Below are 71259 nucleotides of genomic sequence, written 5' to 3'. Positions count from 1 at the left end.
GAGCTCAGACAAGCCTACCAGAAAACCAAAGCAGCAAACGGAAGGTCCGGTGCAGGGCCAAAAACATGCCGCTTCTACGCTGAGCTGCATGCAATTCTAGGGGGCTGCGCCACAACTACCCCACCCCTGTCCGTGGATTCCGAGATGGGGGTTGTAATCTCAGCCATGGCTGAGGATTATGCGGATGGGGAAGAATATGATGATGAAGCTGATGAAGATGACCTTGCAGAGAGCACACAGCACTCCGTTAGCCCCAACAGCCAGGAGCTTTTTCTGACCCACACGGAATTAGCCTCCCAGCACTCCCAAGCCACTATCGCAGACAATGAAGCCATGGAAGGGAGTTCTGGTGAGTGTACCTTTGTAAATATCAAACATTGTTTTTTAAGCAAGCGTTTTTTAATGATTGATTTGCCCTGAGGACTTGGGATGCATTCACAGCTAGTAAAGTTACTTAGAAAAGTTTGTTAACATGTCTGGGGATTGAGCGGAAATCCTCCAGGGACATCTCCATGAAGCGCTCCTAGAGGTACTCCAAAAGCCTTTGCAGAAGGTTTCTGGGCAAGGCAGCCTTGTTCCGTCCACCATGGTAGGACACTTTACCATGCCATGCATGTAGCAAGTAATTGGGTATCATTGCATGGCAAAGCATAGCTGCGTATGGTCCCGGTGATTGCTGGCATTCAAGAAACATCCGTTCTTTATCTCACTGTGTTATCCTCAGCAAAGTGATATCGTTCAGGGTAAACTGGTTGAAAATCAGGAATTTAATTAAGGGGACAGAGATGGCCATTTTCCTACTGGGTTCGTGGACTGCAGCTTAAAAAAAAAATCCTTTCCTGCACGTAGCCAAGCGGGGGGAGGGGAAGAGTGAAATACCGATGAGCTTTTTCGCATTTGGTCAGCAGGGATCTTCCCAGCTAACAGCCACGCAGTGGTGGGGGGTAAAGGGGGGTGATTAGCAGTGAGCTTTCATGGTACCAGCCATGCGGTGAGGGGAGGGGTAAAGCACTGCAGAACCCAAAAGACAGTGGCTTACCATGGCCGCATGCAAGCTGAATTCTGATGCCCGGACCTGTGTCTGTGAGATCTGTAACCCCAGAGCTGCAGGCACTCAGTATTAAGATGAAAAATGCGACCTTGTAGTGAAATCACATGTGCTATGTAAGGTGAATCGTGCTGTTCACTATGAAAGAGTATAACCATTGTTCTGTAAAATGTATCTTTTTAAATACTTCTCTCCCTTTTTTCCCTCCCTTATGCAGCTGCAAATTTTTCAAGCCTCCCTACTCCATCCCAAAGGCTAGCACAGATAAGGCGGAGGAAAAAGAAGACGCAAGCTGAGATGTTCTCGGATATAATGGAAGTAACCCGCAAGGAAAGAGCTCATCTGAATGAGTGGAAGGAGGTGGTATCAAATTACAGGAAAGATGCCAGTGAATGTGAGGACAGGAGGGACACCCGAGATGAGAGGTGGCGGCTCCCCCTTACTCTCACAGAGATTGTGGAGAACACAGCAAGCAGCAATAACATAGGGGACATTGGTTTGGCTGAGGTCTGAGCGAGTCAGTAATGTGCGCCAGCGCGCCTTTAAACGGCCAAATGCACATTCCACCACCATTCTGCACTTGCTCATCCTGTAATTGAACAGATCCTGACCACTGTCCAGGCTGCCTGTGTATGGCTTCATGAGCCATGGCATCAAGGGGTAGGCTGGGTCCCCCAGGATAACGACAGGCATTTCAACATCCCCAACTGTTATTTTCTGGTCTGGGAAGTAATTCCCTTGCTGCAGCCGTTTAAACAGAGTAGTGCTTCTGAATACGTGAGCGTCATGAACCCTCCCTGGCCATCCCACGTGGATGTTTGTGAAACGTCCCTTGTGATCCACCAGTGCTTGCAGCACCATTGAAAAGTACCCCTTCCGGTTTACGTACTGGGTGCCCTGGTGCTGCGGTGCCAAGATAGGGATATGGGTTCCATCTATCGCCCCCCCACAGTTAGGGAATCCCAGTGCAGCAAAGCCATCCACTATGGCCTGCACGTTTCCCAGAGTCACAACCTTTCGTAGCAGCAGCTTAGTGATTGCTTTGGCTACTTGCATCACAGCAGCCCCCACAGTAGATTTTCCAACTCCAAATTGATTCCCGACTGACCGGTAGCTGTCTGGCGTTGCAAGCTTCCACAGGGCTATCGCCACTCGCTTCTCTACTGTGAGGGCTGCTCTCATCTTGGTATTATGGCGTTTCAGGGCAGGGGCAAGCAAGTCACAAAGTTCCATGAAAGTGCCCTTACGCATGCGAAAGTTTCGCAGCCACTGGGAATCGTCCCACACCTGCAACACAATGCGGTCCCACCAGTCAGTGCTTGTTTCCCAAAATCGGCGTTCAATGGATAGAATCTGCCCCATTACCATCAGGATCTCCAAAGCGCCGGGGCCCGCGGTTTGAGAGAATTCTGTGTCTATGTCCTCATCACTGTCATCATCGCGCTGCCGTATCCGCCTCCTCCTAGCCTCGGTTCGAAGGTCCTGGTTCAGCATATACTGCACGAGAGTGCGCGAGGTGTTTAAAACATCCACGATTGCGGTATTGAGCTGAGCAGGGTCCATGCTTGCTGTGCTATGGCGTCTGCACAGTTCACCAAGCAAAAAAGGCGCGAAACGGTTGTCTGCCGCTTTCAGGGAGGGAGGGAGGGGTGAGGCTGTACCCAGAACCACCTGCGAAAATGATTTTTGCCCCATCAGGCACTGGGATCTCAACCCGGAAATGCCAAGGGGCGGGGGAGGTTGCGGGAACTATGGGATAGCTATGGGATAGCTACCCACAGTGCAACGCTTCTGAAATCGACGCTAGCCTCGGACCGTGGACGCACACCACCGATTTAATGTGTTTAGTGTGGCCGCGCACAATCGATTTTATACAATCTGTTTTACTAAACCGGTTTATGTAAATTCGGAATAATCCCGTAGTGTAGACGTACCCTAAGGGAATACAAATGCAGCAGAACTTTGGCTACTTGCATCACAGCAGCCCCCACAGTAGATTTTCCAACTCCAAATTGATTCCCGACTGACCGGTAGCTGTCTGGCGTTGCAAGCTTCCACAGGGCTATCGCCACTCGCTTCTCTACTGTGAGGGCTGCTCTCATCTTGGTATTATGGCGTTTCAGGGCAGGGGCAAGCAAGTCACAAAGTTCCATGAAAGTGCCCTTACGCATGCGAAAGTTTCGCAGCCACTGCGAATCATCCCACACCTGCAACACAATGCGGTCCCACCAGTCTGTGCTTGTTTCACGGGCCCAAAATCGGCGTTCAATGGCTAGAACCTGCCCCATTACCATCAGGATCTCCAAAGTGCAGGGGCCTGTGGTTTGAGAGAATTCTGTGTCCATGTCCTCATCACTCTTGTCGCCGCTCTGCCGTAGCCGCCTCCTCCTCGCCTGGCTTTGCAGGTCCTGGTTCAGCATAGACTGCACAAGAATGCACGAGGTGTTTAAAACATCCACGATTGCGGTATTGAGCTGAGCAGGGTCTATGCTTGCTGTGCTATGGCGTCTGCACAGTTCACCCAGGAAAAAAGGCGCAAAACGGTTGTCTGCTGCTTTCATGGAGGGAGGGGTGAGGCTGTACCCAGAACCACCTGCGTCAATGATTTTTGCCCCATCAGGCACTGGGATCTCAATCCAGAATTCCAAGGGGCGGGGGAGACTGCAGGAACTATGGGATAGCTTCGGGATACCTACCCACAGTGCAACATTCCGGAAATCGACGCTAGCCTCGGACCATGGACGCACACCGCCGAATTACTGTGCGTTGTGTGGCCGTGTGCAATCGACTTTATACAATCTGTTTTACAAAACCGGTTTATGTAAATTCGGAATAATCCCGTAGTGTAGACGTACCCTCAGAGTCTCTCACTTGTTTGTTCATTAGAGTCATAGCAGCCACCCACGCCAGTCACAGAGGGCGCTAGACTCAGGGCCCAGGTCTCCTTGTCCCAGGTGCAGCTACCCTCTCAAAGGTGCAACGGGGTCATCCACAGACCCAGGGGCGGCTCTAGGATTTCCGCTGCCCCAAGCACGGCGGCACGCTGCGGGGGGCGCTCTGGCGGTCGCCGGTCCCGCGGCTGCGGTGAACCTCCCGCAGGCACGTCTGCGGGAGGTCCACCGGAGCCGCCTGCCGCCCTCCCGCGGGATGCCACCCCAAGCGCGCGCTTGGCGCGCTGGGGTCTGGAGACGGCCCTGCACAGACCCGTTCACTGCACCCGATGACCATTCCCGAGCGTGGGACTCACCTTCCTTTGAAGTAGCTGCTGCTGCCTGTGCAACGACACCCTTATAAAAGCCTGCCGGGTGAGCGAACCGTCCAGGTGCTGGGCCTGCTGAAAGGCCTGTGGGGGGAGCTTTGTGTTTCTTTTTGCTGCTCGACCAGCCATTGCAGCGTCTCCTCCATGGTCCAGGCCATGTAACCTTTGCTGGCTTCTTCCTGACAAGCCCCATGTGTGACAGGGCAGGATCTGGCACCTGCCTTCTGCTCAGTCCACACAGACTGTTCGGAGCCCTCAGTTGTTAAACACCACCATGTAGTTCATTTACATGGCTCCCCACCACCACCTTCCTGATCCAAGCACTAGAGCGTTCACAGTCCCAGTTCCTCCTCAGCCCTCTGCCAAGGAGATAGGGACAAGATCTCTCCACCCAGAGATCCTTCTGGCTCTGTTAGCCTGTCTCTTCACCCAGCACATCCTTCCTCTGCTGCCTTCTACCCTCTGCATTAGTGGGCTAATTAGTGCTTTACTTCTCCCCAGCCCATTCTAATTCACTAACTAGGCATAGTCAGGTCCAACTGGGGTGGGGGGTAGGGGGGGAATTCATTGGTGTTTTAAATTATTAGAGGCTGGCTCAGCTGTTGGTTCCACGTGCTCTGTCACAGGACCCCAAAGGTATTAAAACTAATTCAATGAAGTTTAACTTAATTCAATAAAACTTCATTCAGGATGTTGTCAGTCTGTCCCAGCAGCCATGTTCATTGTATATTTGGTATAATCCATTAGCCAGAGGTGATTTCAGGGCTATTATTCCTCTGATGGTCTCTAATGACACATTAAGCAATGAGTGGAGAGGATCCCCTAAATTGGAAATAACACCTTTCCTGACAATTCAAAACTGATCAAAGGGATTAATTCTTCATACTATGCACAATTTCACTGTGGAACTCATGGCCACATGATGTTCATTGAGGCCAAGAATTTAGCAAAATTAAAAGAGGGATTTGATGTTTATATGGATGATAGGACTATCCAGAGTTATCATAAATAATGCTACAGAGTCTGAGAAGTTAAAACCTCAGACTTCAGGGCTCAAGCCAATCTCTTAGAATAATTCATTTTGTAATTTATATATTTCCTTGGGGGGGGGGGGGAAGACAAATTATCCCACATCTGCTACTGCAAGGTTTCTGTTTGTTTTGAACCTTCCTATGAAGCATCTGGCTCCTGCCACTGTCAGAGACAGCTTATTGGGCTGATCCCATCTGGCAACCCCAGTGATCCTGTGTTCCAGCTTGCGTGAGGCCCTTCCCTTTCCCCAGCTACACACTGTGATTATTAAGGGAATGTAGTAATGTTGGGAGTATGACTAAACGGAAGTAAAATGTGCCTCAAGGGGAGAAACTGCTCACCCCTAGCTTGAGTAGCGCATAATGAGAGCGTGCGGACGCTCCGGTAGATAGATCAAACAGCTGGGTAAATGGGAAGATGCTGAATGACACCTGTATGTTGCTTAATTTTACTGTGTAGCCACCCAAACTTTTACAAGTTAGCAACTGGGGAGAGAAAATTCCACAGGCCGGGATGGTGGGCAATGGATGAACTGGTCAGTATAGTGGGTCTATTGGCAGCATGGCACTTCTGTGGCTAGACAGCTGCTGATAGCCCAGGGCGGCTTGGTCCAAAACCAGGTGATGGGGAGGGCTCAACAGGTCCCAAACAAAGAGGGCAACACAAGAGGGGGCGCCACTGCTCAGAGAAAGGGCAGCAGGAGCCCTTCCCTGGCGCAGGTGGGTCAGATGCCTGGATATAGTGCGACTGTGGATCCCAGGATCCCAGCAAATGTTGGGGGTGACAGCTATGATGGTAAATCTCACTTCTTCCAGCCCACCTGCCCTCCAGCCTGGAATGGTGATCCCCCAAGATCTCTGCTTAAGGACCCCATGAAGGGATGATGGGCACAATAGCCCATTGCCTCATTACACTGTCTGCCACAGGGGTCGGCAACCGTTCAGAAGTGGTGTGCCGAGTCTTCATTTATTTACTTTAATTTAAGGTTTCGCGTGCCGGCAATACATTTTAACGTTTTTAGAAGATCTCTTTCTATATGTCTATAATATATAACTAAACTATTGTTGTATGTAAAGTAAATAAGGTTTTTAAAATTCTTAAGAAACTTCATTTAAAATTAAATTAAAATGCAGAGCCTACCGGACCGATGGCCAGGACCCGGGCAGTGTGAGTGCCACTGAAAATCAGCTCCCGTGCTGCCTTCGGCACGCGTGCCATAGGTTGTCTACCCCTGGTCTACCAGTTAGCCCTAATTTCTGATATACAAATTTTGCTCCATTAATTTCCAGTTCCCCTCTCCTCTTGCTCACCAGTCACAACCTTAACGCAGTCCATGGGTGGTATCAGGAGACCTTTTTGTGTGGACTAATTCAGGCTGTCTCTTGTTCGTACCCCTTTGGACACCATTCGTTGTTCACTGGTTATTGTGACATTTTATGAACCATCACAATTGCAAACAGCCCATCAAATGACAATTCCCCATTTACAATTATTGTTTTACAATCCATCTGCTAACTCATTTTTAATCCATGTAAATGCCTTACAGAAGTCCAAGTATGTTATATCAACCACAGGCACCAACTTTCCAAACTGCCAGGGGTGCTCAACTCCTGGCTGTGCCCCAGACCCCACCCCCACTCCACCCCTTCCCCAAGGCCTCACCCTGCCCCGCCTCTTCCCACCTTCGCTCCACCCCCACCCCTTCCTGTCCAGTTCCACCCCTCCCCTGAGCATGCCGTGTCCTCCCGCCTCCCCACACCCTCCCAGCCTCCTGCGTGCACGCCATAAAACAGCTGATTGCAGAGGGTGGGAGGTGCTGGAGGAGTGGGGGGGAGCTAATGGGGAGCTACCGGTGGGTGCTCAGCACCCACCATTTTTTCCCCATGGGTGCTCCAGCCCCGGAGCACCCACGGAGTTGGCACCTATGATATCAGCACAGTTACCGTTATCAATCAAATGTGTAATCTTCTTTAAAAAAAATATCAAGTTTGCTTGAAAAGACCCATTTTCCGTAAACCATGTTGATTGGCGTTAATTATGCTACCATCTTTTCCTATGTTGATTGCATCTCATATCAACCTTCCCATAATTTTATCAAGGACCAATGTCAGGCTGACTGATCTATAGTTACAGTCCTCTGGAACGTTACTCGTATACCAAGATTCGTTAAAAATCAACATTAATGGTTTAGAGAGCGCCTCAGCCAATTCTTTTAATAGTCTTGGCTCTAAGTTATCCAGCCCCCTCATTTACAATTTTTTACTTTAATGGTTGCTTTTTTACAGCCACCCCCCAAGTTAGCAAAGGAATAGGAAGTTTCTCCTTATCACTGTTAGATATGAATACATCATCCTGCTGCTTTCCAAATACAGAAATATGTATTAAATACTGCTGTCTTTTCTATATCATGACTGAACTTTACTATCCTTTCCCAGTAGTGAACCTATACCATAGCTAGGATTTCATTTGTCCCTGGTATATTTGAAGTTCTTTTTATTGTCCTTAACCCTACTGGCTACAGATTTTTCACTGATACCTTTAGCTTCCCTTTGAATTGTCTGCTTTTCCTAACTGCTCGTTTGTACTCAGCTATCAGCTAGCAGTGTCTCCATTTCTCCAATAGTGGTTTTTTTATTTTTTATAGCTGCCTTCACCTCCCTCCCCTTAACCAGGATGGTTATTCCTAGAGCTGTCGATTAATCGCCGTTAACTCACGCAATTAACTAAAAAAAAAGAATCGTGATTAAAAAATTAATTGCGATTAATCACAAGTTTAATCATATTGTTAAACAATAGAATACCAATTGAAATTTATTAAATATTTTTGATGTTTTTCTACATTTTCATATATATTGTATTCTGTGTTGTAATTGAAATCAAAGTGTATATTATTTTGAATACAAATATTTGCACTGTAAAAATGATAAACAAAGAAACAGTATTTTTCAATTCACCTCATACAAGTACTGTAGTGCAATCACTTTATCATGAAACTTCAACTTACAAATGTAGATTTTTTTGTTGGTTACATAACTGCACTCAAAAATAAAACTTCAGAGCCTACAAGTCCACTCAGTCCTACTTCTTGTTCAGCCAATTGCTAAGACAAACAAGTTTGTTTACATTAGCAGGAGATAATGCTGCTCTCTTCTTATTTACAGTGTCACCAGAAAGTGAGAACAGATATTCACATGGCATTTTTGTAGCCAGCATTTCAAGGTATTTGTGTGCCAGATATGTTAAACATTCATATGTCCCTTCGTGCTTCGGCCATCATTCCAAAGGACATGTATCCATGCTGATGACGCATGGGGATTGGTCCTGCTTTGAGCAGGGGTTTAGACTAGATGACCTCCTGAGGTCCCTTCCAACCCTGATATTCTATGATTCTATGACGCTCGTTAAAAAAAATGTATTCATTACATTTTTGATTGAACTCCTCGGGGGAGAATTGTATGTCCCCTGCTCTGTTTTACCCACATTCTGCCATATATTTTATGCTATAGCAGTCTCAAATGTTGACCCAGCACATGTTGTTCATTTTAAGAACACTTTCACTGCAGATTTGACAAAACACAAAGAAGGTACCAATGTGAGATTACTAAAGATAGCTACAGCACTCGACCCAAAGTTTAAGAATCTGAAGTGCCTTCAAAATCTGAGAGGGACAAGGTGTGGAGCTTGCTTTCAGATGTCTTAAAAGAGCAACACTCTGATGTGGAAACTACAGAACCCGAACCACCAAAAAAGAAACTCAACCTTCTGCTGGTGGCATTTGACTCAGATGATGAAAATGAACATGCGTTGGTTCACACTGCTTTGGATTGTTATCAAGCAGAACCCATCATCAGCATGGACACATGTTCCCTGGAATGATGGTTGAAGCATGAAGAGAATCCACAACAAAAGAATCGGGCGGCTCAAGCTGGGATCATTTTGAATCAGCAACCACCAAATGTCCATGGGAGAAAAGTATTCTCGAAAGAAACTAGCAATGGAAACAAAGGGTGGGGAAGGGAAGCGCATCTCCCCTGTAACCATCTCTACATGCATCCTGAGCAGAACAGAACTCCTGGTGGAATACGAGGCACAGAACCAGGGGATTTTAATAACTGAGTCTGATGTAAAAGTCACTGATAACCTGCTTCCCTTTGTTTCGTCACATCCACTCGGCCGAGACATATGAATCTTTAGCACATCTGCCACATAAATATCTTGCTACACCGGCTATAATAGAATCATAGAATCATAGAACTTAAGATCAGAAGGGACCATTATGATCAATAATAATGCCATGCAAACGCCTGTTCTCACTTTCAGGTGACATTGTAAACAAGAAGTGGGCAGAATTATCTCCTGCAAATGTAAACAAACTTGTCTGAGCGATTGACTGAACAAGAAGTAGGACTGAGTGGACTTGTAAGCTTTAAAATTTTACATTGTTTTATTTTTGAATGCAGGTTTTTTGTGTACATAATTCTACATTTGTAAGTTCAACTTTCATGATAAAGAGATTGAACTACTGTACTTGTATGAGGTGTAGTAATTGAAATATACTATTTCTTTTGTTTTTTTATAGTGAAAATACATATAATCAAAAATAAATATAAAGTAAGCACTGTACACTTTGTATTCTGTGTTGTAATTGAAATCAATATGTTTGAAAATGTAGAAAACATCCAACAATAGTTAAATAAATGATAATCTGTTATTGTTTAACGGTGTGATTAATCACGCAATAAATCACAATTAATTTTTTTAATTGCGTGATTAATCATGGTTAATTTTTGTAATCGCTTGACAGCCCTAGTTTTTACCCACAGAAGGCTTCTTTGGGGACTGCAACATAGTGGGGGCTTGGGGACATCTACTAAAACATTCTTTAAAAAGTTCCAATTATCAACCACATTCCTGTGCTAAAGTTTTCCTCCCACTCATAATTGTTTTCAGCTTCAGGAGATTGGCCTTTTTAAAGCACCAAGTATATATATATATATACACACACACACACACACACACACACACACAGATGTATGTCTAACTGGTCAGGACCATATTCTGGTTCCCCATAACCAGTAAAATAAGGTCTTGATCACTTGCACATTGGCAAGCGTTATTTTTGTGTTCTGCAATTGGCTTGCCTTTATCCTTCAGTATTAGGTCTGAAAAATAATTGCTCTGAGCTAGTTGCAAGACTTGGTGTGTTAGAAAGTGGCTGTTATTTTTCAACCCCCCCAAGGATGTTTTACTAGTGATTGCATGTGTCCCCCCAGACTGACATCCCTGCCCAGCAGCAGCCTCCTGTTTGCTAATGAGGCTCTTGCGTCTTGATCTGGGCTCACGGAGGCCCCAACGTGAGACCACCTGACTTGCCCAGGGTCACAGAAAGGGGCCTTGTTAACCCTGGGACCCCTTTATTCACAGCTGGGTGGAAGCTACTTGGGCATTCACTTGACCTTGCTCTGAGCGGGGTAAGCCCCCGGGCTACTCTACAGCTCCCAGCAGTGGAGATCTATGGGCTCTTCCTGGCTTCCAGTTACTTGCCTCTGCTGGTCCCTGGCTAGCCACGCAGCATTCCCTTGGCAACGTGCTGCTGGAGAGAGGCACAGAGGGGTGCACTGTGTACAAACAAGCAGGGAGAAAGAGGCCCCATTGTTGCTAGAGCACAATGGGACCCACCCTGCCCAGCACAGCTGTGCCTGGGGAGTCGGGAATAACAGCTGGCTTCAGAGCCATTCAGAGACCTTTCTTGAATGGGGTGCTAAAGGCCCAACAGCTCCCTGAGCTGGGGGCGAGGGGCCACAGATGGGACCCTCCTGCCTGTCCATTCCCACTTCCTCGGCAGCTGAGTTCCCAGGACAGAGACTGGAAGCCGGGAGCTGCTCCTTCCAGGGAAGGGAGGGACCGAAGCCCTTTCACCAGCCAGTGACCAGTCCCAGAACAAGCAGCCCCACAGCAGGTGCGGCTCTCCACCTGATGGGAGCAGATGAGCCACCCGCCCACAGCCACAGTGATTTTCAGCTCTCCCCTCGTAACACTGAAGAGCTACTCTGGAGAGTCACTTCAGCCGGGGCCTGGAGCTGTCCCTAGGGAGCTGGCTCACAGAGCAGAATGGATCACTGTGCTCTGCTGTGCCTGGGGCATTGCCAGTGGCAGAAGATGACATGCCACCTGACGGCCCAGTGCCCCTGGGCGGCGGGTATCATAGGCCAGGGGAGGCTAAGTCCCTCTTAAGCCAGGCTGTAGCCCTGCCCATGGCCTGGCCCAAAGCCCCACCCTGGCTTCCCCTCTCCCTCAAAGCCAGAGGGGGGCTCAGCTCGAGCTGGCAGCCTGGAGCTGGGGCTCGGCCAGCCGGCCCGGGTTGACTTGGGCCACGGGGCAGCTCAAGGCTGGCTGGGCAGCCCGGGGATCAGGGAGGTTTGGCTGGGGCTTCTCCGGCTGCAGTGGGTGGGGAAAGGGCTCAGGGCTCTGCCCAGTGATGAGCTGCAAAAATCATAACAACCGGTTCCCTCCTCACCACAGGAGAGATCATGGCCCCCCGGGACTCCTGCCCCATCCAACCCCCCGCGTTCCTTGACGCCCCCCCACCCCAGGGACCCCTGCCCCATCCACCCCCCTTCCCTGTACCCTGACTGCCCCCCGCCACCCCATCCAACCCCTCGTCTCATTCCTGATGGCCCCCCAGGACCCCTGCTCCATCCAACCACCCCTTCTCTCTGTCCCCTGACAGCCCCTGAAACCCTTGCCCCTGACTGCCTCCCACCGCCCCATCCAACCCCTGATCCTTTCTGACTGCCCCACCCAGGACCCATGCCCCTATTCAATCCCCCTGTTCCCTGCCCTCTGACCCCCCCCAACCCCTATCCACCACCGAACTCCCCTGCCCTCTCTCCAACACCCCCTCCCTGCCCCCTTACCGCGCTGCCTGGACGTGGCTGGCGGCGCTACAGTTCGGCCGTGGCTGGAGCTGGGAGCCCGGGGATGCGGGGCCGGGGCAGGAGTCGCGCGGCCAGAGCCCGGAGCCGGAGGATGTGGCGGGAGCCGGGCGGCCGGAGCCAGGCAGCTGGCCGGATGGAGCCAGGGAGGGCTGCGGCCAGAGCCAGAGGGCCGCGGCCAGAGCCACGCAGCCGGAGCTGGAGCCGGGCAGCCGGGGCCGCCGCCACGCCTGGACCCGCGCTGCCGGAGTCCAGCCGCGTGGCAAAACAGCAGGAGCCGGGCGGCTGGAGCCACGGGGCCGTGTCCGGAGCTAGGCATCTGGGTAGGTGGGGTCGCGGCTGCCGCCATGCCCGGACCCGCACTACCGGAGCCGGGCTGCGGCTGGAGCCGGGCGGCCGGGATCGCGGGGCCGGGGAGGGACGCAGCCGGAGCCAGAGCCGGGCGGCCAGGGACGCGGGGCCGGGGAGGGACGCGGCCGGAGCCGGGCAGCCAGGGAGGGCCACGGGGCCGGGCAGGACCGCGGCAGGAGCCGGGTGGACGGGGAGGAACTCGGGGCCGGGGAGGGCCGCGGGGCCGGGCAGGGCCATGGCAGGAGCCAGGCAGGGCCACGGCAGGAGACCGGCCGGGGCGCACGGCCCTCCTCGTTCCCTCTACCCCTACCTCAGCGTCGTCTTCCTGGGCCGGGGAAGCCTGCTTGCTTCTCAGCCCTCCCAGGCTTCCCGCGCGAACAGCTGATTCGCGGGAAGCGGGGGGGGGGGGGGAGAAGCAAGCAGGCTTCCCCGGCATCTATAAGGTGCCACAGGATTCTTTGCTGGTTTTATGATTCTATGATTTCTCCCAAATCAAATATACTGATCCCCTGTAATTTGCTCTAGAAAACGTAGGATAAAATTGAGCAAGAAATGCTTCCCAGTGATTTTTAGAACTGGAATTGCTATTTTCAACAGCCATTGCCTTTTTTCAGTTTTATTTGTTTAAAAGGAAGACACTGATATTACATTGGCAAATTCCCCATAGAAACAAAGAGTGGAACAAAAGAATAATAAAGGCACCTCAACTTTTCCTCATTTATGGAGGACAGTCTTATAATATGCATCCAGATATCCTCCAATCACACACGCTGAAAATTGTTCCACTTTACTGCAGTTCTGTAACCATATGGGAACCAATCCTGTCTGTGTTCTGTGCACATCCAAAATTCCTGCTGAATGACCTGCCCTGGGAGCAAGTTACCAGTGACCCAGGGCTGGGGTGGCAGGGGGGTGCGGGTGGGGGGAGGCCCAGAGCTTGGGTGGCAGGGGGTGCAGGTGTGCGGGGGGAGAGCCCAGGGCTGGGGCAGCAGGGAGGTGCGGGGGGGAGCCCAGGGCTGGGGTGGGGGCAGCCAAATTTTTTTTTGCTTGGGGTGGCAAAAATCCTAGAGCCGGCTCTGCTAGGGAGTGAAAAGAAATGGACGTCAGATTGCCATGTTGGCAGCCCTTCTGCTGCTGCATCTTAGCCAAGGCTCCTCTGTGCTCTGGGGGACTCACAGCCCCTCCCAGCTACTCCTGATCTAGCTCTCTGTTCCTCCCCACCCCCATGACAGCTTCAGCCTCAGCCACCATTTCCCCAGGCAATAGGCTGTCCTGGAGTGGGTTAGTGTAATGGGGCCAAGGACCCCCACTTCACTCCTGGCTGGCCATGCAAGGTAGCTCAGAGCCAGCACAGGACAGTGACACTGGCATAGGTGGCATGTGAACGTCCCCGTCGGAGAGGCTAGCCCCTGGTCCCGCCCCTTCCACCTGAGGTCCCACCCCTCCCCTGCCCCTTCTACCCCTCCCCGCCCTCCAGAGCCAGTGGTGAGCTGCAGCCGGTTCGCACCAGTTCACGGGAACCGGTTGTTAAATTTAGAAGCCCTTTTAGAACCGGTTGTCCCGCGTGGGACAACTTGTTCTAAAAGGGCATTTAAATTTAACAAGCTCTCCCTGCTGCGGCCCCAGCTCACCTCAGCTCTGCCTCCACCTCCTCCCTGGAAGGCAGGTGCTAGATTCCCTTTCTGAATATTAGCTAAATCTGGAAAGGAAAAGTCAATTTCTGCTTCCATGGCTCAGAAGTGAAAATCCTCCTATGTGCCTGGTACTGTATCTAAAGCTGCCCAGGTCCAGAGCCTCCCTTCCCTTACTTTTCATTTTAAATTCTAGTGGGATCCACATACCTCCCTTGCTAGGCTTCAGATAGAGAGGGGCACTGTCCATTTAGTCCACCCAATTCCTTCTGTGGGGGCTGCAAGGTGAGGTCACACCAGTATCCCTAAGCCAGTCTGGGGATGTCTTCTGAAGGTGATATCTGGGCCAAAGCCGTCTACTCCTTGGGCACACTTGTTCCCCATTCACAGTGCCACCCCGCTCTACCAGTGAGCTCTCCATTCACAGCAAGCTGCAGCATGAGGTTTCAGCTACCATACTTCCTCCCCCTCCCTTTCCTGTTGATAATGGCCAAGGGAATGCTGGGAAATGTAGTTCTTTCCCTGCTCCAGGGCTGGCTCTATAGGCAGGGAGCTAACCAAGGAACTACAGCTCCCAGGGCCCCCTGTTGGTTCTCAGCTCCCAGGCTGGATCCCTGCCAGCTGCCGCCCCTGCAGATAGGCTGCCCCAAGCAGCTGCTTGCTTTTCTGGTGCCTAGAGCCGCCCCTGCTCCCCAGGCCGGGTTAGGTCAAGTGCTGCCACAACATGAGCTTCCTTCAGCTGCGTCAAGGGAGCCTGCCCACCGAGCAGAGAGTGGACAGTGTCTATGAAAACAGGCAGCAGCATAACCGGCACAGTCGCTGATGGGTGCAGTCAGCCCAGAAGTGGCAGATGATGGGGACAGGTATCAGAGTAACTGGTACAGTCACTGATGGATATAGTCAGTCAGTCCAGTGGTGGCAGAAAGTGGGGCTAGCTAGCAGTGTAACCGGTACAGTCAGTGATGGGTGTAGTCAGCCAAGTGGCAGCAGATAGCAGGGACAGATAGCAGCATAACCAATACAATCGCCTATGAGTGTTGTGATGTTGCACTCTATCATTTTATGAAAATATGCTAATGAGTGGGAATATAATGTAACTGGAATGAGCTTCATGCAAAAGGTCTCTTGTAAGGTATCATTACAAAGCTTATAATCTACTGAGTGTCGTCATCTTATTTGTATAAAAGTATCACTCTTGTATCTGAAACTAGAAATATGAAATATAACTCTGAAGGCCTATTGTAATTATGCAAAGTGAACGTAAGAACATAAGAACGGCCGTACCGGGTCAGACCAAAGGTCCATCTAGCCCAGTATCTGTCTACCAACAGTGGCCAATGACAGGTGCCCCAGAGGGAGTGAACCTAACAGGCGATGATCAAGTGATCTCTCTCCTGCCATCCATTTCCATCCTCTGATGAACAGAGGCTAGGGACACCATTCCTTACCCATCCTGGCTAATAGCCATTAATGGACTTAGCCACCATGAATTTATCCAGTTCTCTTTTAAACACTGTTATAGTCCTAGCCTTCACAACCTCCTCAGGTAAGGAGTTCCACAAGTTGACTGTGCGCTGCGTGAAGAAGAACTTCCTTTTATTTGTTTTAAACCTGCTGCCTATTAATTTCATTTGGTGACCCCTAGTTCTTGTATTATGGGAATAAGTAAATAACTTTTCCTTATCCACTTTCTCCACATCACTCATGATTTTATATACCTCGATCATATCCCCCCTTAGTCTTCTCTTTTCCAAGCTGAAGAGTCCTAGCCTCTTTAATCTTTCCTCGTATGGGACCCTCTCCAAACCCCTAATCATTTTAGTTGCCCTTTTCTGAACCTTTTCTAGTGCTAGAATATCTTTTTTGAGGTGAGGAGACCACATCTGTATGCAGTATTGGAGATGTGGGCATACCATGGATTTATATAAGGGCAATACTATATTCTCAGTCTTAGTCTCTATCCCCTTTTTAATGATTCCTAACATTCTGTTTGCTTTTTTGACCACCTCTGCACACTGCGTGGACATCTTCAGAGAACTATCCACGATGACTCCAAGATCTTTTTCCTGACTCGTTGTAGCTAAATTAGCCCCCATCATATTGTATGTATAGTTGGGGTTATTTTTTCCAATATGCATTACTTTACATTTATCCACATTAAATTTCATTTGCCATTTTGTTGCCCAATCACTTAGTTTTGTGAGATCTTTTTGAAGTTCTTCACAATCTGCTTTGGTCTTAACTATCTTGAGCAGTTTAGTATCATCTGCAAACTTTGCCACCTCACTGTTTACCCCTTTCTCTAGATCATTTATGAATAAATTGAATAGGATTGGTCCTAGGACTGACCCTTGGGGAACACCACTAGTTACCCCTCTCCATTCTGAGAATTTACCATTCATTCCTACCCTTTGTTCCCTGTCTTTTAACCAGTTCTCAGTCCGTGACAGGACCTTCCCTTTTATCCCATGACAGCTTAATTTATGTAAGAGCCTTTGGTGAGGGACCTTGTCAAAGGCTTTCTGGAAATCTAAGTACACTATGTCTACCGGATCCCCCTTGTCCACATGTTTGCTGACCCCTTCAAAGAACTCTAATAGATTAGTAAGACATGATTTCCCTTTACAGAAACCATGTTGACTACTGCTCAACAGTTTATGTTTTTCTATGTGTCTGACAATTTTATTCTTCACTATTGTTTCAACTAATTTGCCCGGTACCGACGTTAGACTTACCGGTCTGTAATTGCCAGGATCACCCCTAGAGCCCTTTTTAAATATTGGCGTTACATTAGCTAACTTCCAGTCATTGGGTACCGAAGCCGATTTAAAGGACAGGTTACAAACCTTGGTTAATAGTTCCGCAACTTCACATTTGAGTTCTTTCAGAACTCTTGGGTGAATGCCATCTGGTCCCGGTGACTTGTTAATGTTGAGTTTATCAATTAATTCCAAAACCTCCTCTAGTGACACTTCAATCTGTGACAGTTCCTCAGATTTGTCACCTACAAAAGCCAGCTCAGGTTTGGGAATCTCCCTAACATCCTCAGCCGTGAAGACTGAAGCAAAGAATCCATTTAGTTTCTCCACAATGACTTTATCATCTTTAAGCGCTCCTTTTGTATTTTGATCGTCAAGGGGCCCCACTGGTTGTTTAGCAGGCTTCCTCTTCTGATGTACTTAAAAAACATTTTGTTATTACCTTTGGATTTTTTGGCTAGCCGTTCTTCAAACTCCTCTTTGGCTTTTCTTATTACACTCTTGCACTTAAGTTGGCAGTGTTTGTGCTCCTTTCTATTTGCCTCACTAAGATTTGACTTCCACTTTTTAAAGGAAGTCTTTTTATCTCTCACTGCTTCTTTTACATGGTTGTTAAGCCATGGCCTCCAACTGCCAGCCACAGCACACGGCCCTTCAAACAACCAAACAAACAAACAGACTGACAAACACAAGCTCAGCACACAGCAAGTAACCCCCAAACACAAACAAACACACACTACAGACAGTCACTTACCTCACAGATGCTGTATTTGCTCCTCCTTCACCTGGAGAACTCCCTTGCGAAACTCCCTGTTAGCAGCCCCTGTTCGCAAAGTGTGGGCCATTAATGGTGGTTTGGAATCTTGATGGCTCCCATTAACCAGGATAATTGGTTGTAAATGGCTCTGTTTACTTGTAAGTCTTCCTGTATCCGTGTGTGCTGGCAAGTGGGCAATGAAAGCTTACAGTGACATGTGATCATGTCACCTGAACTGGAATCCATCTTTAACCTGGTGCTTTTCCATTTAGAAGGAGGGGTGGGAACCCAGAGAGGGACAAAGGAGTCCCGTCTTGTGGAAAAGATATATAAGGGGGTGGAACAGGACAAATCCCCTAGTTACCACCTGAGCTGGGGGAGCAAACAGCTGTGGATCTCTCTCTATCAGTGTTCTAGAGGGCGAACAATTTCTGAGTTTATCCTGTATAAGCTTTATACAGAGTAAAACAGATTTATTTGGGGTTTGGACCCCACTGGAGCTGGGTATCTGGGTGTAGGAAACAGGAGCACTTCTTAAGCTGTTTTCAGTTAAGTCTGCAGCTTTTGGGTGACATAGTTCTGTGTTTGCAGCAGGCTAGCGTGTCTGGCTTAACAAGACAGGCTACTGAAGTCCCAAGCTGCCAGGGAAAATGGGCTCAGAGGTAGTCTCAGCACATTGGGTGGCAGTCCCAAGGGGGTCTCTGTGACCCAACTCGTCACAGGTGTAGTCAGCCCAGCAGTGGCAGATAGCAGGGTTAGGTAGCAGTGTAACCAGTACAGTCACTGATGGGTGCAGTCAGCCCAGCAGGGGCAGGTAGCAAGGTTAGGTAGCAGCGTAACCAGTACAGTCGCTGAAGGGTGTAGTCAGGCTAGTGAAGTAAACACTCTAGCCGAGGGACTGGCTCCTATGCTACGTGACTGTACAATACCTAATGCAATGGAGGCCCTAATCCTCGTGTGGGGCTCCTAGATGCATCTGTAATAAATAATAATGATCAATGAAAGCAGCTGTGCTGCACGAGGAGTTGATAGTGAATATCAAACCAAGCCCTATCTTGAGCACTAGAGGGCACCAGAACCTTTAATTTTTCTGAAACTATGCACGAGATTAAGTCGGGGTGGGCAAACTTTTTGGGCCGAGGGCCACATCTGGGTGGGGAAATTGTATGCAGGGCCGGGGCAGGGGGTTGGGGTGCGGGGTGTGGGAGGGGGTGCGGTGTGCAGGAAGGGGCTCAGGGCACGGGATTGGGGCAGAGGGCTGTATGAGGGGGCTCAGGGAAGGGGGTGGGGTGCAGGAGGGGTGCGGGGTGTACGAGGGGGCTCAGGGCAGGGGGTTGGGGTGCAGGAGGGGTGTGGGGTGTACAAGAGGGCTCAGAGCAGGGGTGCAGGAGGGGTGCGAGGTGCAGGCAGGGGGCTTAAGGCAGGGAGTTGGGGGGGCAGAGTGCAGGAGGGGTTCGGGCTCTGGCCTGGTGCCGCTTACCTAAAGTGGCTCCGGGGTGGCAGCAGCGCGCACCGGGGCCAGGACAGGCTCCATGCATGTCTGCCCTGTCCCTGGCACCACACCGCTCCAGGAAGCGCCGTGGTCTCTGGAGGGGGGTGGCAGAGGGCTCCACGTGCGCTGCCCTTGCTGTGCCTCCAGCTACCTCCCCCGAAGCTCCCATTGGCCACAGTTTCCCATTCCCAGCCAATGGGAGCTGCAGAGGGCGGTGCCTGGAGGCAATGGCAACACATAGAGCCCTCTGCCCCTGCACCCAGGGGCCACAGGGACGTGGAGCCAGCTGATTCTGAGAGTGGTGCAGGGCCAACGGCGCCACAGGGGGCAATCCCGCAAGCCAGTTCCAAAGCCCTGACAGGCCGGGTACGGCCTGCGGGCCGTAGTTTGCTCACCCCTGATTTACACCTACCCTTTGTTTCCTATTTTTTAACCAATTACCAATCCATGAGAGCACTTCCCTCTTATCCCATGGCAGCTTACTTTGCATAAGAGCCTCTGGTGAGGGACCTTGTCAAAGGCTTTCTGAAAATCTAAGTACACTATATCCACAGGATCCCCTTGGGCCACATGCTTGTTGACCCTCTCAAAGAATTCTAGTAGATTGGTGAGACATAGATTCATAGATTCATAGATTCTAGGACTGGAAGGGACCTCGAGAGGTCATCGAGTCCAGTCCCTGCACTCATGGCAGGACCAAATACTGTCTAGACCATCCCTGATAGACATTTATCTAACCTACTCTTAAATATCTCCAGAGATGGAGATTCCACAACCTCCCTAGGCAATTTATTCCAGTGTTTAACCACCCTGACAGTTAGGAACTTTTTCCTAATGTCCAACCTAAACCTCCCTTGCTGCAGTTTAAGCCCATTGCTTCTTGTTGGATCCTTAGAACCTAAGGTGAACAAGTTTTCTCTCTTCTCCTGATGACACCCTTTTAGATACCTGAAAACTGCTATCATGTCCCCTCTCAGTCTTCTCTTTTCCAAACTAAACAAACCCAATTCTTTCAGCCTTCCTTCATAGGTCATGTTCTCAAGACCTTTAATCATTCTTGTTGCTCTTCTCTGGACCCTCTCCAATTTCTCCACATCTTTCTTGAAATGCGGTGCCCAGAACTGGACACAATACTCCAGTTGAGGCCTAACCAGCGCAGAGTAGAGCAGAAGAATGACTTCTCGTGTCTTGCTCACAACACACCTGTTAATGCAGCCCAGAATCACATTTGCTTTTTTTGCAACAGCATCACACTGTTGACTCATATTTAGCTTGTGGTCCACTATAGCCCCTAGATCCCTTTCTGCCATACTCCTTCCTAGACAGTCTCGTCCCATTTTGTATGTGTGAAACTGGTTTTTCCTTCCTAAGTGGAACACTTTGCATTTGTCTTTGTTAAACTTCATCCTGTTTACCTCAGACCATTTCTCCAATTTGTCCAGATCATTTTGAATTTTGACCCTGTCCTCCAAAGCAGTTGCAATCCCTTCCAGTTTGGTATCATCTGCAAACTTAATAAGCATACTTTCTATGCCAATATCTAAGTCGTTGATGAAGATATTGAATGGAGCCGGTCCCAAAACAGACCCCTGTGGAACCCCACTTGTTATACCTTTCCAGCAGGATTGGGAACCATTAATAACTACTCTCTGAGTACAGTTATCCAGCCAGTTATGCACCCACCTTATAGTAGCCCCATCTAAATTGTATTTGCCTAGTTTATCGATAAGAATATCATGCGAGACCGTATCAAATGCCTTACTAAAGTCTAGGTATACCACATCCACCGCTTCTCCCTTATCCACAAGACTCGTTATCCTATCAAAGAAAGCTATCAGATTGGTCTGACACGATTTGTTCTTTACAAATCCATGCTGGCTATTCCCTATCACCTTACTGCCTTCCAAGTGTTTGCAGATGATTTCCTTAATTACTTGCTCCATTATCTTCCCTGGCACAGAAGTTAAACTAACTGGTCTGTAGTTTCCTGGGTTGTTTTTATTTCCCTTTTTATAGATGGGCACTATGTTTGCCCTTTTCCAGTCTTCTGGAATCTCTCCCGTCTCCCATGATTTTCCAAAGATAATAGCTAGAGGCTCAGATACCTCCTCTATTAGCTCCTTGAGTATTCTAGGATGCGTTTCATCAGGTCCTGGTGACTTGCAGGCATCTAACTTTTCTAAGTGATTTTTAACTTGTTTTTTTTTTATCTTCTAAACCTACCCCTTCCCAATAGCATTCACTATGTTAGGCATTCCTTCAGACTTCTCGGTGAAGACCGAAACAAAGTCATTAAGCATCAATGCCATTTCCAAGTTTCCTGTTACTGTTTCTCCCTCCTCCCTTTACATGATTTCCCTTTACCAAAACCATGCTTACTCTTCCTCAACAAATTATGTTCATCTATATGTCTGACAATGTTGTTCTTTATTATAGTTTCGACCAGTTTGCCCAGTACGGAAGTCAGGCTTACAGGCCTGTAATTGCCAGGTCACCTCTGGAACCCTTTTTAAAAATTGGCCTCACATTAGCTATCCTATGAGTGAAATACTTCAGATACTAAAGGTTGCTTGTTGGGTAACCAGCCATTTCCAGTACGAAACGCTATGCAGATAGTTGGCAGAGTCTGATTTTTTGCAGGCTAGGTGCCCATGAGAAGTATGCATTTACTCTCAGGCAGTGTTTTACTCCCTTGGGCTGCACATCCGGCCAGTCATGGGGCGGCACATGCTAAGGGTGGCACATCTGGCCAGTCATGGGGCGGCACATGCTAAGGGTGGCACGTCCGGCCAGTCGTGGGGCAGCACATGCTAAGGGTGGCACGTCCGGCCAGTTGTGGCGCGGCACATGCTAAGGGTGGCATGTCCGGCCAGTCGTGGGGCAGCACATGCTAAGGGTGGCACGTCCAGCCAGTCGTGGGGCAGCACATGCTAAGGGTGGCACGTCCGGCCGGTCGTGGGGCAGCACAAGCTAAGGGTGGCACGTCCGGCCGGTCGTGGGGCGGCACACGCTAAGGGTGGCACGTCCGGCCAGTCGTGGGGCGGCACACGCTAAGGGTGGCACCTCCGGCCAGTCGTGGGGCGGTACACGCTAAGGGTGGCACATCCGGCCAGTCGTGGGGCGGCACATGCTAAGGGTGGCACGTCCGGCCAGTCGTGGGGCAGCACATGCTAAGGGTGGCACGTCCGGCCGGTCGTGGGGCAGCACACGCTAAGGGTGGCACGTCCGGCCGGTCGTGGGGCGGCACACGCTAAGGGTGGCACGTCCGGCCAGTCGTGGGGCGGCACACGCTAAGGGTGGCACATCCGGCCAGTCATGGGGCGGCACACGCTAAGGGTGGCACATCCGGCCGGTCGTGGGGCAGCACACGCTAAGGGTGGCACATCCGGCCGGTCGTGGGGCGGCACAGGCTAAGGGTGGCACATCTGGCCAGCCGCGGGCGTACACGCTAAGGGTGGCACATCCGGCCGGTCGTGGGGCAGCACACGCTAAGGGTGGCACATCCGGCCGGTCATGGGGCGGCACATGCTAAGGGTGGCACATCCGGCCAGTCATGGGGCGGCACATGCTAAGGGTGGCACATCCGGCCAGTCGTGGGGCGGCACATGCTAAGGGTGGCACATCCGGCCGTTCGTGGGGCAGCACATGCTAAGGGTGGCACATCCGGCCAGTTGTGGCGCGGCACATGCTAAGGGTGGCATATCCGGCCAGTCATGGGGCAGCACATGCTAAGGGTGGCACATCTGGCCAGTCATGGGGCAGCACATGCTAAGGGTGGCACATCCGGCCAGTCTTGGGGCGGCACAGTCAGAGCAGCTTATTTTTTTGCTTTGGGCAGCTTTTTTTTTTTTTTTTTTTGCTTAGGGCGGCAAAAATGGTAGAGCCAGCCCAGCTTGCTGCCCCAGAGCCATCTCTACCCCACGCAACAGGGCAGTGGAGACTCGGTGTCAGCGCCCCACCCCCCGCCCCTATGCCTGCCTCCAGGCCAGGGGTGGGCAAACTACAGCCCGCGGGCCGTATTGCCCCCCGTGGCACCGCGACCCCGCACCGCTCCCGTAAGCGGCTGGGGGCACGTCCCTTCGGGCCGGAGGGGAGGGAGTGAAGGCGAAGGGCTCTTGCGTTGCCTCGCTTCAAGGTACCATCCCCCACAGCTCCCATTGGCCGGGAACAGGGAACTGCAGCCAATGGGAGCTTGGTGGGAGGTACCTGGAGGAGCAGCAGGGGAGCCCTGTGTCCACCCCCGCTCCCCCAAGGGCCGTGGTTCCCGCTGCTTCCTGGAGCGGAGCGGGCCAGGAGCCTGCCCTGGCCCCAATGAGCACCGCTGCCACCCCGGAGCTGCTCTAGGTAAGCGGCGCCAGGCTGGAGCTCCCACCCCGGCACCCCTCCTGCACCCAACTCCCTGCCCTGAGCCCCCTGCCGCATCCCACACCCCTCCCGCACCCAACTCCCTGCCCTGAGCCCCCTGCCGCATCCCACACCCCTCCCGCACCCAACTCCCTGCCCTGAGCCCCCTGCCGCATCCCACACCCCTCCTGCACCCAACTCCCTGCCCTGAGCCCCTGCCGCATCCCACACCCTCCTGCACCCAACTCCCTGCCCTGAGCCCCTGCCGCATCCCACACCCTCCTGCACCCAACTCCTGCCCTGAGCCCCTGCCGCATCCCACACCCCTCCTGCACCCAACTCCTGCCCTGAGCCCCTGCCGCATCCCACACCCCTCCTGCACCCAACTCCCTGCCCTGAGCCCCCTGCCGCATCCCACACCCCTCCTGCACCCAACTCCCTGCCCTGAGCCCCCTGCCGCATCCCACACCCCTCCTGCACCCAACTCCCTGCCCTGAGCCCCCTGCCGCATCCCACACCCCTCCTGCACCCAACTCCCTGCCCTGAGCCCCCTGCCGCATCCCACACCCCTCCTGCACCCAACTCCCTGCCCTGAGCCCCCTGCCGCACCCCACACCCCTCCTGCACCCAACTCCCTGCACTGTGGCCCCTGCCGCATCCCACTCCCCTCCTGCACCCAACTGCCTGGTCTGAGCCTCCTGCTGCACCCCACACCCCTCCCGCACCCAACTCCCTGCCCTGAGCCCCCTGCCGCATCCTGCACCCCTCCTGCACCCAACTCCCTGCCCTGAGCCCCCTGCCGCATCCCACACCCCTCCCGCACCCAACTCCCTGCCCTGAGACCCTGCCGCATCCCACGCCCCTCCTGCACCCAACTCCCTGCCCTGAGACCCTGCCGCACCCCACACCCCTCCGGCGCCCAACTCCCTGCCCAAAGCCCCCTGCCGCATCCCACACCACTTCTGCACCCAACTCCCTGCCCTGAGCCCCCTGCCACATCCTGCACCAAACTCCCGGCCCTGAGCCCCCTGCCGCACCCCACACCCCTCCCGCACCCAACTCCCTGCCCTGAGCCCCCTGCCGCACCCCACACCCCTCCTGCAACCCAACTCCCTGCCCTGAGCCCCCTGCTGCATCCCACGCCCCTCCTGCACCCGACTCCCTGCCCTGAGCCCCCTGCTGCTCCCCAGATTTCTTCTGGGGTTGAACACTGGTCCTTGCAGCTGCTGATTCAGGTTCTCTGTTGATTGTCTGGGTCTCTGCATTCTATACACACACACACACCCTTCCCAAAACAACACTCAGTAAATCTCCAGGTCAGGCTCATATATACCCTGTTTTAGGTAGGAGCCTGTACTTACACTTGTGTTAATTGAAAGGTGCAGTCACAGCTCCCAATTTAAATGAGCTTTTAGCTCCACCTAGAACAAGGTTGCTCAACTTGCTCATAAAAACATGAAGGCCCCTTGACCTTGGAAGGGGCGGCTCCACTTGGTCCATTCACCAACCGGCCACACTGCATAGCTCAGCTTTGTGGAGTGGGGATGGGGGGCTGGCCTAGTGAGAGGATTGGGGGTTATAGGCTAGGAAGGGGGCTGTCAGCGGTGGTAGAAAGCTTCGCTGACACAGCCTAGTCATTGCTGTGATCTCCCTCCAGCGGGTTCAGCAAGATCCCATCTACTTGTTAGTGTTGGGGAGCCTGGAGCATGCAGCTGGGGCTGGAGATGCGGCTGCCGCACCGGGGTTACTTGATTCTGCTCTTACCTAGCGCCCTGGTGTCCCCCTGTCCCATCGGCTCTAAATCTCCCCCTCCCTCCCACCAACCCACTGGCCGTCAATAATTGATAGCCTGATTCTGTCAGTTTCCGCCCCAGCTGTAACGTGAGCCGGCGTTGGCTGTCGCAGCCCCCGCGCTGGGACACCTGAGCTGGGGTGAAGTCACTGGGACGGGGGGAGCTGGACTGGGTGGGGGTCTGATCAAAGGAAGATGTGTTGCTTGCCAGTGTAATCCCGCAGACCGCATATAAAGAAACGTCAAGGGCCGAGCGTGGCATCTTGGCCAGGGGAGAGCTGCCCACAGAGACTGCACAGGGCCCTGTAGGCATAGAGGCTTTGCAGAAGAATGGCCACCTTTGTTCCGGTAAGAAACCCAGCTGCAGCCTAGGGAGGATCAGCTCCATGGCTCAGCGCCCACAGTGGGATGGGTCCCAGCTGCCAGCCACATGAGTGCTTGGGAGGGTGGCTATGGCACTGCGGGTATAGGGCTAGTCTCTCTTCTCCTGGCTCTCTGCTGTCTCCAGAGGGCACCTGAGAACAGGGATGGGGGTGGTTCTGCTTGCTGTTTCCTAGCTGGCATGTGTTACACCAGTAGACTTAAAAGGGAGTGACTAGGACGTACCTCCACCACACCCTGATGGGAAGGCTCTTTCCAGAAAACGGCAGCATTTTGCCTTTGTGTCAATGCAACACAAGCTGCAGGGTGACTATGTATTACACAATATAGCGTGGGTAAAGCAGGCAAGTAGGAGCCAGGATGCCTGGGTCCCACTCCCATCTCGGCTCAGCTTATGATGTAACCTGCACTTCTCTCGGCCTCAGGCCTGGTTGGAAAATGGAGCTAATGCAATGGAGAGAGGTGTGGCATTGAATGGGGGCTCCAAAGGGAGATAGGCACCAACTTCCATTGAATTCCACTGGGCTTTGGGCACCTCCCTCACTCCAGCCGCTTTGGAAGCCCCAGCTGTCACTTGTGAATGGCTGAGAAGCCCTTGACCAGAAGGTGCCAGAGGAGGGGACTGGGTTCTTCCAGACCAAAAGGAGTCGCTGGTTATAGCCAGACCCATGGGTCAGTGATGCCGGCTGTGAGCATACAGCCACCTCGGGGGAATGGGGCACCCCATTCCAATTGACGTTAACAAGAACCGGATGGCCAAAGCCCCTCGGTGGGTTGGGAATCGCAGCCTTTCTTCCTCCCCTCCCTTGGCTGGAGGCCACACCCTTTGAACACCTGATTCATCTATGAGTGCTGCTACTGAAGTAACCCGCCTTTCTGCGTCTCAGTGCTGAGATGGTCATGCCCAGCCCCACCCGCCTTCCAGACTCCACTGCCCAGTGCTGAATATATTTCCGAGCATAAGTCAGGCCTGTAGAGGTAAAGGACTAGCCCCTGGGCTGGGCAGCTTCTGCACAACTGGAGCAGGAGCGTGGGACTGGCTGAAGGGTTTTGTGACCAGAAAAAGGAGGGTGGGGGGGCAGCTGAGTAGATCGGTGCTGGCAAAGTCCCTACAGGTTCCCTTTCCTTTATCAGCCTGTGCTTTTCCTTCCATGCCTTCAATAAGATTCAGGTGCAAGGAGCATATCAGGCCAGAGGAGAAAGGGGCAGGCTGCAGAAGAGGGAACTGTCACTAGCCCTGTCTCATTTTCCCACCCTGTTCAGGAAGAGGGCTTTCTGCATCCTTACCTGGGGCTCGAGTGGTCAGTTTGAGACTAGTAACGCCCCCTGGGAGGGGGGATTGAACCTTGGACCTCTTGCTTTAAGAATCATAGAATCACAGGACTAGAAGGAACCTCAAGAGGTCATCTAGTCCAGTCCCCTGCACTCAGAGCAGGACTAAGTATTATCTAGACCATCCCTGGCAGGTGTTTGTCCAACCTGCTCTTAAAAATCTCCACTGATGGAGATTCCACAACCTCCCTAGGCAATTTATTCCAGTGCTGAACCACCCTGACAGTTAGGAAGTTTTTCCTAATGTCCAACCTTAAACCTCCCTTGCTGCAATTTAAGCCCATTGCTTCTTGTCCTATCATCAGAGGTTAAGAAGAACAATTTTTCTCCCTCCTCCTTGTAACACCTCTTATGTAGTTGAAAACGGTTATGTCCCCTCTCAGTCTTCTCTTCTCCAGACTAAACAAACCTACTTTTTTCAATCTTCCCTCACAGGTCATGCTTAATCATTTTTGTTGCTCTTCTCTGGACTTTCCCCCAATTTGTCCACATCTTTTCTGAAATGTGGTGCTGAGAACTGGACACAATACTTCAGCTGAGGCCTAATCAGCGTGGAGTACAGCAGAAGAATTACTTCTCGTGTCTTGTTTACAACACTCCTGCTGCTAATACATCCCAGAATGACATTTGCTTTTTTTGCAACTGCATTACACTGTTGACTCATATTTAGCCTGTGGTCCACTACAACCCCAAAATCCCTTTCCGCAGTGCTCCTTCCTAGGCAGTCACTTCCCATTTTGTATGTGTGCAACTGATTGTTCCTTCCTAAGTGGAGTACTTTGCATTTGTCTGTATTGAATTTCATCCTCTTTACTTCAGGCCATTTTTCCAGTTTGTCCAGATCATTTTGAATTTTAATCCTATCCTCCAAAGCACTTGCTTGGTATCCTCTGCAAACTTCATAAATGTACTCTATGCCATTATCTAAATCATTAATGAAGATATTGACCAAACTGGACCCAGAACTGATCCCTGCGGAACCCCACTCGTTATGCCCTTCCAGCATGACTGTGAACCACTGATAACTGCTCTCTGGGAACGGTTTTCTAGCCAGTTATGAACCCACCTTCTAATAGCTCCATCTAGGTTGCATTTCCCAGTTTGTTTATGAGAAAGTCATGTGAGACAATATCAAAAGCTTTACTTTAGTCAATCACGTCTACCACTTCCCCCCTATCCACAAGGTTGGTTTGACAAGATTTGTTCTTGACAAATCCATGTTGACTGTTACTTATCACCTTATTATCTTCTAAATGTTTGCAAATTGATTGCTTAGTTATTTGCTCCATTATCTTTCCGGGTACAGAAGTTAAGCTGACTGGTCTCTAATTCCCCAGGTTGTCCTTATTTCCCTTTTTATAGCTGGCACTATAATTGCCCTTTTCCAGTCTTCTGGAATGTCTCCCATCTTCCATAATTTTTCAAAGATAATCACTAATGGCTCAGATATCTCCTCAGTCAGCTCCTGAGTATTCTAGGATGTATTTCATCAGGCCCTGGTGACTTGAAGACATCTAACTTGTTTAAGTCATTTTTAACTTCTTCTTTCCCTATTTTAGCCTCTGATCCTACTTCATTTTCACCATGTTAGATGTCCAATTACCACCAACCTTCTTGGTGAAAATCAAAACACTGAAGTCATTAAGCACTTCTGCCATTTCCACATTTTCTGTTATTGTTTTTTCCCCCCTCATTGAGTAATGGGCCTAATCTGTCCTTAGTCTTCCTCTTGCTTCTTTAGTCAATGTATTTGTAGAATGTTTTATTGTTACCCTTCATGTCCCTAGCTAGTTTGATCTTGTTTTGTGCCTTGGCCTTTCTAATTTTGTCCCAACATACTTGCGTTATTTGTTTATATTCATCCTTTCTAATTTGACCTAGTTTCCACTTTTTGTAGGACTCTATTTTGATTTTTAGATCATTGAAGATCTCCTGATTAAGCCAGGGTTGTCTCTTGCCACACTTCCTATCTTTCCTACGCAGTGGGATAGTTTGCTCTTGTGCCCTTAATAGTGTCTCTTTGAAAAAACGCCAATTGTCTTCAATTGTTTTTCCCCTTAGACTTGCTTCTTATGGGTTCTTACCTACCAACTCCCTGAGTTTGCTAAAGTCTGCCTTCTTGAAATCCATTGTCTTTATTGTGCTGTTCTCCCTCCTACCATTTCTTAGAATCATGAACTCTATCATTTTATGACCACTTTCACTCAAGTTGCCTTCCACTTTCAAATTCTCAATCAGTTCCTCCCTATTTGTCAAAATCAAATCTAGAACAGCCTTCCCCAGTAGCTTTCTCCACCTTCTGAAATGGAATATTGTTTCCAATACATTCCCAGGACTTGTTGGATAATCTGTGCCCTGCAGTGTTATTTTCCCAACAGATGTCTGGGGTGTTGAATTCCCCCATCACCACCAAGTCCTGTGCTTTGGATGATTTTGTTAGGTGTTTTAAAAAAAAGCCTCATCCACCTATTCTTCTGGGTTAGGTGGTCTGTAGTAGACCTCTACCATGACATCACCCTTGTTTTTACCCCTTTTATCCTTACCCAGAGACTTTCAACAAATCTGTCTCCTATTTCCATCTCAACCTCAGTCCAAGTGTATACATTTTTAATATATAAGGCAACACCTCCTCCCCTTTTCCCCGGCCTGTCCTTCCTGAGAAAGCTGTACCCTTCTATACCAATATTCCAGTCATGCGTATTATGCCACCAACTCTCTGTGATGCCAACTATGTCATGGTTGTGTTATTTACTAGCATTTTGAGTTCTTCCTGCTTATTCCCTATACAGACATTTAAGATACTGATTTGATTTCCTGCCCCCACAGTTCTGTCTTGTCTCTCCGTTATCCCTGCTATAACAGCCCATGCTCCCCCCACATTCCGACCCTTCTCCCAGATGATGAGCCTCCCCCACCAGAGCTAGATCATCACACTAATGGATTCTGAAACCACTGGGTGGTTCAGGGTATGTCTACACTGCATGGATGAGTCACATGATCTTGGACCGTGTCCCTGGTACTCAGCTATTGTAGGCACGTCAAGCTCAGCATCGTATCAGGCAGCAGGGCCGCCCAGAGGATTCCGGGGGCCCGGGGTCTTCGGCGGCGGGGGGCCCTTCCGTTCCGGGACCCGCCGCCAAAGTGCCCCGAAGACCCGTGTTGGGAGCCCCCCGCCGCCGAATTACCGCCGAAGCGGACCCGCCGCCGAAGCGCAGCCTGGTCTTCGGCGGTAATTCGGTGGCGGGGGGTCCCGCCGCGGGCCTTCGGGGCACTTCGGCGGCGGGTCCCGGAACAGAAGGGGCCCCCGCCACCGAAGACCGGCCTGCGCGGCGGCGGTGGCGGGTCCCGCTTTCCCCGCCCCGGCCCCAGCCTCAGCCTCAGCCTCTTACCCGAGCGCGTCTCCGGCGGGGCCTGAGCTTCGTCCCGCTCAGAGCCGCGCGGTGAGGGGGCGGGACTGTGAGCTCCACGCCGAGCGAAGGCAGCTGCCCCGCCCCCTCTCCACGCCGCTCTGAGCGGGGCGGGGCTCAGGCCCCGTTGGAGCTCCCAGCCCCGCCCCCTGACCACGCGGCTCGGCTCGGGGCGGGGCTCAGGGGCTCGGCCGGAGACTCGGCGCTTGATGCGCTGAGGCTCCAGGAGAGGGGCGGAGGCGGGAGCCTCCGCTCTTCTCTTGGGGGCCCCTGCGGAGCCCGGGGCCCGGGGCAAATTGCCCCCTTTGCCCCCCCCTCTGGGCGGCCCTGCAGTGGTGATTAAACCCTGCTCCAAGCACGGTTTGGCTGGCAGCACGCTGAATACAGCTTGCCCTGGGCTATGCCGCCCACTCAGCACATGTCAGCTCCCTCAAGCCCGCACAATCCTGTTCAGACACCTTAGTGTTCTGTGACAGAGACATGGCTGCCATGGGCTTGGGGCTGAGGCCTGGCCCACTGCTGGGCCTGTCTGTCAATTACAGTTTGCTCCTTGGCCTGGGGGAAAAGATCCATGGGCAACCTGGAGAGCCTTCGGATCTCCCTTTTCACCCCTTCTTCCTGCAAAGAGAAAAACCAGGCACTGGCTGAATGGGGCAGCAGATCCCACTGTGCCCAGGTGCAAGCTAGGGCGAGCTGATTTACAGCACCACGCGGAAAGCCTCAGTTTCAATCATCCATTTGAATCAACTTTTCCATTTGCACTTCACTTATTTTCTACAGAAAGGTGAATTCTCATTGGTTGATATAGACATTAAAACAACTTGATTTACAACTAAGATTTGGTACATCTTTTGGCTAGCTAGGAGGGTGCACTATAACTGTGCACATTTCTGTAAGCAATTATTTAGCTTAATATTTTCCGATTTTCATTAACTGAACATTCTTGGTATGCTAGGAAATGACAAATGAGATATTCCTTATTTATTCACTAAAGAACGTTTTGCTCATGATTTGTGTGAAGCTGCATTAGAATGGTAACTGGGATTTAATTAAACACCGAAAATAGCATATACAATATGTATTTATCAAACAAAAATACCTAAAATGTTTGTGATACATAAGTTTCTCTGACCAAAATACGTTTCACATTTACAACTAAATGATCTATTAAACAGAGGGTTTAACTGTAGTCAGAGATTTAAACTGATTATTTCAGGTCAGCCTGGGAACATTTTTAGATCTGCCTAAGTGAAAGTGACTGGAGCTTAAGATCCTACCTGCCTAAGCCGCTTGAAAATGAGACAACAGTCTCCTACATTACTCAGGCTGCCCTTCAAACTTTTAAAACTAGTAGATTTCATCCCTTCCCTCCTTGTTTTTATTCCATGACTGGAAGAGAAAGACGAGATCCCCAACTTTTTCAACTGCCAACCAATTTCTCAGCTTTAACTGAATTAGTCCAAATGAAGAAAATATTCTTTCTGTGCCTGCAGAAGAGGCTACTGCTGTCAAAAGCTGGTTTAGCCCTTCTGCAAGCTCTGGCTCTAGCTAGTGCCTTCCACCACTGACCTTCTTTAGAACATCACCAGCCTGCCAGAAGCTGGGAGTGGATGACAGCAGATGGCTCACTCAATAATTGCCCTGTTCTGTATATTCCCTCTGCAGCATCTGGTGCTGGCCACTGTCACAGGACAGGACACTGGGCTAGATGGACCATTGGTCTGACTCAGTATGGCCCTGCCTATGTTCTTATCAGCAAACATGTACTACTTGACTGATCCTTCCCCACCGTGAAATTTACTGATGGCCTGATTGATGGGTGATTATTAGATGTCCATTTCATAGCAGCATCTTCTTCAGCAGTTAGGCATCTAGAATATTGGCAAGAAAATGAGGTGGAGAAAGTGATGGATCCATCTGCTTCTTTACTGCCTGCAATTTGACTTTGTTGGTGGGTCTTTCTTTCTTCAAGTTCTCTTGAAGCACCTTCCAAATTTCAAGGGCATAAGCCAAGCAGCAGTGATTTGCAGTTTGTCCGAGGCTATGGAACTAGGGCTCAGGATATTTAGTGTGTCATCTACATTTTTCTTTAGTCCGATGTCTATTTTGGCTGCGATTGTTTCATCTGTTTTGTCACAATTTTCTTCAAAAATTGCCAATTCTTAATAAACAGCTCCGAAGAGTCAACCACTGGATGCTATCGTTCATCATGGGGGAGAATTGGTTTGGATCCTCCAGCTCTCTTCAGGGAAGCTGAAGCAAAGTGGTTGTTAGATGGATTTTGCAATTTCAACAATATTTTCCTTTATTCTTGGAGTTGTACTTAAGTCTTGGGCTAAAACATATGTCAAATGAGCCCAGCACCTGTATGTTATAAGTTTCAGATGCCCTTCATTATCTTCTTCTAGATTTCATCTCATCTTTGCTCCATTTGCAGTACTGTGACAAAGTTACACAGCTGACACTTGAATTTTTGTTCATACCCTATCAGAGTTTTTACTGCTGCTTCTTTTAAGTATTCTGATATATGAGCATTTCCTGATATATCAATTGTTTTTGTAAGATACAACCCCATCTTCTGCTGTCACACCAGCACATATTACTGGATCACTGTGTACACTGCTCCACCCATCAAGTTTCAGATTAATGAATTTTCGGTCAATGTTGTTTGCACACTGTTTGATTTCCTTCTCATACATTGTACCAGCAACCTCCCAGCAATGTCTGCTCTGCTGGGTGGAGAACTGTCCATGAAATGTTTGCTCTGAACAAGACAAAAGGGAGAATTAGTTGTTTAAATGAACTACACAATATTTTCATCTGTGAGTCTAGCTGGAATTGGTTGGTTCAGATTACGAACTCATCCCTGGTTTTACTGGATGATGAAGAAAGACTTTTTATTATCCAGGTAATTTATCGTCTGATGTATGTTTAGTTGCAGCACTGAGGGTGGGACCAGCCGATCACTCTGAAGTTGTAGGAATTGCAGACAATGGATGTTCATAGATCCTTATGTCTAAGCTGGCCACTGAAACAAAATAGTAAAAAAAGTCATTCTTTCACTGAGTATTACTCAGTGCGCTGCTTGAAAATAATGAGATTACAAGACTGATGAAAGATCCCTTCTATTGTGCCACTGTTTAAATGATATTTATTCTAAACCCAGTTTTAGACGAAAATAATTAATACACCATAAGGGTTATCTACAACTATTTAAAACCTTGTCACTAGCAATATACCAAACAGCTTGACTTCTTAAAAAATGTTAAAATTAATAAATGCCTAATAAAGCTTTACTTTTAAATTGGAAATCTATACGTAGGAGATTTGATTATATTGAGCAATAAAAAATCATTTCAGAAGTCCCAGCAGGAAGAGTAAAAATTTAATGGATAAATACAGGAACTCCTAACTTAACATTGTAGTTATGTTCCTGAAAAATGTGACTTTAAGCAAAACAATGTTAAGCTAATCCAATTTCCCCATAAGAATTAATGTAAATAAGGGCGTTAGGTTCCAGGGAAATTTTTTTCACCAGGCAGAAGACTATATATATTGTGATGGTGCAAGGCCGGATGGCTACAGGAAAGTATTGAGGAGCAGGTATGTTAGCTCCAGGCTAAGCAAATCCCTAGTACCATGGGAACCAAAATGGCAGTTGCTCCAGGCTAATCAAGGCACCTGGGGCCAATTAAGAACTTTCTAGAAGGCACCGGAGAGAGCTACATTGATTGGAGCACCTGCAGCCAATCAGGACAGGCTAATCAAGGCACCTGGTATAAAAAGGGGAGCTCACTCCAGTCTAGGGAGGAGGAGCCAGAGGAAAGAAGTGCGCATGAGGAGCTGGGAGCAAGAGACACAAGGAACTAAGAACTGAGAGGTGGTACTACTGGAGGATTGAGGAAACACCATACAATCAAGCAGTATCAGACACCCGGAGGATCCTATGGTGAGGATAAAGAAGGTGTTTGAAGGAGGCTATGGGGAAGTAGCCCAGGGAGCTGTAGCGGTCAAGCAGCGGTTACAAGTAGCACTGTAGAGACTGCTGCAATTCACAGGGCCCTGGGCTGGAACCCGGAGTAGAGGGCGGGCCCGGGTTCCCCCTAGTCCGCTACTCCTAATCAGACATAGGAGTAGTTGATCCAATCTATGGGTTTCATCCAAGGGGAAAACCACTGAGGGGAAGAAATCCGCCACTAAGCGCAGGACCTACTAGAGGAGAGGAGGAACTTTGCCACAACATATATACACACACATGCAATATAAGTTTTAACAAATGATTTAATACTGGTACACAGTGATGATGATTGTGAAGCTTCGTTGAGGTGGAGGAGTCAGAGGGTGGGATATTTCCCAGGGAATGCCTCACTGCTAAATGAACTAGCAATTGACTGAGCCCTCAAGGGTTAACTCTCACAACACTGTACAAGGCAGCAGGAAAGGAGGGAGGGCAGACAGAGACACACACCCTGTGCATGAGAGAAAAAATGCGCATTTCCCCTTTAAGTAGCTGACCCCAGGCTTAAGTACACTGCCTTGCTAATTACGGTAAATCAGCTTGCTAAGACCTGAGACCAAAGCTACTGCCTAGAAGCTCCCTCCCTCCGTCGTGTGTCCCCCCCCCCGATCTATGGAAGATAGGGGTAAGCGGGGTGCAGGAGCAGGGGGGAGACACCCTGACATTAGACCCCCTTTTCCCCCTCCCCCCATACAGCAAGCAGGAGTCTCTGGGAGCAGCTCCAAGGCAGAGGGCAGGAGCAGCACATGGCAGTGCGGGGAGGGACAGCTGCTGCACAGGGAACTTAGGGGAGTGGGGAGCTGATAGGGGGGCTGCTGGTTCACCCTGGTTCCAGCCACCCACAGGCTAGCTGCAACGGGCTGCTCTTCCTGCAAGCAGTGGGCAAAGCAGGCGGCTGCCAAACGACGTTAGAAGGGAGCATTGCACAACTTTAAACGAGCATGTTCCCTAATTGATCAGCAATTTAACACTGAAGCAATGTTAACCGGGATGACTTTAAGTGAGGAGTTCCTGTACTCCCACAGCAAACTAGCCTGCCAATTATATTTTGAACACAAACAGTTCAAAATTCATGAGCAATCCTCCCAAACCACAAACTGAGGCCAATCAGTGAAGTGCTCGTTTACTTGCATGGAAAGCCATGGTGGGCCTTCTGTAAGAATAGTGCCAAAATAAGATTACTAACCAGCTGAGCCAGATTATTCAGACATGCCCACATCACCATCTGTGACGCCATTGCCTTCAGAGGAGCATTGTTCAGAATGTTGTTTCATTCCAGCCACCAGGCCTTGGAGCTCTTGGATGCCCTGTTTGCACTGGCCATGTATTTGGTGTTAATGCTTTTCATTCAACTTGCGTAAGCCTGAACCGATGTTTCAGCAGCCGGAAGGGGCTGTTCCTACAGCTCCTCGCCTGGCAAGCCATGCCCTGGCCAACTGGCCTAGCTATAACCCGAGGTATGAATGCTGGGCTATATCCCACCTGGCGCTCCCACTAGCTCAGCTCCACCTGCACTGAATCATAGAATCTCAGGGTTGGAAGGGACCTCAGGAGGTATCTAGTCCAGCCCCCTGCTCAAAGCAGGACCAAACCCAACTAAATCATCCCAGCCAGGGCTTTGTCAAGCCGGACCTTAAAAACCTCTAAGGAAGGAGATTCCACCACCTCCCTAGGTAACCCATTCCAGCGCTTCACCACCCTCCTAGTGAAAAAGTTTTTCCTAATGTCCAACCTTAACCTCCCCCTCTGCAACTTGAGACCATTACTCCTTGTTCTGTCATCTTCTACCACTGAGAACAGTCTAGATCCATCCTCTTTGGAACCCCCTTTCAGGTAGTTGAAAGCAGCTATCAAATCCCCCCTCATTCTTCTCTTCTGCAGGCTAAACAATCTCAGTTCCCTCAGCCTCTCCTCAGAAGTCATGTGCTCCAGCCCCCTAATCAGCCCCCTGGAAATTTCCACTGCTTGCATCCGAAGAAGTGGGTATTCACCCACGAAAGCTCATGCTGCAAAACGTCTGTTACCATATTTTCCGGCGTATAAGGCGACTGGGCGTATAAGACAACCCTCTAATTTTACAATTAAAACATAGGTTTTGGCCTATACTCGCCGTATAAGACGACCCCCCTTCTGAGGGGGGGAGCCCAGAGCCTTTTAAATCCCAGCCGCGGCGGGGAGTCAGAGGGCTCTGGGCTGCCTGCTGCGGCGGGGAGCCCAGAGCCTTTTAAATCCCAGCCGCAGCGGGGAGTCAGAGGGCTCTGGGCTGCCCGCTGCGGCGGGGAGCCCAGAGCCTTTTAAATCCCAGCCGCGGCAGGGAGTCAGAGGGCTCTGGGCTGCCCGCTGCGGCGGGGAGCCCAGAGCCTTTTAAATCCCAGCCGCGGCGGGGAGTCAGAGGGCTCTGGGCTGCCCGCTGTTTATACCCGGCGTATAAGATGACCCCCGATTTTTGGGGGTTGTTTTTTAGTATAGAAAGTCGTCTTATACGCCAGAAAATACGGTAGTCTATAAGGTGCCACAGGATTCTTTGCTGCTTCTAATCATTTTTGTTGCCCTCTGCTGGACTCTCTCCAATTTATCCACATCCTGCTTGTAGTGTGGGGCCCAAAACTGGACACAGTACTCCAAATGAGGCCTCACCAGTGCTGAATAGAGGGGAATGATCACGTCCCTCGATCTGCTGGAAATGCCCCTACTTATACAACCCAAAATGCCATTAACCTTCTTGGCAACAAGGGCACACTGTTGACTCATATTCAGCTTTTCGTCCACCGTAACCCCTAGGTCCTTTTCTGCAGAACTGCTGCCCAGCCATTCGGTCCCTAGTCTGTAGCGGTGCATGGGATTCTTCCGTCCTAAGTGCAGGACTCTGCACTTGTCCTTGTTGAACCTCATCAGGTTTCTTTTGGCCCAATCCTCTAATTTGTCTAGGTCCCTCTGTATCCTATCCCTACCCTCCAGCGTATCAACCACTCCTCCCAGTTTAGTGTTGTCTGCAAACTTGCTGAGGGTGCAATTAATCCCATCATCCAGATCATTAATAAAGATGTTATTGGGGGAAGGGATAGCTCAGTCTGTTGAGCATTGGCCTGCTAAACCCAGAGTTGTGAGTTCAATCCTTGAAGGGGCCACTTAAGGATCTGGGGCAAAAATTGGTCCTGCTAGTGAAGGCAGGGGGCTGGACTCAATGACCTTTGAAGGTCCCTTCCAGTTCTAGGAGATTGTATGTTGAACAAAACCAGCCCCAGCATCGACCCTTGGGGCACTCCACTTGATACGAGCTGCCAACTAGACATGGAACCATTGATCACTATCCGTTGAGCCCGACCATCTAGCCAGCTTTCTATTCACCTTACCATCCATTCATCCAGCCCAGACTTCTTTAACTTGCTGGCAAGAATACTGTGGGAGACTGTATCAAAAGCTTTGCTAAAGTCCAGAAATAGTACATCCACTGCTTTCCCCTCATCCACAGAGCCGGTTATCTCATCATAGAAGGCAATTAGGTTAGTCAGGCATGACTTGTCCTTGGTGAATCCATGCTGACTGTTCCTGATCACTTTCCCCTCCTTTAAGTGGTTCAGAATTGATTCCTTGAGGACCTGTTCCATGATTTTTCCAGGGACTGAGGTGAGACTGACTGGCCTGTAGTTCCCTGGATTTTCCTTCTTCCCTTTTTTAAAGATGGGCACTACATTAGCTTTTTTCCAGTCGTCCGGGACCTCCCCCGCTCTCCATGATTTTTCAAAGATAATGGCCAATGGCTCTGCAATCACATCGGCCAACTCCTTTAGCACCCTCGGATGCAGCGCATCCGGCCCCATGGACTTGTGCTCATCCAGCTTTTCTAAATAGTCCCGATCTACTTCTTTCCCCACAGAGAGCTGGTCACCTCCTCCCCATACCGTGCTGCAGAGTGCAGCTGTCTGGGAGCTGACCTTGTCTGTGAAGACAGAGGCAAAAAAAGCATTGAGTACACTAGCTTTCTCCACATCCTCTGTCACTAGGTTCCCTCCCTCATTCAGCAAGGGGCCCACACTTTCCTTGACTTTCTTCTTGTTGCTAACATACCTGAAGAAACCCTTCTTGCTACTCCTAACATCTCCGGCTAGCTGCAACTCCAAGTGTGATTTGGCCTTCCTAATTTCACTCCTGCATGCCTGAGCAATACTTTTATACTCCTCCCTGGTTATTTGTCCAATCTTCCACTTCTTGTAAGCTGTTCTTTTGTGTTTAAGACGAGCAAGGATTTCACTGTTAAGCCAAGCTGGCGCAAGCTTGGCCTCTGAAGGAGCATTCCCTGGGGCCCACGACCCCCTTGAAAACTGAGGAGTCGAGCTGCTTGCACCTGCAATGGGCGATTTCCCTGGATTTCCCAAACAGCAGCATGTTTCCTGGCCCCTGTGCCTTGCACCACAGGATGGCAAACCACAGCCCAGACACCCATGAGCTAAATCAACCTCCCCGCCACGGCATCAGCCCCACTTCACGGCTGGGGGAACCAAAGCACAGAGCAGGGACATACCCTGAGGTCCCCAGGGGGAGATACAACCCCAGGAGCCCGACCCCAGTGCTCAGACTGCTGGGGGGATGAAGCTGGGAGTGTCTTGGCCTGGCCACGCTGCACCATGGCACAGTGCTGCTGCTTGCCCCAGCACTGGCAGATGCAGCCCCACTAGCATAGCTGGCAGCAGGCTGGCGCTGAGCCCAGGTCTCTCCTCCTCTTGCCTGCAGTATGCCTCCTGCTCTGGGAACAAGCAAGCAGTGCAGCTGCTGGGAAGGAACAGCTACTTCTCTCTCTTTGCCAACCCCCCGTGTTTGATCAGCCAGCGCCAGCGGCTGGCATGCCCGGCCCCGGAGATGACCCTGCGCCAGATCAGCCAGCTCATCCGGGTCTTGAGGCAGCTGAGACTGCGGGACGCTAAAGAGGCCGAGCCCCCCCCAACTCCGAGGTAAGCAGGGAGGGTGAGTGTGGGGGACTGTGGATCCTGGCAGCAGCGAGTTCTCCACCCCTGCATGGCAGGTGAAGGGACGAGTTAACAGCCCTCGCTCTGCACTAGCCGAGCAAGGACAGCAGGGACTGATGTGGTGCAAATACCTCTGGGGTGCCATGGATTGTGCATTCGGGCTGGATTCTGCTCTGACCCACAGTGCGCAGCAGCAGTCACTGCATGGACTCTGGGGGGTTGACACCAGAACAGCTGTGAGCAGGCTGCAGCCCAGGCCTTTCTCCTGGCTGGAGCTAAACCCCACCCAGGCAGGGTACCTGGAGTGGGACAGATGGGTGCCCACGAGAGCACCCCTCTGGGGCTCTCCAGCTGCTCCAGACACTGACCTTGCCCTGGAGCCAGCCCCGCCTGGCAGATCCGTAGTGAGCTGGAGCCAGCCCCGCCTGGCAGGATCCTTAGTGAGCTGGAGCCAGCCCCGCCCGACAGGATCCGTAGTGAGCTGGAGCCAGCCCCGCCCGACAGGATCCTTAGTGAGCTGGAGCCAGCCCCGCCCGACAGGATCCGTAGTGAGCTGGAGCCAGCCCCGCCCGGCAGGATCCTTAGTGAGCTGGAGCCAGCCCCGCCCGGCAGGATCCGTAGTGAGCTGGAGCCAGCCCCGCCCGGCAGGATCCGTAGTGAGCTGGAGCCAGCCCCGCCCGGCAGGATCCTTAGTGAGCTGGAGCCAGCCCCGCCTGGCAGGATCCTTAGTGAGCTGGAGCCAGCCCCGCCTGGCAGGATCCTTAGTGAGCTGGAGCCAGCCCCGCCTGGCAGGATCCGTAGTGAGCTGGAGCCAGCCCCGCCTGGCAGGATCCTTAGTGAGCTGGCCGGTGCATTTTTGGGCACCTCTTCTAGCCCAGCAGGCGGGCAAAGGGGATTGTGAGAGTGCAGGAGAGAGCCCACAAGGGGGCAAGTGTGGAGAGGCTCGGTGACTGCAGGCCCAGTAGCAGCAGGCTGGCGCACAGGGGTCTGGCCAGAGGGGCTGGCGTACATCTGACCCTACTATCCTCTCTCCCTCTCAGCAGAAGCCGCTCTGCCAGCGTCTCCACAGCGTCCCAGCAGTCTCAAGGCTGGGCTAACCCTTGCCTGCGCTGCTTCCAGAGACGGCGCAGCTGCAGCCCACCCTGCGTGGGCTGAGGGGAAGGAGCCAGTCGACAGGAGCGCCTGAATGTCTCTGCACTGGCCTGGAGGAGAGGAACCCCTGCCCCACAGAACCCCCGGCACTCCAATCGTCCCATTCCTCACAGCGTTGGCCTCTAGCTGGCTGCAATGACCCTCCCCGGGGGCTGGGCCAGTTTCAGAGGGGGGTGACCCAGCCCCCCAGACACAGGGGTTGGCGTAGCCATGTCCCCCTCGGGAGCCTGGCAGCAGCAGAGCAATGACATGCCCAGCAAGGGCCCCACTTAGCTATGGATATGGGGTGCTCCAGCTGGCCCAGCCGCAGGGTGTGTCCTTCCTTGGGCCAGTCACCCTGCTCCCTGGCCACTCTCTGGCAGTGCTCACAGGCATCACCCGTCCCCACTGCCATGCTGGCACAGGGATGGAATCCCCCCACAATCCCCAAGCTGCAAACCTCCCCCACCCTGGGGAATGTCCTTGATTTGGCATCACTGGCTGGTGCTGGGCAGGCATTGCTGGGTCACACCCATCACCTGCAGCCTGGGAGCCCCATGCTCGTAGCTTTGTCACCAGAGCACAACTCCCCTAGCATGGCTGGACTCCAGCCTTGGGTTAGCAGGAGTCCTCCCGCCGGAGCCATCTCAGCCTCCCTGCGCTGACCCATGGCCCTGCCCTGCCTGTGGCTGCGCCACTCAAGGGCTGGGCTCCACTAGTGATTCATAAAACAAGGCTTTGAATTCCTGCCGTGAGGCAGGGTCTCTTCTCCGAGCCCAAGGGTGGCCAGTGCAGGAGCAGCGCAGGGCTCCAGGCCTAGGGCTCAAAGGGCAAACTGAGCTGCTGCTCCCTCCCACTGATCACCCCGGCAAATAAAGGGGACACTGCTACACTGTGGGCGTGGCCTGTGCTTACCGCAGAGCGACGTTCACCTGGTGCGGGCAGGGGGCAGCAGCTAAGCTGCATGGACGGGACAGGCGGGAGGCAGAGGAGTGCTCAACACTCGTTAGCTGGTGACCCTGCCTAACCAGCGGCCGAATTACACTGAGCTAGTGCAGGGAGAGGGGCCAGTTTCTGCCAATGCTCACAGCTCCGCAAGTGCTCCCCTAATTCACCCCCCATACGCCTCTGCAATCCCCAGCCCTGATCTCCCCCCTGCTCCTGCCCTGCAGCCCCCTATGCTGTTCCCCACCCACAGCTCTGCCCCCTGCTCCTGCCCTGCAGCCATTCCAGCTATTCCATTCCTGTTCTCCCCCTACACCGCTGCTCCTGCCCTGCAGGCTCCTTGGTTAGCCCAGCCCAGCCAGTCCCGCCCTGGCTCCCGAGCAGCAGGATGACACCGCACAGTGGCCTAGGGAGGGCTGGCAGAGACTGCAGCAGGTAACTCACTGCTTGCCCCAGCTTTTTGCTCACTCCGCTACTCTCACAGCGACCAAACTCGGCTGCCCTCTTGGTTACTGCAAAGGAAAGTGCATGTGCCCAGTTTGATTTCCGCCCACTGGCAGATGCCCGGTCCCAGGACCCATGCACACACACTGACCAACAAACTCTGGCCCAGAGCCCTGGCTCTGTCACTGACTGCAATCTTGGGCAAGCCACCGAGGCAGAGATTTTCAAAAAAGCCTAAGGGAATTAGGTGCCCAACTCCCTTGGACTCCTTTGAAAATCTCAGCCTTACTCATACTGTGCCTCAGTTTCCCCATATGTAAATATTGAACAAAACTGAAAGACTTGTGAGGGGGTGCAAAGGCAAATTCGTTAAGGTCATCAACAGCTCTGAGCTCAGCAGCTGGATGGGGCAGAGCCAGGCCATGGGCAGTGACCTAGGAACAGCTGGCAGTCGTATGTGAACAAGCGACTGAGGAGGCTGGGTGGGGAATTCCCTGGGACCCAGCGAACATGTGGGGGCAGAAGTGGAAAGGCCAATAGGCTGCATGAAGAGTCTTGTAAATAACGTGGTCACGATGAGAGCCCGGTGGTACCAACCCAGTTTCCCTTTCCCCTGCCAGCTGTCTGCCTCTGGCGTTCCCTTCCCCCAGGGCCTGCCTCTGGCGTTGCGGCCCTGACCTCACAGAGAAGAGCTGCTAACTAAGCCAAGCTCTGGCAGAGCCTGGAGTAAAGCTCCCAGGGGGCAGGTCCTGCAGGGTGGATGTGGTGCTGGAGCTATTTGAACAGGTGCCTTAATTAAACACTGACCTCCCACATGTGGCAGGCAGGCAGGCGTGTCTGCATTGGGATCCCCCCCCCCCCCCAGGAGGAGGTGCCAGCATAAGCCATGCTATGGGATGGCAGGAGAAAAGGACAAGGCCAAAGGCTCGACAGCCAAAGGGAAGTGGACACAGCTGTCAGAGTCTACCCTCACTTGAAACTGGGGGGTTTCAAAGTGAGGACCCGCATGTCTTCCCCCACCCCAAAATCCTAGGGTAGGTCTCCCCTTTGCTGCCACCATGTCATAGGTCTCACCCCCACTTGGAACTGTTGGGCTCCAATGTGGGGACCTGACTTGGTTTCCCTCTAAACTAAAATCCTAGTTTAGATCTAGTAAAGCTGCCACCAATCAGATATGTGGATTGAGACACAGTCCTTCCCCACAATCCTAGGGGATTCCAAGAGCCCCAAATCCATGGAGTTCTTACACCCAGGAGAAATAAACCATTCCCCCTGCTTCCTCCCCCCCCCTCCCTTTTCCTAGGAGAGATACCGGGATCTAACTACAGAGGGATACCTCCCCCTTCTCTTTCCCTGAGAATCCACCCAAGGAAAGACCAAACAAGTCCTTAATAGAAAAGAAAAGAATTTATTAAAGAATAAAAAGAAAGTAACTTGTCTCTGTAATCCAAGATAGAACCATGCAGGGTCTAAACTTATCAATCTCTGGAGAGAATGCCCCCTCCCTTCTTTCTCAGTAAAAGCAATATCAGCAAACAGGAATAAAGAATTTCCTTTAGCAAAACACACAATTGCAAATGTAGAAATCAAATTATAAGACTAATTCGCCTTTCTAATTAATACTATTTAATAGTAGAAACTACTCCAGGAGAACTTGGAGACATGACTGGCCTCTCTTAGATCCAAAAAGAGAACTCTCTAACAAAGAACACAGACAAAGGCTTCCCTCCACAGAGATTTGAAAAAATCTTGTCTCTGATTGGTCCTCTGGTCAGGTGGTCACCAGGTACTGCAGGTTAACCCTTTACAGGTAAAAGAGACCGTAACCCTGATCTGTTTATTTATGACAACAGCACCCTGGAAATTCGTGTGCTCAGGGCCGAGGTGACTGCTAGATGTAGGATCAGGAAGGGAATTCCTACACCCCCCAACTCCCTGCCACCTTCCTTTGTGGGGTTTCAGGACCAACCCCCAGGATCAGGCAGGTGTGGGATCCTACCCAGACAAGTACAGCTGCTGCTGGCGGGGCCCTACAACGGTGCTATATTGAGAGATCACAGTTCTGGGTGCCCCAAGGACTCCAACCCAGCCCTCTGGCCAGGGCTCCAGCTGGATGCTGGCCATGCTGTTCCTTGGCCAGGTAGAGGGGTCACTGCCGCATCGCCTTTTGGGGGCAGGGCTCGGTACATTACAAGTTGCTGCAGGCCCAGCCGAACAGACTGGGAGCCCAACACTTTGAATCAAAAAGCACAGCAGGATTCAAACCGCCCTGGATCCCCTCCATCAGAGCTATGCTCCAGGGTCCCTTGGAGGGTCCCCTGCAGTGTGCCAGTGCCCCCCCCCCCAAGCAGCCCCACTCTTCCTTCACCTCCTAGCCTGAGCCTCTGGGCTCCGGCCCTCCTGCTTCATATCCCAAGCTCTGCCCTGCAAGTCAGGCCCTGAGCAGAGACGCGTTTGCTCTTCAGGGAAGTACCCCAAACACAGCAGGGTTTATTAGTCAGCTGGGACACAGGCCGGCAAGGCCTTGGGCTAGCACAGAGAAGTGAAGGTTAAAGCACAGTCCGTTAGGGCCAAGCCAGCACAGCGGGATTGCAGCTTTGGCTCTGTTGCTCTGAGCTGGAAGGAGGCTCAGGAGAGAGAGACAGCTTCCTCCAGAAGGCCTTCGGTCTTGAGCTGCTCTCTGCTCAACCTCCCTGCTGGGGGCGGGGGCGGGAACCTCCTTCCCCTCAGGTATTGTTTCCAAAGTGTCAATGGTTTGGGGCATTGGGGCTTTCTATTGTCTCTTCAGGGGTCTGCATCGATACAGTGGGTTTCTGACAGTTCCTTACTGGTCCTATTGGCTGCGGCCCAGACAGCAAGGGGACACCCACCCCTCATGTCCTGTACTGCCCCAAGAGCAGATTCCACGAGGCAGCCATGCAAAGTGCAGAGGGAAACTGAGGCACACACCAGCATCATAAAAATATTACAGTGGATTCCCACTTAGTTCCAGGGAAGACTGAAAAAAACCCAAAGATTACACAAGGGCTCTGCAGCGCCCTGCTGCAGCGCACAAGCCAAACTCCGGCCCTTGGGGGGCAGGTCATCCTGGAACTGGTCCTGTGGGGTTCTCGGACCTCCCTCTGAAGCAGCTGGTGCTGGCCACTGGGCTAAGTGGCCTCGGGTCGGACTTTGGCTAGTACGCACTCTGCGCCTGACAGAGCCGGAAAGCTTTCACTCTGGGCGGAGGCAAGGCTGAGCCCTGGGCTCCCTTCCCGGGAGAGGCTGCTTTCTAAGGCAGTAACTTGAGCCGGGGCTCATGAGGGTTATGCTGGTACCCAGTCTGCACGGAAGAGCTCAGAGTATTGGCATGTACCATGGATGCACTAACACTGTCTAGAAATTCCCTGCCCTTGTGCCAAGCCCCCAGGACATACACCGAGCCCCCCCCACACACACAGGGAATGCCCTGTGCTGGCTAGTGTCCGCTGCTGTAAAGCCCCAGGGCCAACCAGGCAAGGTGGCTCAGAGAGATGGGTGAGTGACTGCTAGGGACGGACTGGGCCCGAATCTCACCTGCACTCATGGTCCAAGATAAACTGGGATCAGAGTCTGCAGCTCACGTATTAACCCGCAGGCCACTCTGTGCCCTTCAGAAGGAATACAAGAGTCATCTCCAACAGAAACTAACGAGGTTTATTAGCATTACTGGATGCTGCTGGCCACAGTCCCAGATGCCTTTTAATGGGACAGTAATTCCAATGAGTCAGCTTCCCTTCAGTACAGACCCCGCATACCTGGAAAGAGTCCATTTGTCAACCCTGCTTCTGCACCCAGCCCCAGTGAGCTGGTGCCTCGCACCCAGGCCAGAGGGAACTGCCCTCTCAAGCCAACACTGCAGCTAACATTGCAGGAGGATCCTGTATTTTGGAGGCTCGCATCCTGCTCTCTGCTCTCCTGAGAGGGCACGCGCTGGGCTCTGTTCCCAAATCTCCCTGCTGTGTGCGCCTGCAGACAGAGACAGCCCAAATGAGAAACAGCCTGTCTGCACAGCACCCTGCAGGAATCTCAGAGTATGGGCGGCTGGCAAGCGTGCCCAGGAAGCATGGGATCTTAACAAGCCAAAGTGAAGAGGGCATTACAGGGTGAAGGGGCAAGGGACAAAACCCCACAGGTAGGTGTAAAAAAGGTGACCTTAACAGAGGGCTAGTTGCTGGGGAGGAAGGAGAATGGAAAATTGCAATGGGGCTCAGGCAGTTTCACCAGCATGTTGTCTAACTCTGGGCCCTGTCTACACTACAGCGTCCATTGTTGCCCAGCAATTCCCCTGGTGGAGCTGTACCGGTACAGAAAAGGTCCCACAAACTGCCCTAGTGTAGACAAACCCAAAGTAAGAGCTGTGTGCAGCCTGTACGCTTGGGCCCTACAGTCTGGAAGGCTCTATTCCAAGCACTGAATCTAGGGGCTCCCATGCTAGGTCCCTCATAGAATCTCAGGGTTGGAAGGGACCTCAGGAGGTATCTAGTGCAACCCCCTGCTCAAAGCAGGACCAATCCCCAGACAGATTTCTGCCCCAAATGGCCCCCTCAAGGATTGAACTCACAACCCCGGGTTTAGCAGGCCAATACTCAAACCACTGAGCTATCCCTCCCCTTCATACCCAGTTTCTTCTTTGTGCTACCAAAAATAGTCTCGCTTCCCCAAAGACCCCCCAACAGAAAAAACTCTGAGCAGCTGGGACCAGCCGCTCCAGGACATAGGAACCCCAAAGACCCATAGGAACCAGTCACCTTGGTGCCCGCATGATCTTACTGCCTTCACCTTCAGTCTCCCAGCCCCCCCGCATCGTCACCACCTGCTGCTCCTGTCCTATCTCAGACAGCTGTGCGGGTCAGGGATCTGCTCCAGGCAAGGCCATTTATGGCACGACATTAGGAACAAGCGTGTAGTCCTCCCTCGCAGCTCCCTCAAGCACCTGGAGTGCTGACCAGGCTGAGCTCCTCCCAGCTCCCAGTGGAGGAAAGAGCTCCTCAAACTCCCCAAGCCAACGCAAGAGCATCTTACTGAAGGCCAGCAGGGCGGCCAGCATCCCACACACGGCCTGCTAGGAACGGTCCTTTGAAACAACAAGCTAGGTTGATACCGTCCGATGATTTTTCTGATTTACAGGGGATTTTTTTATGTTATTTTAAAAGTTTTTTTCTTTTAAAAAATAAAACTGTTTCAAATGAAATCTGAATTTAATAGAAAACATATTAAAGCCTAAACTTATTACAACCCCGGAAAACATTTAAATAAAAAATAAATATGCTGAATCCATGAGCCTCTCTCAAAAACACAGGAGTTAAAGTCTGCTTTTCTGAACAAAGAACAACCCCAGGGTGGTGATGGTGGGGATAACTATTAAGGCCGTTTTATAAATATGGCCCAACGGTAAGGAAGTCAGGAGACCGTCTCCTTTTCAAGAAACTTGACAGACTAGGAACTTAGGCTCCAGTCACTTCTACATAAACATATTTGAAAATTGCCCCAGGCTGAATTAAAATAATCCAAGAGCCAACGTAGGTGAGGGATCATCTCTGATTGGACCAATCTGAGCTCTGTGTAGCTCGAAAGCATGTACCTTCCACCAACACAAATCGGACCAATAGAAGATACTGTCTCACTTACCTTCTCTCTCTCTCATATCCGGGGACCAACATGGCTATAACACTGCAAACAACTGAAATCAATTTAATTCACTGACTTCAGTTAATCCCTCTGTTTAGTCAATTATTTAGGTGTAAACGTGACCACGTTTTGATAAGAGAGCTTTATGTAGCCAACACATTTAAGGTTGTTTTGGTTAATAAATGCTATATCCTGTTTTGTGGGTTTCATTAAATTCCAGTTGCCATCCTAATGCAGCTTGACACAAACTATGACCAAACAGCTGATTATCTAGTAAATAAGCAACATCTCATTCACCATTTTCTAACATGCTAAAGATGTACAATAAGAATGTGAAAATATTAATCTAGATCATTTCTTAAATAAATGTGTATAGTTATACTGAGCCCTCCTAGGTAGCAAAAAATGTACCCAAGCCAGTGCAAAGCTCTATTTAATTGTAATGAGAAAGCACCTCTCTTTAGAAAATAAGTGAAGAACAAATAGAAAGGCTGAGTAACATCAGTGATTTAAATGGCCTTGATTTCCAATCAATCCACTCCGCAACAAGTGCTCTGGGCCCAGAGCCAATTCAGCTGCTCTTCTCCAGAGTACGAGGGGGGCTCTGTGGCACAGGCAAGGCTCAGGCTCAAGTCACTGGAGTTCATGAAAGATGCAGGAGGTGGGTATGTAGCTGCATGCTCCTGTGAGATAGTTACAGGGCAGGCCAGTAACCGGACAGCATCAGCGTGGCTCCGGTTACAGATCTTCACCAAGGCACTACAGAACAGCCCCAGCCACGGCTGCACTGCTCAGCCCTGCTCTTCCACCTGAGCTGCTGGGACAGAGCTTAAATTTGGTTGCATCCATTGTGGGGTGAAACTTCATCAAGTGCCCCAATCACTGAGGTGCTGACAGCTGCCAGAATTGATGACAGAGGCCTGGTGCTTAGGCAATGATCAGTCACCTCTCCAATGAAGAGGAAATGTACTCTCCATCTACCACACCCAGGGCGGGGACTATGAGAAGGGGAATGCGATCTAGTGGGCACAAACTTCTGCCCATTTGCTCCAAGCTTGACCCCTTCTGTCCCATCCCCTCCAACTCGTCCCTGTCTTCATCCTGTATCTTACCCACCCCGGCTCCTTGTTCCAGTCCCAATCCCCACTCCTCAAGCTTCTCATCCCAGTCCCAGTCTCCCGATCTCTCCCTGTCCCAGTCCCCCCACTCCTAGCTCCTCATCCAATCTGTCTCCTCCCCGCTTGCCTCCAGTTTCCCCCACACCCATGATTCCCATCCTCATCCAACCTCAGTGTCCTCATATACTCAACTCCTTCTTCCAGTCTCTCTTATCCAGTGCCAGATCTCTCCCTGCACCTGCATACTCCCCAGATCTGCCTCCCTGCCTCCCACCTCACAGGCTCCCAATCTCCTTGCTTAGCCAATCTCAGTCTTCCCCAGCACAACTCCCGGTTTCCCTGTTCTACCCAGGCCTCCATTCTCAGTCCCCGCTCAGGCTCTTTGTCCCACTTTACTCCACTGTCTTCTCGATCCAATTCCTGACCTTTCTGCATTAGGCTCAGGCAGCTTCCTCCTCCATGCTGCCTGGTTCCTTCCGGGGGAGCGCTGAAAGCAAAGGGGAGCATGGAGCACAGAAAGGAGACAGGCTCCTTGCTCTCAGTTCTTGTGCCCAGACCTGGACCAAACACAGCCTACAGCAGCCAGGAACTGCAATGGAGGGAAAGTCCTGCTCAGCCTCTCCAGAGATTTTAGCTGTTAAGAACTAGCAAATCTCTAACTTGTGCATATTGCAATTGTTTCAGTTTTATAACTTGACCAGATTTGGATGGATTTCATGGGGATGGCAAGAGGCACATCCCAAACACAAAGGTCACCCTCCTGCCGAATGTGAAGTCCCTGCTCCAGAGCACGGAGGCACCAGAGCATCTGAAAGAAAAGGTCACCAAAACAGGGAAAACAACCTATTCCCCCCTAGTCTTGCTTTCCAAAATGGTCAAAATGTTTTGGCTGACATTTTCCAAAAGAATTCTGCCGGAGGCAGACACCCAGCATGGAAAATTCCAGCCCAAATTATAGTTGGCAAAGTTATAAGCAACTGGGAGGGGTCTTCTCCTGGGAAGTGTCAGGCCACCGTAACAGGTGAGGCTACCAGCCCTGCCTATAACAAACAGTCTGGAGAAGGTCTTTTCTCCCCGTTTCATAAAACAAGGCCCAGGGGATAGTGGATTAAATTAAAAGGCAGCAAAATTCAGAATGGAGAACAGGAAATATTATTTCACACAAGCACACGTAGTTGGATGATGAAACTGAATCATGGCATGAAATTAGCAAGATTCCAAAAGGGAGTGGCATTTACAGGGATAACAAGACTAGTCAGAGTGATCATACTTATGCAAACAAACGTGGGAAAGGATGTTAAGCTTCATGCTCCGGGGCTTAATCCAACCTCCTAGAGAGATCAGGATGAGACCTAATGTGGGGGCAGATTATCCCACATCTACTACTGCTGGGTTCTTACACCTTCCTCTGATGCACCAGCCTCTACTGGAGGCAGGACACTGCACTAAATGTCTGGCCCTTGGCTCTGATCCAGTCTGGTAGTTCCTGTGTTCTGCCTGCAGCTGCATTGGCTCCGCAGTGCTAAAACAGACAGGCCAGGTGTGTAGAGCCTCTGTTATGGGAATACGCAGGGAGGAATATAATCCCTCTCCCCCCACAGGCTGAGATGCGCTAGCCGGAGTCAGCACTGCCAGCCTGGGCACAGACATTGGCAGGGCAGGAGAAGTGGGGCATTCATTAATGATCTGGAGGATGGCATGGACTGCACTCTCAGCAAGTTTGCAGATGACACTAAACTGGGAGGAGTGGTAGAAACGCTGGGGGGTAGGGATAGGATACAGAGGGACCTAGACAGATTAGAGGATTGGGCCAAAAGAAACCTGATGAGGTTCAACAAGGACAAGTGCAGAGTCCTGCACTTAGGACGGAAGAATCCCATGTACTGCTACAGACTAGGGACCGAATTGCTGGGCAGCAGTTCTGCAGCAAAGGACCTAGGCTTTACAGTGGATGAGAAGCTGGATAAGAGTCAACAGTGTGCCCTTGTTGCCAAGAAGGCTAATAGCATTTTGGGCTGTATAAGTAGGGGCATTGCCAGCAGATCAAGGAAAGTGATCACTCCCCTCTATTCAACATTGGTGAGGCCTCATCTGGAGTACTGTGTCCAGTTTTGGGCCCCACACTACAAGAAGGATGTGGAAAAATTGGAAAGAGTCCAGCGGAGGGCAACAAAAATGATTAGGGGGCTGGAGCACATGACTTATGAGGAGAGGCTGAGGGAACCGGGATTGTTTAGTCTGCAGAAGAGAAGAATGAGGGGGGATTTGATAGCTGCTTTCAACTACCTGAAAGGGGGTTCCAAAGAGGATGTATCTAGACTATTCTCAGTGGTGGCAGATGACAGAACAAGGAGTAATGGTCTCAAGTTGCAGTAGGGGAGGTTTTGGTTGGATATTAGGAAAAACTTTTTCATTAGGAGAATGGTGAGGCACTGGAATGGGTTAACCTAGGGAGGTGGTGGAATCTCCTTCCTTGGAGGTTTTTAAGGTCAGGCTTGACAAAGCCCTGGCTGGGATGATTTAGTTGGGTTTGGTCCTGCTTTGAGCAGGGGGTTGGACTAGATACCTCCTGAGGTCCCTTCCAACCCTGATATTCTATGTTTCTACCAGAATTACTTTTCGGCACACAGCCAGGAGACAGACACATGCAACAGGCTAAGTCTGCCTTTGCGCCTGAGTGGAAGGGCTCTGTCAGCACCCCTTCCCTCTCCATAGACACGGCAGGGATCTCTTTCGGTCCCCAGGCTCCTCTAGGATTTCACTGTACCCTCTGAAACAATTGGAGAGGCACAGCCAGCGGCCTCTCTTTGAGCTGTGGCTATCTGAGCTGCCATCCTCAGTTACAGCAGCACGTTGGTGACAACACAGCCAGATGACAGCAGCGTTAGAGGACTAGGAGATAAACTAAGCTGGCTCTCCCTTCTAGCTGGGCGTACAGCCCCTGTGCTCTGAGCCTGGCTAGGCAGCAATGGCCCCAAAGAACCAGCACTGTCATTTCTGGAACATTTCCCTAGAGATCCCAAGCATGCCCTACAAGAGGCCGTTAGCAGCATCTCATTGATTCCCTCTCACCAGGAGCTGGGTGGCTCAGCATGAGGCCAACGGATGGCCATGACTGCAGACATCAGTGGCCAAATCAGGGAGCCAGTGGAATGGATCTGCAGGCGCTGAGACAGCCAGTTCTCCTCTGGGAGCCTTAACACCGCAATCTGAGTGCCCTGGTGATGCCACGAGGCAGAAGTAGCAAACCCGAGCCAGGGCACAATCCCACCCTGGGCTCCCTGGGTGCAGAGTGCTGCCTTCTCAGAGGGGTCTCCCCGCCAGCTACCACACAGCTGCTGTTAGCAAGCTTCGTGCATTTCCTTAGCAGGCCTCTTGTCCCTCACTGCCTCGATACATTCCTGAGCGAGAGCTAAGCAGGAAATTATCTCCTGTCTCCAGGACTCCCTGACAAGCTGGTCCTCCACAGGGATGGACATGCTCCAGATGAGCCCAAGGAAAGCCTAGCCAGCAAGTCAGCGACCCATACTGGGACTGACATGAAAGAACTTGCCGCATGGCCACCAGCTGGTGGGTCCTGTGCTCACCATGGACAGAGCTATGTTTGAAAACATAGATGAACCTCACCAGACCAGCCTTGGCCCCCTCTAGACAAGCCTGAACTGGACAGCCAATGCACAGTGACGTGTTTGAAGCAACCTTTACTAGAGGGCAGGGAGAGCCTGGCCTTAGGCATGGCCCCAGTTCCCCGAGCCTGCCAACCGGGGTCACAACCAATCTAGTAGGGCGCCATTTTGGAGGGAGGGGGGGTCTCAAACACAGCTCCAGCAGCTTAATGTAGCTGGGCCTGCTCAGAGGACACCTCTAAGTGAAGCAGAGTGGCTGAGTGCTCACCAATAGCCAGATGGGCCCCAGAGTGGATGGTCTCTATAAGGAAGCTCCGCTGAGGAGCAGCTTGCCCTCTGGATAACAGCAGGAGGCTTCTAAACCATCATCCACCAGACTAAGATGTTGTTCCAGGGCCCCACAAGCAGGAGTTCTCCCCACTTTTACACACACACTTAAACCTGAAGGAGTCATGAGCCCCGCTATTACAAGGTCAATGGCACGCAAAGGGTCTGCTTCTGACATCAGCAGTAGCTTCAACACTCCCTTGGACGTGACTGGGCCCTGGTGGGCACCAGGCGTCCCACTGCAGATGGAATCTCACCACGGCAGCAAGCAGAATTCCAGCCGCTACTACGATGCTGTTTATTGAGAGGCTAATGCCAAGGCTCCGCAGGTGCACGGAGCCCAGAGAATGGCTGGGAAGTAGCATAGAGAACAAAGCAGCATGCGCAGAGCATTAAACCCAAGTGGAGAAGGCTCTAGGTCTGAGCTGCAGCTTTTGTTCTGGGTGAAGATGGGATCAGAGCCATTGGCTGTTCACTGTCTATGCAATGCAGCTAGGTCTGCATTATTGTGTGAGCGAGGACGGCGCAGCCTTCCCCAGGGAGGGAGAAGGAGCATGCTTAGTTTTCTAGGGAAGCTGCTTCTGCAGCTTAGGAATTAGTGACAGTTGATCAGACTCAAGGCTCAGTCCTTTCAAGGCAGGCAGCATCTCACCTGAGCTGTGCCACTGGTGGAACATCTCGTTTCTTCGCCCTGCTGGAGGGAATGCCATGCATTCTGGCTTGGTGGCGCTGCAAGTGATGCTTGTGGCGGAAGGCGTAGCCACAGGAGGGGCATTCAAACTGCCCTGGAGTGACGTGGGCTTGCAGATGCGCTCTCAGCAGCACCTCACTCTGCAGACAAAAGGCAGATGTGATGCGTTAGGACAAAAGCAGCTGCAGCAGCCATTGCTCCTCAGCTCCCGAGTAAGGAGGAGCTGTGTCCTCACTCCGAACAGCAGGGGCAGGGTGCCAGCACCTGGGCTGATCAATAGGGGATGGACACTGCCTTCAAACTGAAGAGACCCAGGGGTCTCCTTGTGCAGGACAGGGTGATGGATTTGGAGCTTTTCACCTCTAGGTGGCTAGTGTGAATCCAACTTAGATAAGCCACTACTGTCCTCTGCTAGCGGCTGGTGGCCTGTGTGAATTGAGTGCTGGGCCCACACGACCCAAAGCAGCACCCAACAGGCCACTTTGTGGGCAGCCCAGATACAGAGGCCTAGGACAGACGGAGCTGAACTTCCACCTGTGCACTAAAGGCAGTAACTCTACATCAGAGCTGGAGCACGGTGGCAGAGGGAAGAGCAACCCTAGGGAGGTTGGCACTGCTACGGGCCATTCCATCCCTGTTCTGTAGGCAGAGGGCTTCAGTCTCCAGAGATGCTAGGAGGTGAGGCCCCAAATATCCCAGGATAATTCCCTATTGCCGTGAGAAAGGGGCTCTTTCCTTGCCATTAGTTGGACTAGGAGCTGCGGGCCGTGTCAGGCTGCAGTTATCTGGTTACTAGCCTGCACCCCCGAAGACCCGGGAGCTTGGCTTGCACTGCCTAGGTTGTCCGAGGCTCTGAATGTCAGGCAGCTGGGATGGAGCCAGCACTCAGCCTGCTGGGGAGTCCCTCACCTCTGCTGCCCTCTGTCTTCACCAGAGAAGGAGTAGGATTAGCACGGTCCCAGCTAAAGCGAAAACTATCCTAAATGCAAAATACCCTCGAACTCATTCAACCACAGCTCCTACTAGGGCTGCAAGCGTTTACCCAACACCTACTAGCTGGAGGTGCACAGAGAGGAGGGCTGGGTAACGTGCTGAGGAGAAGCCCAGGCCCCCCACCCCACCAAACCCGTAGCAGGAAAGGCAGAGGGAGCTAGAATTTCTAGCAGGGTGTTGGACCCTCAAACATCTATATCTGCCAAACCAGAATCTCTCCCTCCATCATCAGCTGCTGGGAGAAGGACGGAGCTTCCTGACTTGTCTACCCCAATCCAGAGTCTCCTGGCTGCCACTGAAGGGGAGTTCCAAGCCCTGCCTGTTTGAGCCTCCTCTCCCCGCAGCCTGCCTCTCTCTCTCTCAAGTCACGTTCTTTGGAGCAGGACAGGCGAGTGCCTGGATTGGCAGTGGCTGTGAGAACCCCGGGGTGCATCACCCACTTCCGCTACCCCAGAGTGCCTGGGTGTGCAGCTTTAGCCTTCTCCTGGATGCCTGCACCAGGCCAAGAGTTCCCAGCTCAGTGCTGGTTCTGAAGGGCGAAGATGCTCTACAGCAGCTCCATCCCTCAGCCCTTTGCTCCTGCGCCCCCAGAGCGGGGTACTCTCAGCTCTGCAAGGGCAGGGAGGAAGGAGGCAGTGACCCACACCATCCGTCCGTCTACTGGATGCAGGGGGTATGAACAGTGCTCTGCTTTGTCCGGAGCCTGCTGCTGCAACACAGAGGGATGGGGATAAGCACAGAGGAAGCTCACTTCACCAGGTGGATGAGATCAGGGAGCTCCCAGGCAAGAGTGATAGTGCCCCATGGGGCACAAACAGGTGAAAGTAGGTGAGAAATGCAGCCTGGCTGAGCCACAAGCCATCCACCTTTCCAGCAATGGTCCCAGAACACCTCAACTAGCAGGAAAGTGCCTCAGAGTGGGCAGCTGTGGACCTGGGGAGACCTCAAGATGCAGGAGGGTTGGAGATTCCCCTCCCAACCCCCATGGACATAAAGGAAGTTTGGAGTGGCCATCAGCAATGGAAAAGTGAGACCATATGGCCTTGGGCCTCCACATGCTGCCTGGAACTTCCCTGCTGTTCCCCAAATGGCTGCAAGGGCTCCAGGGGAGAATCATAGAATCATAGAATTCAAGATCAGAAGGGACCATTATGATCATCTAGTCTGACCTCCTGCAAGATGCAGGCCACATAAGCCGAACTAATTCTCTACTTGACTCTGCTGTTGAATGCTCCAAATCATGATTTAAACACTTCAAGTAGCAGATAATCCACCAGCAAGCGACCCCTGCCCCATGCTTCGGAGGAAGGCGAAAAACCTCCAGGGCCACTGCCAATCTACCCTGGAGGAAAATTCCTTCCCGACCCCAAATATGGCGATCAGCTGAACCCCGAGCATGTGGGCAAGACTCTCCAGCCAGACCCTCTGGAAAAGGCTAACAATATCCCAACATTGACCCTTTGTACTAATTACCAGTGTGGCACGTTATCGACCTATTGACTAAACCCGTTATCCTATCATACCATCCCCTCCATAAACTTATCCAGCTTAATCTTAAAGTCATGGAGGTCCTTCGCCCCCACTGTTTCCTTTGGAAGGCTGTTCCAGAATTGCACTCCTCTGATGGTTAGAAACCTTCGTCTAATTTCAAGCCTAAATTTCCTGACTGACAATTTATATCCGTTTGTCCTCGTGTCCACATTAGCACTGAGCTGAAATAATTCCTCTCCTTCCCTGGTATTTATCCCTCTGATATATTTAAAGAGTGCAATCATATCTCCTCTTATCCTTCTTTTGGTTAAGGAAAACAAACCGAGCTCCTCAAGTCTCCTTTCATACGACAGGCTTTCCATTCCTCGGATCATTCTAGTGGCCCTTCTTTGTACCCGGTCCAGTTTGAATTCATCCTTCTTAAACATGGGAGACCAAAACTGCACACAATACTCCAAATGAGGTCTCACCAACGCCTTATATAACGGGACTAGCACCTCCTTATCCCTACTAGAAATACCTCGCCTAATGCATCCCAAGACCGCATTAGCTTTTTTAACGGCCACATCACATTGCCTACTCATAGTCATCCTACGATCAACCAGGACTCCTAGGTCCTTCTCCTCCTCCGTTACTTCCAACTGGTGCGTCCGCAGCTTATAAGTAAAATTCTTGTTAGTCATCCCTAAATGCATAACCTTACACTTCTCATTATTGAATTTCATCCTGTTACTAATAATCCAGTTTACAAGGTCATCCAAATCTCCCTGGAGAATATCCCGATCCTTTTCCGAATTGGCAATACCTCCCAACTTGGTGTCATCTGCAAACTTTATCAGCCCACTCCTACTTTTGGTTCCGAGGTCAGTGATAAATAGATTGAATAAAATCGGACCCAAAACCGAACCTTGAGGAACTCCACTGGTAACCCCCCTCCAACCCGACAGATCACCCTTCAATACGACCCTCTGCAGTCGCAGAAACAGCACTTCCCTCCCCCACCGCCTCTCGCAGGCACTGGGTGGGGATCTACGCCCTTACCTTAAACCTCCAGCCACAGCGTGGGAAGCTGCAGCCATAGGGCCGCTCTGCATCATGCACCCTCATGTGTTTGAGGAGTGTGGACCGATCCAGGTAGGCACAGCGGCAGACCCCACAGGTCACCGTCCCCTGGCAGTGCTCCTGCCGGTGCAGCCATGCCACTGCGCTGACCACTGACTGGAAGCTGCACTGCTGGCACTGGTGGAGTTGCCGGGGGGAGGCTGCCCACTGCATGCCACAGAAGGGGCTACAGCCAGCTTGGTGGGTGCTGGTCTGAAGCTGGAGTATGTGCTTTCTAGTAAAGCCCTTCTTGCAAACTGGGCAAACAAACTTCTTCCGATGGGGTCTTTCCAGAGGCCTCCCAGATTTGTGCTTCTGGGAGCCACTTCTGCGCCCCACGGATTTCACATACACCTCGTATTCAGCCACACTCATGACTCTCTCCAACCCCTGAAACGCCACCTGGGGCAACGGCAGGCCTTCAGGACCAACGTGCATGGCATGCACGTGGCCAACAAGCCCCTCCTTGGAGTAATACTTCTGGGCACAGTGCAGGCACTTTAAGACCATCCGTCCATAATCAAATGCTCTCCCCTTGACAGTCTCTGTGGTCAGGATGAAATGAACGTCCATGCCCGGATCAGCTGGCTCGTTGTCTGGGATCTCAGGGCCCGGCACCGTCTCAGGGCCAGCAGGCAAGGCTGGACTGGCAGCGGTGCCACCCCATGTGCTGAGGTCCCACGCCTGCAGCTGGTGAAGGGTTCGATAGTGGTACAGCAGGACGGTGTGGGAGGAGAAGGCTCTCGCTCACAGCTGTAGACACTGCCACCCTGCACATCTGGAGGAGAGTCAGACACACTAAAGTGGAAGCACTAAGAAGGCTCATGGGGGAGTCTGAATAGAGGGTCTCTCAGCCCCAGGGCAGCCAAGGCTTCAGCAGGGGTTTGCCTGCCTATGGCTAACCTACGCATGCGGAAAAGGCCTTTCGGACTCCAGGGGATCAATCAAGCCGGGCTGGTTACGAAGTGTCTACTTGGATGATGCAGCAGAGGCGGCAGCCCAGCGAGGACTCAGCTGGTGTCATGGGAACACACAGCCCAAGGAGAGTCAGGGAAGGGTTGGAAAATGGAGAGTTATGGGCAATGTTCCTTCTGTGCTTCCCCTGCTCAGAGGCAGGTACTGCACCTGCTCTGTTCACGGCAGCCAAGTGCTGCCATCTAATCGGCCCTTGTTAGCCTTTGCAGTCAAGGTCATGAACTATTTCACTCTGAATCAATTTAAGAGGCAGGCACTTTCCACTTTAGTGATCAACGGCTCCATGTCTAGTTGGCAGCCAGTTTCAAGCGGAGTGCCCCAAGGGTCCGTCCTGGGGCCGGTTTTGTTCAACGTCTCCATTAATGATCTGGAGGATGGCGTGAACTGCACCCTCAGCAAGTTTGCAGATGATACTAAACTGGGAGGAGTGGTAGATACGCTGGAGGGTAGGGATAGGATACAGAGGGACCTAGACAGATTAGAGGATTGGGGCAAAAGAAATCTGATGAGGTTCAACAAGGACAAGTGCAGAGTCCTGCACTTAGGACAGAAGAATCCCATGCACTGCTACAGACTAGGGACCGAATGGCTAGGCAGCAGTTCTGCAGAAAAGGACCTAGGGATTACAGTGGACGAGAAGCTCTGTGAGTCAACAGTGTGCCCTTGTTGACAAGAAGGCTAACAGCATTTTGGGCTGTATAAGTAGGGGCATTGCCAGCAGATCGAGGGATGTGATCATTCCCCTCTATTCGACATTGGTGAGGCCTCATCTGGAGTACCGTGTCCAGTTTTGGGCCCCACACTACAAGAAGGATGTGGAAAAATTGGAAAGAGTCCAGCAGAGGGCAACAAAAATGATTAGGGGACTGGAGCACATGACTTATGAGGAGAGGCTGAGGGAACTGGGATAGTTTAGTCTGCAGAAGAGAAGAATGAGGGGGGATTTGATAGCTGCTTTCAACTACCTGAAGGAGGGTTCCAAAGAGGATGGATCTAGATTGTTCTCAGTGGTGGCAGATAACAGAACAAGGAGTAATGGTCCCAAGTTGCAGTGGGGGAGGTTTTGGTTGGATATTAGGAAAAACTTTTTCACTAGGAGGGTGGTGAAGCACTGGAATGGGTTACCTAGGGAGGTGGTGAAATCTCCATCCTTAAATGTTTTTAAGTGTTAGCAGGGAGGGATAGCTCAGTGGTTTGAGCATTGGCCTGCTAAACCCAGGGTTGTGAGCTCAATCCTTGAGGGAGCCATTTCGGGATCTGGGGCAAAAATCTGTCTGGGGCTTGGGTCCTGCTTTGAGCTGGACTAGATGACCTCCTAAGGTCCCTTCCAACCCTGATATTCTATGATTCCAGGGGAGAGGCATATTCAGGAACCCAGGGGGTTTGAACTAACACTCCCTGACTGTGCAGCAGCCCCGCCTCCAGCAGCAGAGCCTAGTCTTCACTACTGGCGGTGAAGCATGAGAAGAAAAAAAGCCCAGAGTGACTCTCAGCTCTGGGACTGAACACGCAGGGCTGGCAGTGCATGTGCTTTGAATTCAGTGAACAAGGCCTGCTCTACCCTACAGAGTGGGATGACGTAAGACTTAACAACATAAGCATCTACATTGAAATTTCATTCCCAACGGTATAACTCACCCATTACACTAACTTAGTAACTCCACCTCCACTAGAGGTGTAGAGTCAACGTTGATTTGGTTAGGTCAGTGCAGACATTGCGTTGCTTACATCGACTATTGCTGGCTTTCAGAAGCCATCCCACACTGACAGTACAAGCATGCCTGGTGGGGACATGCACCGCCGACACCAGGAGCAAAGCGGAGACACACAAGCCATGTAATAACTGTGGCGGCTCTATACTGATGTAAGCAGGGGCCGATCCAGGCCCCAGTATGCCAAGCGCATGCTTGGGGCGGCATGCTGCGGGGGGCGCTCTGCTGGTCACCGGGAGGTCCACCAAAGCAGCAGGACCAGCGGACCCTCCACAGGCACGCCTGCGGGAGGTTCACCGGAGCCGCAGGACCAGCGACCGGCAGAGCACCCCCCGCGGCGTGCCGCCATGCTTGGGGTGGCAAAATGTCTAGAGCCGCCCCTGGATGTAAGTTAGGTCAACTCAGTTTCAGTGTAGACGTGGCTTGACTTACGGTGGGTCTTGTGCAGAATGAAGGGCTTTATCTCCGAGAACTGGTGCAGACATGTCCCGCGCATCAAGATATCATGCTCCAAGCTCCTACCAAGGCCCAGGCCTGCACATGAGAGGAGACAAAGCAACAGGACCCTTACCTCTGGGCAGGGAAACTGCTAGAGAGAGCCTGCTCCTGCAATAGCCATGTTACTTGGAAGAGACTGCCGGACATGGATGGGAGAGGTTCCCCTGCCTCCTCCCCATGGCTGCGAGGAGCCACTAGTAGCTATAAAGCACTAGATGCATTCCTAAGCAGTACTGCCCTCCACTGCCCCAAGAGCCAACAGGGCTGGAAAATAAAAGTCCCAGGCTTTCCCCCCTGTTCTTCAACTGACTTCTTTGTACACAGAAAGTTACCAATACTAGTTACGGGTCCCCTCAGCCAGACCACTGATTTTCACTGGCCCTTTGGTCTCTCCTGTGATCTCAAATGCTCTCCCTGCAGCAATGGGAAGGAAGAAGCCACCTGATTGGAACACAGAGTCAGGATCCAAGCCCTGAGGTATGTGAGGGGGAGGGAGGGAACCAGTACCGAAAGGTCTGTAGCCATCCCCCTGAATGTGGATTAGAACCCAGGATTCCTGAGTCTCAACATTCTTCTACTGTCAGCTGAATGGGGCAGGGGTCCTAGGGAAAAGCTAGCATGGGATCATGTCATCATGCACACAAGGAGGCTGAACTAAGTTTGCACAGGCAACCTGAATTCTGGCATATCCAAATTTCTAAGTGCTTGACTCTGCAACCTTAACGAACTCTTAAGGGGGGGGGGGCGGAGGGATTAAATGTATTCTGTTTACAGTAACAGTGCTCTTTTGGTGACAGAATGTCAGTGCATGGAAGAGAGGACCTCATGGATGAATATTACTCTGGGTGCTGGCTCATTGCAAAACTGGCATTCCATACCCTAAGTCAGGGGTGGGCAAACTACAGCCCGGGGGCCGCATCCAGCCCTTCACACATTTTAATCAGCCCCTCAAGCTCTGGCTGGGGAGTGGGATCCGGGGCTTGCCCCACTCCACACGTGCCATGGCTCCACACAGCTCCCATTGGCTGGCAACCACAGCCAATGGGAGCTGCAGGGGTGGCGCCTGTGGGCGAGGCAGCGCACAGCGCCTCCTGGCTGCGCCTCCGCTTAAGAGCTGGAGGTGGGACATGCCACTGCTTCTGGGACCTGCTTGAGGTAAGCACCACCCGGAGCCTGCACCTCTGACCCCTTCCCGTGCTCCAACCCCCTACCCCAGCCCTGATCCCTGTCCTGCCCTCCGAACCCCTTGGTCCCAGCCTCCTCCTGCACCCCAGAGCCTGCACCTCCAGCTGGAGCCCTCACCTCCCCACCTGCACCCCAACCCCCTGCCCCAGCCCAGAGCCCCCTCCCATACCCTGAACTCCTCTTTTCTGACCCCACCCCAGAGCTCAACCCCCAATTAGGTGAGCATTCATGGCCTACCATATAATTTCCATACCCAGATGTGGCCCTCGGGCGGGCCAAAAAGTTTGCCCACTCCTGCCCTAAGTGTACAGAACTCAGCCTGGCACTTGCCTCTCCTGGTGGGCTGGGTATTGGGAATGCCACTCCTGCAACAGCTGGTGACGTGCCGCAATTTACTGCTCTGCTGAGCCTGCTTGGACACCATTGTCCTTCTTCAGGCAAATCCCGGTGCTGCTACTCATCAAAGCTTGTAGCGTAAAAAGCACAAAATGAGGCCCAACTTTACAGACACATATCATCATAGGAGACAGTTTGATAAATAGGACTCATGTAGGTAAACAGCAGCACCAGTCAAAGTACAGGGTAGGCACTGTGCATGTGTCCCCCACACAGCTGGACTAATACACTGCAATTCTGACCTGCAGTGTCCTCTGCAATTCTATTCCTGGGTCTCCACCCACAGCTATAATAGGCGCACCTCAGTTCTGATCTACAGCAAACCTCCATCAGCAGAAGGGCCGAAGAATGGACATGGGGAGGAAGGGTAGTGTAGATACCAGTCTAATAGGTGATACTGGTGGTAGAATGTCTGTGCCTAATCGGGTAAATGTCAGTGAAGCCAAACGGCAAAAATCAAGCTGTCTGTACACTAATGCGAGGAGCCTAGGAAACAAAATGGAGGAATTAGAGCTACTGGTGCAGGAAGTGAAACCGGATATTATAGGGATAACAGAAACATGGTGGAATAGTAGTCATGACTGGAGTACAGGTATTGAAGGCTATGAAAAGACAGAAATAAAGGCAAAGGTGGTGGAGTAGCACTGTATATCAATGATGAGGTTAACTGTAAAGAAATAAGAAGTGATGGAATGGATAAGACAGAGTCTGTCTGGGCAAAAATCACATTGGGAAAGAAAGCTACTAGAGCCTCCCCTGAGATAGTGCTTGGGGTGTGCTACAGACTGCCAGGATCCGATTTGGATATGGATAGAGACCTCTTTAATGTTTTTAATGAAGTAAACACTAATGGGAATTGTGTGATCATGGGAGACTTTAATTTCCCAGATATAGCCTGGAGGACAAGTGCTAATAACAATAATAGGCTCAGATTTTTCTGGATGTGATAGCTGATGGATTCCTTCACCAAGTAGCTGAAGAACCAACAAGAGGGGATGCCATTTTAGATCTGGTTTCGGTGAGTAGTGAGGACTCATAGAAGAAATGGTTGTAGGGGACAACCTTGGTTCGAATGATCATGAGTTAATTCAGTTCAAACTAGACGGAAGGATAAAGAAAAATAGATCTGGGACTAGGATTTTTTATTTCAAAAGGGCTAACTTTAAATAATTAAGGAAATTAGTTAGGGAAGTGGATTGGACTGAAGAACTTGTGGATCTAAAGGCGGAGGAGGCCTGGAATTACTTCAAGTCAAAGTTGCAGAAACTATCAGAAGCCTGCATTCCAAGAAAGGGGGGGGAAAAATCACAGGCAGTAGTTGTAGACCAAGCTGGATGAGCAATCATCTCAGAGAAGTGATTAAGAAAAAGCAGAAAGCCTACAAGGAGTGGAAGATGGGAAGGATTAGCAAGGAAAGCTACCTTATTGAAGTCAGATCATGTAGGGATAAAGTGAGACAGGCCAAAAGCCATGTAGAGTTGGACCTTGCAAAGGGAATTAAAACCAATAATAAAAGGTTCTATAGCCATATAAATAAGAAAACAAAGAAAGAAGTGGGACCGCTAAACACTGAGGATGGTGTGACGGGTTGGATCACAGAAACTCCCCTGGGAGCTGCCAACCGATGTGCCAAGACTACTTCTATCCCTGCCAGCTTAGGACTTCAGCACCCTGTCTTGCCGAGCCAGACACTCTTGTCTACTTCAACAAAGACCCAGAGTCTGAATTACCTGCCCCAAAGCTGCAGGTTTACCTGAAAACAGCTCACAGAAGTGTGCTTGTCTTTAACACCCAGATGCCCAACTCCCAATGGGGTCTAAACCCAAATAAATCCGTTTTACCCTGTATAAAGCTTATGAAGGGTAAACTCATAAATTGTTCACCCTCTATAACACTGATAGAGAGAGATGCACAGCTGTTTGCTCCCCCAAGTATTAATACATACTCTGAGTTAACTAATAAGTAAAAAGTGATTTTATTAAATACAGAAATTAGGATTTAAGTGGTTCCAAGTAGTAACAGACAGAACAAAGTAAGTTACCAAGCAAAATAAAATAAAATGTGCAAATCTATGTCTAATGAACTAACTGAATACAGATAAGATCCTCACCAGTTCCAGAATGCTCCCTTTTACAGACTAATCTCCTTTTAGCCTGGGTCCAGCAATCACTCACACCCCCTGTAGTTACTGTTCTTTGTTTCAGTTTCCTTTAAGTATCCTGGGGTGGTGGAGAGGCTCCTTCTTTAGTCAGCTGAAGACAAAATGGAGGGGTCTCCCAGGGGTTTAAATAGACTCTCTCTTGTGGGTGGAGACCCCCCCTCCTCACCTGTGTAGAATCCAGTCACAAAATGGAGATTTGGAATCACATGGGCAAGTCACATGCCCATGCATGACTCAGGACCTGCAGGCAGCAGTCATTACCCACATGCTACCTTGAATGTCCTCAGGTAGACTTCTTATGTGGATTGGAGTCTTCCAAGCTCTTTTGTCTGTTAAACGCTTCTTCATTGAGTACATTCCTTTCCCAAGAAGTGACCAAATATTCTAACTAAGGCTACTTAGAAATCAAGCAATTATACAGCCAATGTTCATAACTCTGAACACACAAATGGTGCCTGCATACAACTAGTAGATAACCAGTAGATCATAACCTTTACATAGATATGTTACACGGCATATGTAGCAAAACTCTATTCCAGTTATATCATATATACATTTACAAGCACCCCCATAAAGCCTTATGGGATACACTGTCACAGAATGGAGGTTAAGGATAATTTAGGCATGGCCCAATATCTAAACAAATACTTTGCCTCAGGCCATGGCTACACTTGCAAATTTGCAGCGCTGCAGCAGGGTGTGAAAACACACCCTCTCCAGCGCTGCAAATTGCGGCGCTGCAAAACGCCAGTGTGGTCAAAGCCCCAGCACTGGGAGTGCAGCTCCTAGCGCTGTACGTTATTCCCCACAGGGAGGTGGAGTACGGACAGCGCTGGGAGAGCTCTCTCCCAGCGCTGGCGCTTTGACTACACTTAGCGCTTCAAAGCGCTGCCGCGGCAGCGCTTTGAAGTGCAAGTGTAGCCATAGCCTCAGTCTTTAATGAGGAGCTTAAGGATAATGGTAGGATGACAAATGGAAATGAGGATATGGAGGTAGATATTACCACATCCGAGGTCGAAGCCAAACTCGAACAGCTTAATGGGACGAAATCGGAGGGCCCAGATAATCTTCATCCAAGAATATTAAAGGAACTGGCACGTGAAATTGCAAGCCCATTAGCAAGAATTTTTAATGAATCAGTAAACTCAGGGGTTGTACCGTACGACTGGAGAATTGCTAACATAGTTCCTATTTTTAAGAAAGGGAAAAAAAGTAATCTGAATAACTATAGGCCTGTTAGTTTGACATCTGTAGTATGTAAGGTCTTGGAAAAAATTTTGAAGGAGAAAGTAGTTAAGGACATTGAGGTCAATGGTAATTGGGACAAAATACAACATGGTTTTACAAAAGGTAGATCGTGCCAAACCAACCTGATCTCTTTCTTTGGGAAGGTAACAGATTTTTTAGACAAAGGAAATGCAGTGGATCTAATTTACCTTGATTTCAGTAAGGCGTTTGATACGGTTCCACATGGGGAATTGTTAAATTGGAAAAGATGGGGATCAATATGAAAACTGAAAGGTGGAGAAGGAACTGGTTAAAGGGAGACTACTACGGGTCGTACTGAAAGGTGAACTGTCAGGCTGGAAGGAGGTTACTAGTGGAGTTCCTCGGGGATCAGTTTTGGGACCAATCTTATTAAATTTTTTTATTACTGACCTTGGTACAAAAAGTGGGAATGTGCTAATAAAGTTTGCAGATGACACAAAGCTGGGAGGTATTGCTAACACAGAGAAGGACCAGGATATCATACAGGAAGATCTGGATGACCTTGTAAACTGGAATAATAGTAATAGGATGAAATTTAATAGTGAAAAGTGCAAGGTCATGCATTTAGGGAGTAATAACAAGAATTTTAATTATAAATTGGGGACACATCAGCTGGAAGTAATGGAGGAGAAGGACCTCGGAGTATTGGTTGATCACAGAATGACTATGAGCCGCCAATGTGATATGGCCGTTAAAAAAGGTAATGGAGTTTTAGGATGCATCAGACGAGGTATTTCCAGCAAATATAAGGAGGTGTTAGTACTGTTATACAAGGCACTGGTGAGACCCCATCTGGAATACTATGTGCAGTTCTGGTCTCCCATGTTCAAGAAGGATGAATTCAAACTGGAACAGGTTCAGAGACGGGCTACTAGGATGATCCGAGGAATGGAAAACCTGTCTTATGAAAAGTATCAGAGAGGTAGCCGTGTTAGTCTGGTTCTGTAAAAGCAGCAAAGAATCCTGTGGCACCTTATAGACTAACAGACGTTTTGCAGCATGAGCTTTCGTGGGTGAATGCCCACTTCGTCGGATGTGGGCATCACCCACGAAAGCTCATGCTGCAAACCGTCTGTTAGTCTATAAGGTGCCACAGGATTCTTTGCTGTCTTATGAAAGGAGACTCACAGAGCTTGGCTTGTTTAGCCTAACCAAAAGAAGGCTGAGGGGAGATATGATTGCTCTTTATAAATATATCAGAGGTATAAATATGAGGGAGGGAGAAGAATTATTTAAGCTCAGTACCAAAGTGGACACAAGAACAAATGGATATAAACTGGACACTAGGAAGTTCAGACTTGAAATTAGACGAAGGTTTCTAACCATTAGAAGAGTGAAATTCTGGAACAGCCTTCCAAGGGGAGTAGTGGGGGCAAAAGACCTATCTGGCTTTAAGACTAAGCTTGATAAATTTATGGAGGGGATGGTATGATGGGATAGCCTAATTTTGGCAATTAATCATTGATTATCAGCAGGTAAGTATGCCCAGTGGTCTGTAATGGGATGTTAGATGGGGTGGGATCTGAGTTACTACAGAGAATTCTTTCCTGGGTGCTGGCTGGTGAGTCTTGCCCACATGCTCAGGGTTTAACTGATCGCCATATTTGGGGTCGGGAAGGAATTTTCCTCCAGGGCAGATTGGCAGAGGCCCTGGAGGTTTTTCACCTTCCTCTGCAGCGTGAGGCACAGGTCACTTGCTGGAGGATTCACTGCAGCTTGAGGTCTACAAACCACAATTTGAGGACTTCAATAACTCAGACATAGGTTAGGGGTTTGTTATTGAAGTGGATGGGTGAGATTCTGTGGCCTGCATTGTGCAGGAGGTCAGACTAGATGATCATAATGGTCCCTTCTGTCCTTAAAGTCTATGAGTCTATTAAAAAATGGACCCCACTTGAGGCTGGAGAATAAATCGTTCACATTTCCTTTTTAAAAAGTCAACTTTGCATTAAGCAAGACTAAGACCACAATACAGAAAGTCACAGCTCATGCTTCAGGTCAGAAGACTGTTGCCCACGGGCATCGGGAAGCAATTCCACCCAACGTACAGAATCGCACAGCTAGCCACTATGGGTTCCTTTCATCCTTCCTTTGAAACATCATGCAGCAGCCAAGGCAGGATGCTGACTGAATGGACCCAAGGTCTGATTCAGTACAGCAACAACTTTGGATTTGTACAGTGCTCATGCTCAGAGCCCCCAGAGCACCTTGATAAAAGGCAAACTAAATTGCTGGAAAGGCAAGCTGACCCATTACTCAATGGATCCAGGAACTGCTGCAAGGTATGTATTGATGGATCTTTCATTTTGTACAGTGCTAAGATATTGTGGGGATGGGTATTTTAGTACACCCTAACCCAACATCCTTAACTAATAATCCCCTTTCTTCTCCTGCCCACACACAAACTAACAGAAATAAAAGCGGCTTCAACTTGGTCTGGAGGACTGCGAAAACTAGGGGAGAGCACTCGGGTTTATGACAGTGAAGGCCTTGTCTTTTTGAGATTATAGTCTGGGATGGGCAGAAGATCCACCCACACTGATCTCAAGTGCTGACTGGAGATAGGACCAGACTTCCTAACAGACTGGCTGCTGTCCTAACCTATCAACAGTAAAGCCCTGAAGATTGCTAGTGTAGATATCCCCATCTGCAGCCAGTGCAGACTGCAGGATGTGGGATTCACCAACCTCTGCATTTTTAGAGTTACCACGGCAAGGTCTACACCCAGAAGGAAGGGTCGCGGCCACAGTTTTTCAGGAATGAAAAAAACCTCTTTTGACCACCACTGGGACACATCTATTTTCAGAAAAGTGATCACCTTTGTCAGCTCCTAGCTATGACCGCATCCACCTAAATCACTCAGAGCAAAACCAACAAGGGAAAAGGCAGCCATCAACCAGGTGAGATCCTCCAGGCATGAGACAAATGCTGTGTAGAAACGTGAGAAGCTGAGTTTTCAGACCCACTAGCTGTTTACCAGAAACCTCTTTTCCAAGAGCACCAGCCTGGACTGATTCTCTGCTGACATCTTGTGGTACTAGGCTTAGGAATCTAACCTGGAAAACCCAATTCTCCTAAACTTTCTTTTTATGTTGTAGGTCTAGGGATCAGCCTCTTTGCATTAAAGAAGGGGACTTGACTTTTCAGCTGGAGAGCTCAAAACAATTGATAGAGATGGATACACAGCCCCATTTTTATACAGGGAAACTGAGGCACAGAGAGACAAACAGAGGACCAGATAGTTTAGCTGGGGGTGGGGTGGGAAGAGAAGCTGTGGAACTACCAACCACATGATTTGACTCAGAGGCCTGGAGAACTTAACAGGAGGAGGATGAGCTGGGGTTAATCTGTAGAACTACCCCACCACACGATTTGACCCAGGAGCCCAGCAAGGAGCTGAGAACTGGTAGTCATTTGAACCACACGTTTTGACCCAGGGGCATGGAGAATTTAGCAGATGAGAATGGGGAGTGGTTAACCTGTGGAACTACCTGCCACATGATTTGACCCAGGGACCAATCCCCTAGATCTGTTTATGTAGGCCGTACCTAAATACCCTGTTTATATAGCAATGAAAGAAACAAGGGGCTGTAATACTGGGAGGGTTGGGGCAGTGGGAGGGGTGTATTTAAGGGTGACCACCAAGAGGGCACTGAGGATTCAGTGGGATGCTGCATCCAGTACCGAGTATTTATCCACAACTCCTATTTATCTGAGGAGCAAAAACAACTATTGTAATAAAACTTCTGTGCCATTTCTTGCCTTAAAAAAAGAAAAAAGTCCACACAGAAAGTCAGTGACAGAATAAGGAAGAAATCAGACACATGACTCTGTTCTGTCCTGCATCCTTAAAAACAGCAGAGAGGAAAATTCTTTCAGCATTAACACCCCAGGCCCTGATTCTCAGGAGTGCTGAGCAGCTGCCCTGACTTCAAGTAGAGCTGTGGGTGCACAGCACGCTGAAAAATCGCGCCCCAGAGGCACCAGTAGAAGTGGTTTTCAGACCAGGTAGTTCTGGTCGCATCCCGACAAAGCGTGGCCCAGCTTCACGAAAGCACTTCAATGAACAACCTACTCAAGTCAGCGAGACTTCGGGGGGGGGGGCTCACAGTGACCCAGAACAGCCCCCCCGGAGTCCTCACGTGCAGCCAGCCCAGGCCGGGCTGGGCCCCGAGGCTGAGTGCCCAGGCCCGGGGACCCGTCCACTCGGCAGTAGCTGAGGGTTGGTTACAGGCGGACGCCGGCGAGGGCCGTCCCGGGCTCACACAGCCCTGCTCTGCGATAACGCGCCTCGCTGCCCCGGCGCGGCCCTCGCGCCCTGACTCTCCGCCGCCAGCTCGGCAGGCGGGGCGGTGTCCTAGGGCCCCGCACCCGACGGAGCCGCTCAGGCGGTGCTGAAAGGCGAAAGGGACGTTTCCAGCCAGGCTGGTGATTGAGAATAAGGGCGGGGCGGGCCCAAGCGATCCCCTTGGATAACCCGCGACCACCTCCCGCCTACGGCGGCCGAGCGCTCTTTACCACCTTCACGGTAGTCAACATGGGGGCAAGCACTTCCGGTTCACATAGCTCTTCTTCCGGGTCATGTCTGAGCCGGTATCCGCTCGAATGGGGCGGGGGCCGAGGGACCGCCCGGCGCATGCGCTGTGCACCGCGCGCCAGGGTTTGAGCACGAGACCTCCCTCGGGGCGGGGGAACTTTTTGGCCCGAGGGCCGCATCGGGATTGCAAAACTGTAGGGAGGAGCCGGTAGGGAACCGTGTGCGTCCCTCACCAGCCTGGCGCCTCCCGCTTCCCGCCCTCAGAGTCCCCGACCCACCGAACCCCCGCCCCTCCTTGTCCCCTAACTGCCCCGCCCCATCCACACCCCGCCCCTGACAGCCCCAGATCTCACACCCATCAACCCCACCCCGCTCCTTGTCCCCTAACTGCCCCGCCCCATCCACACCCCGCCCCCTGACAGCCCCCCCCGAATCCCACACCTATCAACCCCCCCACCCCGCTCCTTGTCCCCTAACTGCCCCGCCCCCATCCACACCCCGCCCCCTGACAGCCCCCCCGAATCCCACACCTATCAACCCCCCACCCCGCTCCTTGTCCCCTAACTGCCCTGCCCCATCCACATCCCGCCCCCTGACAGCCCCCGATCCCACACCCATCAACCCCACCCCGCTCCTTGTCCCCTAACTGCCCCGCCCCATCCACCCCGCCCCTGACAGCCCCCGATCCCACACCCATCAACCCCCCCCGCTCCTTGTCCCCTAACTGCCCCGCCCCTATCCACACCCGCCCCTGACAGCCCCCTCCGAGCCCACACCCATCAACCCCCACCCCGCTCCTTGTCCCCTAACTGCCCCGCCCCATCCACACCCCGCCCCTGACAGCCCCAGATCTCACACCCATCAACCCCACCCCGCTCCTTGTCCCCTAACTGCCCGCCACCATCCACACCCTGCCCCTGACAGCCCCCGATCTCACCCATCAACCCCCACCCCGCTCCTTGTCCCCTAACTGCCCCGCCCCATCCACACCCGCCCCCGACAGCTCCCCAGATCCACACCTATCAACCCCCCCACCCCGCTCCTTGGCCCCTAACTGCCCCGCCCCCATCCACACCCCGCCCCCTGACAGCCCCCAGATCTCACCCATCAACCCCACCCCGCTCCTTGTCCCCTAACTGCCCGCCCCTATCCACACCCCGCCCCAGATCCCACACCTATCAACCCCCACCCGCTCCTTGTCCCCTAACTGCCCCGCCCCTATCCACACCCCCCCCGACAGATCCCACACCTATCAACCCCACCCTGCTCCTTGTCCCCTAACTGCCCCGCCCCATCCACACCCCGACCCCTGACAGCCCCCAGATCCCACACCTATCAACCCCACCCCGCTCCTTGTCCCCTAACTGCCCCGCCCCATCCACACCCCGACCCCTGACAGCCCCAGATCCACACCTATCAACCCCACCCCGCTCCTTATCCCCTAACTGCCCCGCCCCATCCACACCCGCCCCTGACAGCTCCCCAGATCTCACACCCATCAACCCCAC

The 71259-nt window shown here is 51.4% G+C and overlaps 1 protein-coding gene across 4 annotated transcripts; it reads right to left on the bottom strand.

Moving 5' to 3' along the window:
• Positions 1–31603: 31603 nt before the first annotated feature.
• LOC120384724 (zinc finger protein 581-like) lies at positions 31604–69838 on the bottom strand. Of its 4 annotated transcripts, XR_005589064.1 has the most exons (4): positions 69736–69823; positions 60138–60239; positions 53395–53573; positions 31604–33548 (listed from the first exon to the last, which is right to left on the bottom strand). XR_005589064.1 is itself a non-coding variant. In XM_039503716.1 (3 exons), the coding sequence occupies exons 1-3, from the start codon at positions 69751–69753 to the stop codon at positions 45886–45888; spliced, it is 321 nt and encodes a 106-aa protein (XP_039359650.1). In that variant the 5' UTR covers positions 69754–69838; the 3' UTR covers positions 43993–45885. The 4 variants fall into 4 exon arrangements, 1 of the variants encoding a protein (XP_039359650.1); XM_039503716.1 differs by lacking the exons at positions 31604–33548; positions 60138–60239 and adding an exon at positions 43993–46009 and having other exon boundaries at positions 69736–69838; XR_005589063.1 differs by lacking the exon at positions 31604–33548 and having other exon boundaries at positions 52810–53573; positions 69736–69825.
• Positions 69839–71259: the final 1421 nt, after the last annotated feature.

The sequence above is a fragment of the Mauremys reevesii genome, linkage group 16 (genome assembly GCF_016161935.1).
Source record: "Mauremys reevesii isolate NIE-2019 linkage group 16, ASM1616193v1, whole genome shotgun sequence".
Lineage (NCBI taxonomy): Eukaryota > Metazoa > Chordata > Testudines > Geoemydidae > Mauremys > Mauremys reevesii.
Note: the sequence above shows the minus strand (reverse complement) of the source record. Positions and strands in the feature narration are given on the sequence as shown.

Bases quoted from the DNA above. Each gene is read 5' to 3' on its own strand.
- LOC120384724 (XM_039503716.1), bottom strand. The intron at 46,010-53,394 runs GTGAGATGCTGC...CTCTGTCTGCAG, and splicing joins CCACCAGTGGCACAGCTCAG to GCGCACACAGCAGGGAGATT.